Source organism: Siphateles boraxobius, unplaced genomic scaffold (genome assembly GCF_051911475.1).
Source record: "Siphateles boraxobius isolate OS27281-9 unplaced genomic scaffold, OSU_SipBor_1 46, whole genome shotgun sequence".
In the NCBI taxonomy this organism is placed as follows: domain Eukaryota; kingdom Metazoa; phylum Chordata; class Actinopteri; order Cypriniformes; family Leuciscidae; genus Siphateles; species Siphateles boraxobius.
This window is the reverse complement of record NW_027509097.1, coordinates 11451453-11503364: the sequence shown is the minus strand read 5'-3', so window position 1 is coordinate 11503364 and position 51912 is coordinate 11451453. Positions and strand designations below refer to the sequence as shown.

The following is a 51912-nucleotide window of genomic DNA, read 5'->3' as shown; positions in this document are numbered from 1 at the left end:
CACCTAAAGATATGGAGGGCAAACCATTCCCAACTTACCTTCAGTATGCAAAGTCCGCTAATGGCCGTGAGAAAATCAGAAGAGATTGGCTTATATATAGTGAAAGTGCAAAAGCTCTATACTGCATCCCATGGCTGCTCTTCTCTCATGAGCAGAAAGCACCACCAAAAAGTGCACTAAATAGCAAAGATGGGCTTAAAACAGCAAACAACAGATGGAAAAAAATGTATGAAAAGTTTCCAAAACATGAGACACATGCCCCCCATAATAGCATAATAGCAGTGCTATTTGAAATGGAAAAGTTTTTCTCATTTGGTATGGTCATTGTTCAGAACTGCTTTACAGTATATTTGATTTAGTCCAGGTTTGGACCTGCTAGACCTTTTGTCATCTCAGTAAGTAGTACTTTTGACAATAAAACAAAAAAATATTAATCAGAGTGTGGCTTATTTTGTTTACATTTTAAGTGTTTTTATGATAAAAATGCAATACCCCAACCCACTGGTATCACTATGATATTTGGTATGGGGGCCCAGCAAGATGGTTTGTACCCAGGGCCCAAAATTTGGTGCTACGGCCCTGTGTGTACAGTACACATGCATATATTTCAATTACACATAACTAACCCTAACCCATACACATAATATATATATATATATTGTGTATGTATATACTATATATATGAATGCATGTGTATTTATGTAGGCCTATATGTATTACACAAACACATTTTGACATATATGCATATACACACACATAACCCTAACCCATTTAAATAAATGAATTGTGTGTGTGTGTGTGTGTGTGTGTTTGTGTGTGTGTGTGTGTGTGTGTGTGTGTGTGTGTGTGTATATATATATAATATTATTATTAATAATATTATATTATATACATCAGGTTACCGTAAGTTAGCTAACGTTTGTGTCACGTAAGCTATAGCTGTAATTAACCTATTATCTTCCAATAAACATTAACTAAAACTGGCTACATAAAATATAACTACTGAACAGATTCACGAGAGGTCGGCTAATGTGTGTAAAAGTAAAAAAAAAAAAAATACAGTCATTTCATTAATTTACCAGCGAGCGTACTTCGGAAACACTGAAAATGAATGGGGTTCAATGCTGGAACTATCAGTGTTTGGAACTATTGGCTGCTCCACGACACGCGTTACTTCCGCATTCCAAAGTTCCTATGGTGGTCTATGGGAGTGTTGCAACTCTTTCTCTCCATGGCTCTGGCGAAGGTTTCCGTGGATATAACTCTGTTATGTGTATTGAACTACAGCACCACCTACTGGACTGATGTTACAAACACAACTCTAGTGATTTTGTTTCCTTCTTTATCAAGGTAATTGTGTAAGATATTTAGGTTTTACGTGCAGCAGATAATTTAACATAGGAAATTTACATTTACTGTATATCCTCAAAATATTTTGTATGGACATATTCTGAAATCTGACTGACTCTCTCAAGTGTAACAAAGTATCCATGTTATTATTGCTATCTTAAATACATGCAAAATGGGACAGCTAGTAAATTTGAAACACTTTGTCACACCAGATATCATAAAGTGGGACATTCATTGCTAATCACAATCACAAATAATTATGTGCGTATTGTTAGGCGATACTAAAATAATTAAGTTCATCATAAGCTAATAATAAATGTAGCAATTTGGATTATATTTTCAAAACCAAGAGAATAAGATAAGTGTCACGCTTTATCTGTATTTAAAGTTTCAGATAAAATAAATAAAAAGTCATATTTGTTGTTTAGTTATTTAACGTATCAGCTCTAAATAAATAAATAAATATTTAAAAAGTCATATATTTGTTGTAACATTATTCCACTAAAGTTTAAATAAATAAAAGTAAGAGATTTGTTGTTGTAGTTCATTATAGAGATGGAGGCTTTTATCTACAGTTGTGTTATTTTTAACTAACGTTTCAGCCCTATATAAATAAATAAATGCTACGTTATTTTCGTATTGTAAGAGGCGTCGCCAGGATCACTTTACGTGTTCGTCAATGGGAGAGAGAGAGAGAGAGAGAGAGAGAGAGAGGATGCTGAAATACTGAAGACTGTGATAGGATCACGGTCAGTCCTACTATCGGCGTCAAAGATCCTGGAAATGTGCAGGTGAGTTCATTAAATCACATCTCAATGTTTACACATAATGCAGATCTTTAAAAAGCGCAGATGATCACTCAAGTAGATAAGTTAATCAAAAATAAGACAACACCCTGGTGCTCTTCATGAGCAGCATCACATCTCATCCACTAACGCTAGCAGAGACGATAACATCTCACGTCATTTACTATAGCCACATACATGCGTTTCGACATAATTTTAATGTAAATGTCACATCTGTTCGTGTAAATTTAAAGCGCACCATCACTGGTGTTGTTGTTGTTAGCCTAACGTCAGCTCAGCTAGCTCGTGGCTACGTTAAGTTAGCTAATGTATCGGGATTTGCTATAGTGAAAATTGAAGGGTTATCGAGGTGTAAGTGGTATTTAAAGAGAAACATGTCAGAAGTGATGTTTCGGGTCCTCGATACATATGTTGGCATTAGATTTGATGAAGTAGAGATGGCATATTTGTCGTTTTGTTAGACCGACAGTGTAAATAAGCCTGACTGTCATCTGGACAGAGCGCATCAGCTCCTTAAGAGTTTAACGTATTAGAATTGAAAATCAACATTTCATTTTTAACAAGGCTGTATTTTTTTTGACGGTGTATTATTTTCCAACGTTGCCCCTTTATGTAACTTAGTTATCTTAGTGTGCATAATCATATATATATTTGGCTGATGTTTCTAAAATGAATAGACTTATGTTAAATATATATTTTCTTTTGGTAATAATTAGCAATATTTAAACATCTATTCTCCATTTTGTGAACACTTTGAATTTCTCAGAGGATGAATCATTTATTCATGAGACTATTTTTGTCAAGTGTTTCATTCACTTCATTTTATTTGCGAATGTTTTAAATCTTAATTTAATTTTTAAAAAGTTGTAATGAATAAACATAACATCACCATTAATTAATGTCCCCTTCCTTTGCAGGTCTGCTGTGTTTTAGGAGAACTGTAAATACAGTGTTTAAGTGGTTCCATCAGGTGTTTATTTTACAGTCAGACATCATTATATCCAACCAGAAAAAAATAGGAAAATGACATGAATATTGTGAGTAAAACAGATTTTAAGTATTGACACACAATGAGAAATCATGATTAAGAGAGAATGCATAACATAAGGAAACAGAAAGAAAAATAGAAAGGTGGTGAAGTGTGGCTGTGGCGGGAAGGAATTTTAGTTGTTTTTGTGCTTTAAAACAGTGTCTTGTGAAAGTAGAGCAGATACGACGTTGAGTTTAGTACATCTGACTAAATATGTGTTGTCTATAAAGGACTAAATTAACTGTTCTTCTGATTCTGTTTAGTTTTGAAATCATAGTTCCACAGTACAGAGCCTTGCTATGTCAGGCTATGACCTATAACCAGAGGGCGATTGTGTCCTGGCGTTTGTGAACAGGACACATGGAGCTTCTATGGGTTTGTTGGATCAGACTGCATGCAGTTCTATTGATTATTTGGGACACCAGTCAACCATGTAGAGGTGAACTGAGGTGCACGCTGCTGCCAGTTTAACTCTACACACATGAAAGATGCGTTCAGATTGTGAAATCAGAGAATGATCTTGCTCAGTGGTTCTCAACTGGTGGGTCATGACCCAAAAATGGGTCAGAGGTCTGTTCTGATGGGGTCATGGATACAAAGCAAGCTAAATGCAAATAGTAATGCAGCTAAATAAATACACTACTGTTCAAAGGTTTGGGGTCATTGAGATTTTATTCTGAAGGGATGCTTTAAATTGATCAAAAAGTGAGCATTTAGGCCTATGTCTATTTTTAAATAGGCCTAAATGCTGTTCTTTAGAACATTACATTCATCAAAGAATCCTGAAAAACTATCACTGTTTCCACAAAAACTTTAAGCAAAACAACATTTTTCAACATTGATAATAGGATTTTTTCTTGACAACCAAAATTAGCAAATTACAGTGATTTCTGAAGGATCATGTGACACTGGAGACTGGAGTAATAGCTGCCAAAAACAAATAAATTACATTTGAGGAAATAAGAAAACAGCTATTTTATGTTTAATATTTCACAATATTACAGTTTTCATTGTGATTTTTATAATATAAATGCAGTCTTGGTGAGCATAAGAGACTTCTTTCTGAAACGTTGGCAAATTTTGCCAACCCCAAACATTGAACAGTAGTGTAGACTTTCAACTTTTAAAAGGAAGGATGAAACAATTTCCATATCTTTTGTGGTTGAAGTCACAGGCGTGCATCCAATAAAACTCAGACTGCATCTGAAATTTCATACTTTCCTACTATATAGTAGGTGAAAAAAACTATGTGACAAAAGAATAATGTTCGAATTCACATTAATACTCATAAAACAGTAGGCACAAAGTACCCGGATTACCTACTACTTCCGACGAGATTCTGAAGTGTGACACTTTACTAACTGATGCTGGTATGTTAATGGTGAATGTAGTATGTCCGGATTACATTCATACTGTACTACACACATTCATGTGTTCTTTTTAGCGCTGGCACAGTAAGAACTTATTTTTTAAAAAGTACTTATTCAACAGAGCATGCGATTTTGGACGCAGCCTCAGTATTTTGGCACAAATCCATCTGTCATTTGGTAGACACAGCCAACTTTGGCGTGACATGTTTTCATCCTCAAAAACCATAACATGTTGCACTTGTTTATGGTAATATCAATATTTGTGTAATATTTGTGTACACTTTTCGTGTAATCTCACAGGTTTATCTGTCATGGATGCAAATATAATACCAAAATTCGCCTGCAAAGACGAGGAAATTGACTTCTGGAAGGCTCTTTCGCTGAAGTACAAGAAAAAGTAAGTGACAGTACATTGAGCTCAGACACAGCTCAGGTCTCTGTTTTGTAGTCTGTCACCTGAGAGTTTCTTTCATGTTGTCCTGCTATTCATATTTTTTCTTTTTGACAAAAACAATTGCTTGCCCTGAAGCAATGCATGTGAATGCTGGGAATAAAACCAATGCAACCTGTTTCCTTACATTATGAAGGCCATATCAAGGAATTTGCTGAATGTTTGAAGACTTCCTCTCAGTCACATTAGTATGTTTACCTTATGCAATCTGCCACAGTGGGAATTTCCATCAATGGGTTTAGCTTTTGTGATTTGATATAGACTCCCGCTGTTAATTTTACCATTGAAAAACTCTTAGCGGCATTGTGATCTAAAAAAAAAGATTACACAACAATCATTTCTCAACTCCAGTGTGGAGAGTTTCAGACTCCCTTTGTGTAACTGCATTTAGATCATTGGCAGGAAAAGGGGCAGCCGATGGCATTTACACACAAAAACCCAAGTTTGCGATTAACAGTCTTCTGTATGGGTTACGTCTGATTACATAAAAACAACTGACGGGGATTTAAAGCTCCAAGAAATCCCTCTATTTAATCTGAATGAGAGATTACATCTACATTTTTCTTTTTGGATTGTGTGAGATCTGTCTTGTTGAAGAGAGGTGTGTTGTTAATTTTCTAAGCAATGGGATGGTTTTTCGTCTGGTGGATGGGATGAAAAATCTCATAGATCTATTTGGACCGTAACAACCAAGTCATAGAGATTTAAGAATTGTGCTTCTTTGACTTGGGTTGGTTAGCAATCACCCATAACACACTAGCAACCACACAACAACATGCTGAAAACACCCAGAACACCTTAGCAACTGCTTATAAATGGTTACCTTGTGGTCTGTGTGTGCCATCATTTAGTCACATTTAAAGGGGCTTTATGTAAAATTCAGAAACCCTTGATATTAGTTTGTTTCGTGTGTAATAGAGTGGAAGAGAGGCTCTCAGTAGCGTGTGTAAACGTCACATCCTTTTGATAGTCCTTTACATAAAAATCAGCCTACATGCTTTCATAGACAACCTAGGAAGTCGGGGAAGGTCTAGTTTTTTTAAGTTATATTACATATTGACAATAAAAAACGCTATTAATACATGACAATTCTTACATATAGCCCCTTTAACTGAATAAAACGCTAATCACACCAGTGTTATTTTCATTGAGATACTATTTGTATAAATATTTGAATAAGTTTCTATTTCTGCATTTTCTATTTTCATTTAAATTATTAGTTTTTGTCTGTATAGTTCTTATCAATTTTTATTTCAAGTTTTTTTTTAGCTGTTAAATTATTAAAAACATTGACAGCCAATCAGAATCCACTTGGCTTTAAAAAGCTTGAGCATTTGAAGAGGGAGTCTGGAAAGCGTACTTATAATAAAAAGAAATGTATTTTGTGCTGGTGTGGACGCTAACATAGTTTTTTATAATTATTTTTACAGTTATTGTTTTTGGTGTGAACGGGCCTTAATACAATGTCAACTGATGACATACAAATAGGAATCAGCTTTTCTATCAAAAAGGGGTCATTTGATTTGTCTTAGAGCTGTTTTAGCAAAGCACATCATAGTGTCTGCAGGGTGGCTCTTGTTCATTATGATTTAAGACACACATTTGAAGCACAGGCTCCTCTGGGTCTCACTGACATGCGATACTACCCATTTCTGACCCGCTAGTAAAACACCCTAATCAGCACTTCAGAGACTGCACAGAAATCAGTCACAGATGTTGTATGTTGCTGATTCTCTCCTGTGCTGCCAGGGCATCATGTACTTTTCTCACTGTTCTTGTGGTCTCCTTTTCCCTGGATGAACATGTTGTCCTACCCTGTCTCCTAGCTCACGTGGCTGTAGCATGACTGGGTAGGGAAATATTGCTTCGATGCCATTTTTAGATCCTTCCAATAATGTTGGCTGGTGATTACATAAAGAGGCCTAGGGCAGCGCTCTCCTCTGGTCACTGGTACAGTGTAAACAAAACTGTTTATTTACAGCAGATCTGCTCCATGAACCCCGTCTCATTCACACTGTGCTAGTAACTGTCAGCTAAGATCACATTCAATAAATAAGTTATCTGAGTAGTTTTTTCAAACATGTTTTTGTGAGAAGTCTCTTATGCTCACCAAGGCTTTATTTATTTGAGTTGAAGTACAGTAATATTGTGAAATATTTGTAGTTTGTAGTTCAAAATACTGTTTTCTACTTAAATATATATTTAAAATATAAATGATTGCTGTAATTGCAGAGCTGTATTTTCAGCAGCCATTAATCCAGTCTTCAATGTCACATGATCCTTAAGAAATTGTTGCTGACCTGATGCTCAAGAAATATATTTTTTATAATCAGTGTTGAAAACTAAAGAGCCCATAAAGGGACATTGTGATGGAAAAATAAATTTCAATCCTTTTGCGTTCCCAGCAAAAGTTTTGCGTACCCCTGAGCAAAATCTTTGCTTTTGTTGCGAAACCTCCCATCTCATATATTTTTTCCTCATCATGTCCCTTCAGGGGCTCTGTAGACAGTTTTGCTGCTTCATATTTTTGTGGAAATTGATTTTTCTTTTTTTCAGGATTCTTTGATGAATTTTAAGATAAAAAGCACAGCATTTTTGGGAAATAGAAATCGTTTGTATCATTTTAAATGGTTTACTCTAACACCACTATAACAATAACTATATTATTCTCCACACCAACGCACAATGTTGTTCTGTTTATTCAGAGGATGCACTGCAGTTTTGTCATTGTCATTTAAACGGTCGAGCTCTTTAAAGCATGATGGATTCTGATTGGCTGTCAATGTTTTAATTGTTTATCAACTGGAAAAAATCGTTCTTAAAGTTGATGCCAACACTATCTTTTCTCTGTGCTGTTATCGTTATAATTGTGGTGTGGACTATTCTTTTATATTTAGAACGTTATTTTAGATCTATATCTTTATCGTTATTATCCTTGGTGTGAGGGGCCTTAAAAGTATTTATTTCTTTAAAAAATGGTGTATGGTGTTCATAGTTCAAGGCAAACACTGTTTAAGAAATACAAATAAATAAAGCTATTTCTATATTCTGTGTTTTATGCATATGTCATTAGCTAAAGTTTGCTAAACAGTATCCTGATGTGTGTGTTCAGTTATAAGGAGGCACACGAGGAGTTGCTGGAGTTCCAAGAGGGGAGCAGAGAGCTAGAGACAGAGCTGGAGACACAACTGGGCCAAGCGGAGCATCGCATCAGAGACTTGCAGGCGGACAATGAGAGACTGCAGCATGAGCTCGACTCGCTGAAGGTGAGGAGAGTGTGTGAGCTAAGCACAGGCTGAGCATGTGTAGAGAACATTAAAGCGAGGGCAGGCCTAAAGAGTGTGTGTCTTTGCTTTCTTTTTCCTGTAGGATAAGCTAGAGTATCAGTATTCTCAGAGCTATAAACAGATCTCTGTACTGGAGGACGACCTCAGCCAGACTCGAGGCATCAAGGAGCAGCTGCATAAATACGTCAGAGAGCTAGAGCAGGCCAATGATGACCTGGAGAGAGCTAAGAGGTCAGAAGGCATCATCTTACCCTTCATCACACATTTCACTAGACCCAGAATGTAAACTGCATCACAGCCAAAATACTTCCCTAAAGATAACATATAGTGGCATTTATGTTGCATTTAAATTCCATAATGTGATCTAGTTCCTTAAAAAAAATATTATTTAAAGGGAAGTTAAACTACCGTTCAAAAGATCGATTTTGGGTCAGTGTCTCTTATGCTCAATGATCCTTTGGAAATCATTCTACTATAATGATTTTGTGCTCAAGAAACATTTCTTATTATTATCATTATAATAACATTATTATTATATTTGTATTATTTCTTAATATGTGGAAAACAGTTGTGCCATTTAATATTTTTGAGAAAACCGGGGTACATTATTTTTTAGGATTCTGTGATGAATAGAAAGTTAAGAACAGCATTTATTTGAAATAGAAATATTTTGTAACATTATAAATGACACTTTTGATCAATTTAAAGCATTCTCGCAGAATAAACTGATTAATATCTTCTTCTTTTTTTAATCTTACTGACCCAAAATTTTGGGTGTCCATGTTGGTTGCAGTATATATCTGTTTGTTTTTTGTCAGGTTTTTTGGGGGGATTTTTTTGGATAATTTGGTTAATATGACTGATATTACTGGTTAGTAAAATTTCCCTCCCACTCACACAGCCTTTGTTACATCAGAAAAAAAAAGGAAAAAAAAATCTGGGAAAGTGACAATCAATTCTGATAAAAGTTTATAAAAACAATTCTTTCTTTTTTTTTTTAGAATGATGTAAACTTGTGAATTGTCCACAATTAGACATTTATTAAGAAAAATAAATGGTGTCTATGTCGTCTTTAAAGAGTTCTGCCCTCGTATGCTTCTCCACTATTCTGCAGTAATTTATAGTTTTATTCTGCTTTTTTCGGTTACCACAGAGCCACGATTACATCTCTGGAGGACTTTGAGCAGAGGCTGAACCAGGCCATCGAGAGGAACGCCTTTCTGGAGAGTGAACTGGATGAGAAAGAGTCTCTCCTGGTGTCTGTGCAGAGACTAAAAGATGAAGCCAGAGGTATTTACCGACTACTGTCATGCGTAATCCTAAGCTTCTCAAGTATGTGCACAATCTGTTCTGTCAGTAAAAGGATTTTCCTTCTTGCTTGTGGAATGAAGTCATGTTACATGCTCATCAGCATTATTGTCTGAAAGTAAAAGTTATGGATCGACATATATTGCACATTTTCTTAACCCACGGGTATGTGACCGTTTTGTAGATTTGCGGCAAGAGCTTGCTGTGCGAGAGAGCCGGCCGGAGGTGACGAGAATGTCGGCCCCCAGCTCTCCGACTCCAGACAATGACAAGACAGACTCAGCGGTCCAGGCCTCCCTCTCTCTCCCGGCGACACCTCTCAGCAAGAACCTGGACAATGCTTTCACTAGCCAGACGGGTAGACGGAAAGATTTCTCTATGAGATGTATGCAGTGCCAAACGTGTTTGCACGAATCTCACTTGGTTCTGGTCATTTGCAGGTCTGGCCAACAGCTCAACTAATGCAGCCCTCACTCCATCTGCTAGAATATCAGCGCTCAATATTGTTGGCGATCTACTGCGCAAAGTTGGGGTGAGTAAAAGCTGTAGATTGAACTTTTGATATGAATGAAAGCTATTCAGACTTATAATTGTTCAGCTTTGTTTTTTTGATCGCCGTTTGCATAAACTAATTTGGTGTCTTATCCAAGAGTTTGTTCTGTTTCTTAGGCTTTAGAGTCTAAGCTCACAGCCTGTCGAAATTTTGCCAAGGACCAGGCAGCCAGGAAGAACTATCTCACAAATGTCAACGGCAATCTGATTAACGGCGACCTTTCAAATTACTCGCACTCGATCCACACATCCTACTTCGACAAAGCGTGAGTTGGCCATTTTGTTCTGCCAAAAAAATCAATCAATAAACCATTAGATGTTGATGAGCAGTTACCTTATTTGATCTAAGTTACACATAATTACATTGTGTCCTTCTGATTTCAATCGGAAGCAGTTGTACAATTTGTTTCACATAAAGGGCTATAAACAAAGATGAAAAAGTTGCTCCAATACTCAGCTGTTAATTTTCTTGTGTGAGGACTAAAATGAAGGGCAGATTTAAGAAAAGTGTAAGTCTAAGTGATACAGAAATAAAGTTCTCTCAGACCTGTGTGTGTTTCTCTCCTCAGCAGAAGAGAGAGGGTCATTTTCCCTGCGTTGCTCTTGGGTAAATGATCCAACTAGCAGTTTAATGTGGGGATTCATGCATGCTAGTTAACAACCCCCTGCATATGACTTGGAGTACAATAATCCACTAGGTTAAGATCATATCATCTCCACTAACATCTTGGTGGTGGCTCTAATTGTCTGTGAAGGTGCACTCCATAAGTTTGCTCAAATGTGGTTTATTTAACTGAATGTAAGAGGACTGGGCCAGTGTTTTAACTCTTACCTGAAGATTCAAAACAAGAAAGGCCCTTTTAAAAATCCTGACATTTATGGAGTTCACCCTGAGTGCTAAACTACAAATTTCTCTCTTCATCTGTCTGTTGGTATGAACTGAATTGCAGGATTAGACTGTTTAGTCATTAGTTAGATCATGTTCATTCTTCTTGTTAAAGTCAACATGAAACAACATTCGCAGCTCACTTTACTTCCATGGTGTGATACATTTATGAGTGAAACTAGATAGTCAATGAGAAACAATATTGGACTGTACTTCATTTTATCCATAGGGAAAGAGAAAAGTGGGCATTATTTCCACTGCCATTCACAAGTTTGGCGTCAGTAAGACTTTATTTTTTTAAAGTCTCACCAAGGCTGCATTTACTGATCAGTAATATATTTTATCTTATTTTACTGTTTCATGAACAGTAATATTGTAAAATATAATAACATTTAAAAATTTAACTGTTTTCTATTTTAATAAATTGTAAAATGTGATTTATTTCTGTGATGGCAACCTGAATTTTCATACTCCAGTTTTCAGTCACATGATTGTTTAAAAATAATATTTTTGTGGAAACCGTAATGCATTTCTTTAGGGAAAATCCTTGATAAGTAGAGTGTAAAAAAAAGACTTAATGTTGTTACAAAATATTTGTCACTTTTGTTCAATTTAATGCATCATTGCTAAATAAAAGTATATTTTTCAATGAAAAATAAATTACTCCAAACTTTTAAATGGTACCAGCACAAACCAGTACATCTACAGTAGCTAAAGCTGAGCATGGCTGGACAGGTTGAAAAATGTAGTTGTTTCAGAGGCCAATTTTAATAAAACTTTATGAAGACAAACATTTTTTAACATGAATCAAGCATAGTAAGAACAGGAACTCGCATTACAAAAATAAAGTGTATAAATTTTAATTTCATGTTGACTTTAAGCATGTTTAATGAATAAGCAGCTTCGTTGTCATTTAATGCATTTGACATATAGTCATCTCAAGAATCTGCGAGTGTCTTTTGGATCAGGAGGGTCCAGATGATCCACACCTCTACCGCAGTGTTACGCAGCTCACTGCAATGCTGAATCAGTGTGTCCTGGGAAACGGTACAGAGAGGACGTCCAGGGCTTGTGTTTCTGCTGCGTAAGACTTATCAGATCTTTAGATGAGTTCTCTACAGAAATCCAGAGAGTGTTACAAAATCAAATCACTGAAGTATACTGGAGACTGCAAAGGCCTTCTGCTGTCCTGTTATCCTGACCTAAACAGTATAGTACTATTACGTTCATGTGTTTCAAGGTAACAAGAACAGACACAGGGATGTGTGGCTGATGACGGTCATCAAATTACCTTTGTACTGATGGACAGTAGAGTTTGTGTCTGGTGTGTCTCTTGGGGCCGTATTGAGTGGTTTTCCTCTGCCTGAGAAAATCTACAGTTTCAGAGTTTGTTCTGCTGGCTTATCTACACTAATTAACTGGCGTATGAGCTTTGCTGCGGATATTAACTGGTTTTGGGAAACCTTCCGCTTTTTGATACCAAGTCCTGTCTAGTTTATCCAGTTGGTGTGTTGTGGACTTAAAAGAAATACTAGCAATTCTAACTTCTTTTTTCTTCTTGTATTGTACATGGCTCAAATGTCTCATTTGAAGCATCTAACCTCAATCTTACATTTCTGTGAGCACAGCAGGACAGTGAACGGTTTGGACCCTGGCACCGTGATGAACATCAAAGCCCCACCATGCTCAAACTCTCCATCCGGCCTGGTGCTCACAGTGTAACACTTAAAACACACTCACTCCATTACATCCACTGAAAGAAGCACTATACAGCAATATAACTGTTTCTTTTAATACACTACTGAATCTGTGTCGAGATTACAGTGGGTTACAAATAGGTTAGTAATAATGCCCAACTGTAGCAGCACCTCATACTAGTCTTTGTTGCAATATCCTACATTTTACTGCTGAAATACCTGTTTATATTTCCTAGAGATGTATATACCCATCTAATATATTTATGGTTACTGTTAATTTAGATATAAACATATACAGTATGTACATGGTTAGTTTAGTTTTCTGTATTCTTTGCAAATGTGATGTATTTTACCACGGTCTAAAAATGTATTTATTGCTGTAGTTCTGGAAGGCAATGTATGTGAGATCTGAAAACAAAAGGGAATTTACACTATTAATATATGTTGTGCAACACATGCAGTGTTTGTGTATAAGAAGGTAGAGCTGATATATAAATTATATACTGTATATTGAAGGAAAAGGGAAGATGAACTGTGGCGATCTGACTATCTAGACTTACATGTGCACTTATATCCCCAATTGTTCAATCTTGGTTCACAAGGTCATTTTTTTTTCAGGGTAGGATTTACATTAAGTGCTAATGTGTGCCTCAGATGAGTGAACTTATTTTTGTCCCTGAAACGTGGCCTGGTGTAAGTATGAAAAGTCTTTGGAGTTGCACATGAAAGATTAGCTTTGGATTCAGCAGGTTTGCATTTTGTACATTGTTTCGGTCATATTGACAATTGACTGCTTTAGTAATACTGTTTGACACATTTTGTCTCCAAATAGTATTTGTTGGAATATCCATACATGATTTTTTCCTTGTTGTGAAGGACAAATTTTATTCATTTTGGTTTGAATAGTGCAATGTGTTAAAGGCACTTTTTGTTACTTTTGCGTGCTCAAATAAATGGTAGTGTTCTCATGAGTCTGTGTTATTGTAACAAACATTAAAATAATGTAATATATTACAAACAAAGAACTTAAAAATAAGGCTTTTATCCCAACCTGTTAATTTTCTTGTATCATTTATATTGTATTTATTTATATTTTTAATTAGCTATTATTTTAATGTTATATTGATTTTATTGGCTTCTTGACTTAGATTTTTTTTTTTTTATTTAGCTTAATTTTTATTTCAGTTTTAGTCATTTTAGTACTTCAACTTATTTTATCTCAAGTTAGCTGCCAAAACAATGTTTCTAATCTTTGTTTAAATTTAAGATTTAAAGGTAGGCCATTTTTTCATAAACACTTTTTTATTCTGGTTGAAACTTTCTTCACACCCTGATAGCAATCAATAATAGAAGTGGTCTAAATATATAAAAAAAAAAAAAACATATTTCTGTGGAAGTCTTGGGACCAAAAAATGTTTGTCTTAACATTGCATTCATTTGTAATGTGATGTGCTTTGATGCATGAGGTAATTTAACACCGTCTCTCTTGACGCTTTGCAGAATCTCTGTTCATTTGTTTTGGAGAGCGGGATCTAATGCAAAGCTAGCTTGCTATTGCTAACCTCTCCAAAATTGCCTACCCTACCTTTAAATTAAAAATGTAATCTAATATATTTTATTTTAGCTGAATTTTATTTTAATTAATAAAAAATATTATAATCACATTGCAACAACCGATTACCAGATTTATTTTTGTAGTTTTTTTTAACTGGTGAAATCAATATTAAATGTTAATTAAATATTAATACAAATGTAATGTTTATACAATCCAAGCATATTTTTGTGGCAAAAATTAGGAACATCTAGCTTTGGCCCATTAATTCCTGATTTCTACCATTTGCTTCTTACATTTGTGTGATGTAAAACCCTCTTGCAAATCCAACTGTTGCAGTTAAATATGATCAAGGTAACCAATTCAAATCATTATTGCCAACAAAACAGCTATGCTTTGTGTTATGTTTGGCTAAATTGTACTCGCTTTATCACCCATGGACTTTCCATGCAACTTCTGTCCCATTTTAGCAAAAACAAACAATATCTTATTGGCAAAAATGTCCCACGTGTTCCTGGTCAGTGCTGGTTTCCCCCTTTCAGGGATATCGTCATCTCAGCTGCCCCCTGCACTCTTCTTCTCTGTAACTTCATCGAATTGTCTCTGCCTTCTTTCCAACACCTCCTGTCGCTTGACCTCATTTCGGGATCGCTCCTGCTCTCTGAGATCTGCCAGGTCCTCCATGAACAAATGCCTTCGTGGACAACGGTACAATCAACATATGGGTGATCAGACATAAAGATATATATATATATATATTTAATCTTGGTTACTATAATGCATCAACAGGTGCTTTGTCTAGACTCTAGACTCAGTTTAACACTGCCGTACTGCACAATACTATGATCTACACACAATCTGTATTATTTCATATTCTAAACACTATTACAATACACATGCACAGTGTCAATGTCAAGGGGGTGTGTTATCTCACCTATTCATAAATGCTGTTGCCAAACCTACGAGCAGTGTCCCAAAAAGAATCGGTTTTGTAAGGCGCTTCCCAGTGGATAGTTTGGACTGTTTCATGCTGGAAATTGATAGTCTTCGTGAAAGCAGACAAAACAGCTAAAGTCTCCGTGAAACGTTAGTTCTTCTGACATTCACACGGATGAATATATACTGCACACATTAACCCCAAGCATTACTTCCGGCTCTTGCGTTATAAAATAGGTCGCTTCGTTTGTTTGAGATATTCTCGTATGAAGTAGAGAGAATGCTCTAAATAATTTAGCCAGTATAATTTTATGTTATGATATATTTTACTGGTAAGCAGTTTTATGACGAATTAACTTTAGATCAAAGGAACTACAGATGACGGTTAATGCGGGGAAGTATTTACTGACGGACCAGTCGTGTTGAGCAGCTTCAGTGACTGGAAACTCATCGATCACACATATTTTCTGGATTAAATTCATTTGTATTTTTAATCCGAAGGTAGACCGTTTCTGTAGACGTGAAATTTGAATTATAGAAGTTTGTAGCAGAAGCACAAATGATCAGGATTTTATCTTTTATCAGCATTATTCTGGTAAGGTAAGGTAATTTATTTATAAAGCACAATTAAAAACAACGGGTAGTTGGCCAATGTGCTGTACAATTTTTGAAAACATGCCAAGGGCAAATGTACAGAACATTTATACAAAGCAATACATATTTCTAACAACTCTCACAAAACAAACAAGCTACCAACATATCAGAACTTAGATTTCGACAGAAAAGCCAGAGAAAAGAGATTGATAGTTTTTAAAAGCGATTTAAAAGATACCACAGTGGAGGCAGTTCTAATATGCAAAGGCAGACTATTCCAGAGTTTAGGAGCCAACACTGAAAAGGGACGATCACCCCAAAGTTTACGTCTAGATTTTGGGACAGTTAAGAGTTTCTGGTCAGAAGACCTAAGTGATCTTGATGGTGAGTATATCTGCAACAACTCTGAGAGATAAGGTGGTGCCATACCATTTAGCGATTTAAAAACAAACAACAAAATCTTAAAATGCATCCTGTAGCGGATCGGCAACCAATGTAATGAAAATAAAATTGGAGTAATATGATTCCGCTTTCGGGAACCTGTCAACATTCTAGCTGCGGCATTTTGGACAATTTGCAAGCGTGTCAACGTCGACTGATTAATCCCTGCATACAGGGCATTACAGTAGTCCAAACGTGAGGTCACAAATGCGTGCATCACTCTCTCTAAATCTTCAACTGACAAAAATTGCTTGACTTTTGCCAAGGTTCTTAATTGGACCTCGAGTAAGTCACGTCTGCATCTGTCTCTTAACTTTTCTTAACTGCTGTTTTTATTGTTCTCGTTGTAGGTTTTAGTATGCGTTTTTAAATGTGTAGATGTACAGTATAGTATGGTGCATTGACAACATTTATTTCTGGGTCGCAATGGACATCTGTCAGTATTACAAACCTTTTTGTCTATATATCTGTCTTCCTGTATTACAAACTTGTAATATAGCTTTACACTGTTATAAAACTGCATCTATCTATCTGTCTGTCTGTCAGTACACATGATAATAATAAAACTGATCAGTCTGTCTTTCTACAGGTGTTAAACACATGTTTCCCATGATCCATCTGTAATGGCAAGAAAGAATCGATTTTCTGTGTCTGACAGGTTTGAGTTTCTGCAGGGGCTGGTCACAGAATTTCAGGACACTGACAATGAGGGTATGTCAATGCTTTTAGATGCACTGACTATAAGCATATATATATATATTTTATATATATAAACAAATATATAGTAATTGTTTACACTTGTCTTTCTAATAAAGGCATTAGGTTTTCTGAAAACTGCATAATTTGTCTTTTCACTTCTTGGCAGAGTCTAAAGAGCAAGTGCTGGCAAACCTGGCCAACTTTGCCTATGATCCATCCAACATGGAATCTCTGCGAATGCTCCAGGTCACTGACCTCTTCCTGGACATGCTGACAGAAGAAAATGAAAACTTTGTGGAGTTTGGAATTGGTTGGTATAGCTGTAAGGTTTTTGTGTAATATATCTATTTGTTGTTACAATCTGTTCACATGAATCAACAATGTTTGAAATCATACAGGTGGTTTATGTAACCTTAGCATGGAGCGCGAGTCCCGTGATCAGATCCTGCAAAGCGGTGGAGTCCCGTTAGTGATATCATGCCTGTCGAGTAACAGAGATGAGACTGTTCTCTCTGCCATCACTACTTTAATGAACCTCACCACAGCTGCCTCGCGCGCTGAGACCACAGACAGTGCAGTGGTGCAGTGCATGCTGCGCTTCTCCCTCACACAGAACCCGCGTCTCAGGAACCTGGCCTCTGTCTTCCTGCAGGACTACTGCACACAGGAACAAGTGGACAGAGCCCGAGAGGGAATACAGGCACAAAGTCAATCAGTGGTGGGGATTCCACTTCCAAAGGACTGACTTTTGATTTTGCATGTAATTGTTCCTGGACAATTGCAAATGTTTATGTAATGTGATTATTTAGAAAAATAAAACCTTATTTTCTCAATAAATCGTGTCTTGGTTTAAATATGTATGTGTATGTAATATATCTGTAATGTGTGTGTGTGTGTATATATATATATATATATATATATATATATATATATAGTGTGCTGGGTATATTACTTACAAATTGTAGTTAGTAATGTAATCCATTACATTACACATTTACGGTAATATAATCTGCTTACTTTTATATTACTTTTGACTTAACTTGTGTATCAAATTGATACTTCAACAGGACAATGTGGGTGTGTGTCAGTTTCTTTCTTTCGAAATGAATTAAATTTAAAATATATATTTTTAATGTTTATATGATTTAAAATGTAAACATTTAATAGTAATGATCTGAGACTAGTATATCCTTTTTCAATTCAGAGAACCTTCCTATTTAAACGGTAGAAGCAATGTCTTTAGATTTTCTCTAAGAATCACGTTATTATCATCCAATGCTCACCAGATCTATTTCGACCTGACTCAGACCGCCACCACGGTCTTACTTTGAATGACGCCATTCTACTAACTCTCCTTGAGACTTCAGTAAGAGATGCACCGCAAAAGAAGCGGAACCCTAGGGGCTCAGGCCCATATGGGGGAAATGCGTAGCAATCCTGGAAGAGCTGACGGAATCTGTCCCCAGCTATGCCTGTACAGCTGGGAGAAGAAAATCTCAGATCGTTGGGTGCTCACTACGATAAAAAATGGATACAGAATCCAGTTCCGGCGGCGACCACCTCCCGTTTTCAGGTATCCACTTAACTGTGGTCAAGGACTCAGTCCAGGCAAAAATTTTATCCAAAGAAATAGCAACCCTTCTGAGGAAGAAGGCAATTACTCAGCTACAGCCCAACGAACAGCACACTGGGTTTTATTCGAACTATTTCCTCGTGTCCAAAAAAGATGGTGGTCTCCGACCCATCTTGGACCTAAGATGTCTGAATGCATACATTAAAGTGTTGCCATTCAAGATGCTGACCACTGCCCAAATTTTGGAGGTTATAGAACCAAACGAGTGGTTTACAACACTGGACCTCAAAGATGCATACTTCCATGTGCCTATTCATCCAGATCACAGGAAGTTCCTTCGCTTTGCTTTTCAAGGCCAAGCATTTCAATTCAAGGTCATCCCCTTTGGCCTTTCCCTCTCTCCCTGTTTATTTACCAGAGTGGTGTCAGCCGCCCTTTACCCTCTTCAGGCTGTGGGTATAAAGATCCTCCCATATCTGGACGACTAGTTAATCTGTGCACCAAGCCGTCAACAGGTTTAAGAGATACAGAGGCCGTTATCAACCATATAAAAGAACTCGGGTTGTGCATGAATCACGAAAAGAGCAATGTCGAACCACGGCAAGAAACAGTATTTGTCGGGTTAGTTTTGAACACCCTAACAATGACAGCATCTCTATCCCCACAGAGGGTAACAAAGTTATCCACCCTGGCACAATCTTTTCGCTTAGGCAAGCGGATGGAGTTGGCACAGTTCCAGAAGTTAATGGGGATGATATCGGCAGCAATAAAGGTAGTGCCTCTGGGACTGCTCAAAGCACGACCATTGCAATGGTGGATCAACAAATTTCAGCTCCACCCCAAATTACACAGGCGAGTGAAGCTAAAGGTCACACAGAAATGTGTTCAGGCTGTGCGTCCATGGATAAAAAGAAGCAGGTTGGATCAAGGGGTTCCTCTGGGGAATATACCAGCAAGGAGAATTGTGGTGACAACCGATGCTTCTCTGACAGGTTGGGGGGCTGTCTGGCAAGGCAGAACAGTCAGAGGCTCATGGGTGTCCCCCTGGACCATGGAACACATCAATGTGCTGGAGCTGAGAGCAATCTATCTGTCTTTGAGACACTTGATTCCGTTCCTACAGGACAAGCATGTTCTTGTAAGGACCGACAATACGTCGGCAGTTTATCACATTAATCATCAGGTAGGCACCAGGTTGTTGCGCTGCCTCCAGGAAACCCGGAGACTTCTGTTTTGGGTCTACCTGAGACTCGCCTCTCTCAGGGCAGTCTACCTACCCGGAGTAGTGAACCGGGCAGCCGATCTCCTGGGGGAATGGCGACTACACCCGGAGGTGGTGAATCTGATATGGGCCAGGTTTGGGAAAGCCCACACCGACCTGTTTGCATAAGCCGAGACGACCCATTGCAAGATGTGGTTCTCTTTGAGCGGCCAGGGGGGCCTTTGGGACTGGATGCACTGTCTCACGAGTGGCCGGGAGGTTTATTATACGCTTTTCCTCCCCTCCCATTGATTCCTTATGTGCTCAAACGGGTGGATCTGGGACATTGCAGGATCTTACTGATCGCCCCGAAATGGCTAAAGAGTCATTGGTTCCCACTTCTCCTACGTCTGGTACAGGGCCATCCCTGGCCATTACCTATCAGAGCAGACCTTCTCTCTCAAGTGGCGGGTCAGATCTGGCACCCGAACCCAGACACGTTACAACTCTGGGTTTGGCCCCTACTCAGCCTCTCTCTTGTCAGCTGGAGTAGGCAGTAAGGAGTGCACACGGTCATTACGACATTCACACACTCAGTTTTTTTTTGTGTTTTGATAAGAAAAGTGTCGGAAAACCAGCCTCGAAACAGCGTCTATCACATTGGATAGTAGACACTATTGCACAAACATAATCCAGTCAGAGTTTACCAGTCCCAGCGAACCTGGTAGCTCATTCTACCAGGAGTCTGGCCACATCCTGGGCAGCACTGAAGGGGGTGGCACTAACGGACATATGTGCAGCGGCATCATGGAGTTCACCTTGTACCTTTGCCAGGTATTACAGGGTTAATGTGGCGGACCCAGGTACGCTTGGGTCCACAATTCTGCTTTCGGCCGCTAAGCAGGGTTGTAAAGAAGGAGAGACTTCCATCCCTCGTGACCTTGATGGTACTAGTCATCCAAGGTAAGACCGTGGTGACGGTCTGAGTGAGGTCGAAATAGATCGTAAGTTATGACTATAACTATGGATCTATGAGACCGAATGATGACCGTCACCATTGTCACTCGGGATGAACTGAGGCATTCCAGGCAAGAGGAAGTGTTCGGTTCATCCGGATGTTTTATAGGGAACCAACCACTTGGGGTCAGTCATCTGACATTGTTTACATTAGGTCTCGAGGAGAGCTAGCAGAATGGCGTCATTCAAGGTAAGACCGTGGTGACGGTCATCATTCGGTCTCATAGATCCATAGTTATAGTCATAACTTACGATTTAATGTCTGTTCCTTACACAGGACAATGCGAGTGTGGACCAGTCACCTCCACAAAAAACAGAGTTTAAAGCAAATTTGCTACATATGTAGCATATTCATGTCTTTGTAGTTTTAAATATTTTATATTTGTATATTTAGTGTTTATATATATTTTACATGAATTTATGTATAATAAAAAATATAATGAATTAAAAGTTTTTATTCATTTATCAAGGACAGCACACCGGTGAATGTGCCACTTTAAGCCATACATCTGCTGTCCCTTGGCTGACCAGGGGCTTGTACCATGATGGTAGTTGAACAAACTCAGGGTTACAGATTTAGTTTTGAGTTGACAAAACCAAACCAATCCAACCAGGCTTTGTTAGTACCATGATGCTGATCATCAACTTTTTCTGTTAACTCAGGCTTTGATCCTGAGTTTAGGAGTGACATCAGTAGCGAACAGCCAATCACATGCTGAGAAAGAGTGAAACTGAGAATCATTTCTCACGAGAAAAGCAGCGCAATTCACTCATTAAATAAAAGTATTAAAATAGTAAGAATTTAAACAAATTTACACAGCAAGAAAAAATAGCTGTCTATGAAAGAGGACAACTAAAAGAAAACGTCTTGCTATATCAGTGCAAGTAAAAGTTGTGAAGTTAGTTTATACAGTTGATAAAGGTATAGAGAGAATTAAACATTTTAGCTCACGTTGTCAATTTATAGCTTCATCTATTGATTCTAAAGCGTATTTATATTAGCTTTATATATTTATTCATTTAAACTCTGCGTAATAATAATTGATGAACTAAAATTGTACATGTGTAATTGATTAAGGGTATAATAATTACATAAATAATATCTAAATCATACAAATTTATTATTTTAAATAAGCATTACTAAAAGCCAGACGACTTTTGCTATGTAGTGACCTTTAATTTGGAGTAGAAACAGGTGGAGTGACTATCCTTTGCTCACAGCTGATTGGTCCAAGTTCGGTTTGCAACCTCTTACCTGGAGCATAACCTGCCCCGGACCAGGTTAGCCGTGGAGCGTAAGTTACTATGGCGATAAACACTGCTAAAAGCCAAACCACTTTCATGGTCCCTAAAACCCAGGGTTGGCGTAAACTAAACTGAAACATACCTGGCTAGCCACCTAAACCGGCTTAATGGTATAGGCCCCAGATGTTTAAATAATATAAACATTTACCTAGTTCTGGCATGAAACTGATATCACATCATTATCTACATAACGCAGCTGATTGGTTGCTGTTCATGTGCATTTGACTAGATAGGCTAAACTCTGCAGGGCAGTAGGGGACCTCGAGGGCCATAAGTATATATGTAAGGCTAGAAGCTTACGCTGCTATTTTGAACCAATTATCAGAACAAAATTGTTATCAGTTTTTTTATCTGACTCCATTAAAGTTGTTATTCTTTAACCTCTTATTCTTTGTACTGATTGAAAAAAGTAGGATTTACCGTTTAGATAACGCAGGTTACAATCACTTTAGATTTCAACATAATCAGTGAAAAATGAATGATTCTCAAAGCCTTTAAAGCAGGCAAAGTTTTTTTTTATTAAGTTACATGTTTAAATGTACAGACAGTATAATGAAACAACATACTGTATAGAAAAACCTAGCTGTAAAAAATAATGCACTGCTGTGCAGAACAGGCCGTAAAAGCCTTTCTTGTAATATGAGGTTACTCAAATACCATGTGGGAGTGTCAGGGTTAAAGCCTTTCTCCCTGACCAACAGTTACCTTTCATTCTTATAACCTGAGTACATCATTGTTAAACATGAGTGGAATACCAACACCAAAACCGACTGAGAGAGGAAACCAAAAGATATGGCTAGTTGGTGGTGATCAAGAACGGGAGAAGTACATTAACATTTTCACCTCAATGCATGTTTAAACAAAAGTACCTAGATTATACATTAGGATACTCTAATATCTCTATTAAGTTGACCACCTTTCAGTTCAGTTGATTATCTGTCAGATGAGACAGAACATGACAGTTACATGTTAGAACACACTAGTAGATAAATAGAATGTAGTGGAAAGCAGATGTGTCCTGTGAAGCAATGGTACAGATTAGAGGCTGACATTTTTTCGGGAATCCCACGGGTCACGGGATTCCCGTGGGATTCCTGCAGGATGGGAGTCATCTTTGCTATCAATCACGGGATTTGGACGGTACAGGATAAATGGTTAACGGGAGCAGACGGGAGCGGGAATCAACCAATAGCAAAGACGACAAAAAAAGAAAAAAGTAAATGCATCATTTTGTAGTTTCCTTTTAATACGCCTACAATGTAACGCAATTAAAAAATAACTACACGACCCAGCCGTCCCAGAAGCCATCAGTGCTTTTTGTCACGGCTTACTGCCGAAATTCAAAGAGCAGTGATGGAGGGAGCAAACAGCCGCGGAGAAGTCGATGTGGCAAAAAATGATTTACAGCGCAAAGTCAGAAGTAATGACATGTCTATTAAGTTCACAGAACTGGTCGGAAAGTCTGAAATATTAATTAAGTTTATGAGAGTAGAATGTGACGGTGATAGCACAATGTACGCTGCTTGTAAGACATGCTTAGTCTTAGTCAAGTACGCAAGTGATTCAGGGACGAGCGGTCTGAAGAAGCACACTTGCAAGGCAAATTCGGGAAAGAATCAGGCAAGCATCGCTTCGTTCATCAAGCGAAAATTGCCGTATATGGGAGCGGTACAGGAGCGGGAGTCAGTTTAAACAGGAGCGGGATGGGATTGGGAGTCAATTTACCAGGAGCGGGATGGGATGGGATTATTTTTTAAACTTTGGTCTGGGAGTGGGACGGGACAAGATTTCTTTCTATGGGAGTGGGACGGGACAGGAGTGAAAATCCACTCCCGTGTCATCCTCTAGTACAGATGTGACATAGAGGTGTAAATGACTCCGTCTCAGGAAAAAACTGTGTGTGTGTAGAATCTACACACATACACATTCCTTAATATTTGTGTGGAACTGTATTTTTCCCAGAATACTTTGATGAACAAAGTTCAAAGGAACAACATTTATTTGAAATTCGAAATCTTTAAACATTTTAAATGTCTTTAGGCACGTTTCATCAATTGAATGCTTCCTTGCTGAATAAAAGTATTCGTTCCTTTAAAAAAAACCTGACTTCAGCTGTTGTGTATCCGGAATTGTATTCAAAATCAAAAACAAATAGGAAAAGCAGCAAGAGATGCTTGAATTGCTGTTCTACTAAAGGACACATGGGGGAGACGCTTAACATATTTTCAGCTCCTTTTTAAGATTTTCACTTATGCTACATTCCAAATGAGGTGTTCCTTTTACTGGAAGCAATGATTCCATAAATCTTTGTTAATTTTATGAAATATATTACACAGTCAAGTTAATGCACCCGATAATGACCATGAGAAGCATGCAGTGAATGACGGATTCTATTATTAGCTGCAAGGAAATTCGAAAAGAATGTCTGGGGTTTTGTCCAGGTCTTTAGTTTTAAAGTCTCACCCTAAATGATCCTCACGAAACTATGCATTTGTCCAAACCAGAGTAGCCATTACTTTCCAGCAGACCCATTAGAATGCTATGAGAGGACATCTTTCCATATGGTCTCAACACTAGCATCAAAATGTTCACATCACGAGCCAAGCAGGAAAGCACCAAGGCCTAAATGAACACCGACAGGGCACACCTGAGATCACAACGAGGGAAACTACTTTACTGCCAACAAAAAGACTGCATTTGTGCCTTAAATACCCATTTTGGATATTTCAGTAATATAAAATTTAAAACATATGAACTTCAGATTGAATAGGGAGCAGATGTGCATAGAAACAAAACAAGATAATTTTCATTTGAGATTGCTGAAAAAATAAAAACACACTGTTTAACAGTGTAATTTAAGTCATTTTTATTATAGATTTATAAAGACATCTACCTAAAACTGGCCTAGTTCAACATGCTTATATTTTTTATACTGATATATTGGTATATATTTGGTTCCTATGATTAAGAATTATTAAAAGACATGTTAAGTACATGATCCTTAACATGTAAAAATGCCACTTATATGTTTTTAGAAATAGGGTAAATTAATAGGGTAGTATCATGTATGTATAAAACATGACAATAACATGTTTAATTATAAACATGGCTTTTAAAACAATGGAATCTCAATGTTTTTGAGTAAAAATATCCTTAGGCTGATGTCCTGCTTGTAACGTTTTTTGTTAAATACCACAGGCCCTTTTGCAATCAGAGTCCAAGCTGTTTTTCTGTCTGCTCACGCAGTTTTTGCTTCTGGATCTGACAGAGATGAAGAAAAGAAACAGTATTAGTGCTACAGTATTAAAGGGTTCAATCTGTCGACAGCAAACCACAAGCCTTTAAAAGCAAAGGTGTCATAGTAGCCCTTGAATGTCTGAAACCACATCAGTGGCTTTCATGCAGACAGGGAAATTGCTTGAATGTCTTCTGTCTAGAGACGAATGTGAATTGGCTCAAGAAAACACCATTTTTACATTTTCTTCATTTTTAACATGATGTACCCACAGAGACATAGAAAAGTGGGGATATTCATTATTTAAATGCTCACTGGAAAGACTTTCTCTAGAGTAAATGAATCATCTGAATTGTTTATTGTTAATAACTGTGGTGGTGTGCAGTGACTTTCATACTTTTTTTATATTTTATATCACTTACCTTGCCTGTGATAGTCAAAGGATATCCCTGAACAAACGTTACATAGCGTGGCACCTTGTAATGGGCAATCTGCAATAACAACAGTAATGTTTTAATGGCAAACAGTGGTAGTGTACATGTGCTGGATAACGCACAAAGCATGCTGGATATTCTGACCTTTCCTTTGCAGTAGGACTTGAGCTCTTCTGCAGTGCATTCCTGACCAGGCTTGAGTCTAATACAAGCACAAACTTCCTCTCCCATTCTCTCATCCTTCACTCCAACCACCTGTATGGACAACAGAGAGTTAATATTCTTTTCTAGCTTAAACCATCTTGCTTTCTTTACTGTAAAATGGAGGTCAAAGGAACAGTTGATGAGAAGTGCTAAGGTACATCAGTGTCACTGGTTTCTTTAGTTTGTAATGTTCCTGTTTGAGCATGAAAAGGTGCGCACTCTTTCTGAACTCCCTGAATCGCCTCAATTGTAGTCTTGAGGTTTCTTCCGGGAACATACACGCTACAATATTCCTCATTTAAATAATTTCCCCTCAAGGCATTTTGGAAAAAAAGGGCTGAGACCTAGATGAGTTACATAGTGTGTTGACACTCACGCGGTTATTGTAAAGGGCGTGACATTTGCGAAACACACTCGATGTTGACCAATCACAACACTGGTTCAGCTGACCAATCAGAGCACATTGTGCTTTTCAGAAGGAGAGCGTTTATAGCAACAGAAACTAAGAGCATTACTGACAGACTGGGAAAAGAGGTGCCGCAACTATATAAAAAATTATGTTTTTTTAACATTCATGCATGAAAACCTATTCTAGTAGATGCCAAAAACAAAACCAAGACTTTGTAAAAGGGCATAATAGGGCCTCTTTAACATTGTTGACCTGTACTTCTTGAACTTTAGGATGTGTATGCAGAAACTGTTCGATTTCAGCAGGGTAGACGTTCTCTCCTCCTCGGATGATCATGTCCTTGATGCGTCCTTCTATTTTGCAGTAGCCGTACTTGTCCAAAGTGGCAATATCACTTTATAAATAACAGAACAGTCATTTAATCATGTAATGAATTCTGAATAATGATCATATCTAGTAAGAGAGAACGGAAAAAAATAAAATAATAATGTACTCGCACTTACCCAGTCTTGTACCAGCGATCTTTTGTGATGCACTCCTTGGTCTTTTCATCATCTTCCCAGTATCCCAGCATCACGCAGTATCCCCGGATCATCAGCTCCCCCTGAGTGCCCAAAGGCACGATCTGTCCTGTAGTAGGGTTCACTACTTTTGCCTAATGGAGAAACCACCATTCAGTGTGTGCTAAAACAGAAAATAAATTTGCATGCAGAACATCTTTATCTAGTAGTGTGTGGAAATGAACCTCAGTATGGGGGCATATACATCCAGCAGTTTCTGTCTTGCGCTCCATGCTGTCAACTGGAAAGCCGCTGAATGTCACAGGGCTGTTTTCGGTTGTGCCGTACCCAATCTGTTCCAAAACAAAAGGATGTCTATCTTTTTTTTTGTTATAATTTATTATTTTATTATTACATATAGTATTGTATTATATTAATTATGAAACATTTAGAAAACATTTTAAAGGTTTTAAATTGTTAAAATAATATGTAAATAAAAAATTCACATAACTTTTTTTTTCAATTACATGAAGTTTATTTACTTAAAAGTGAGGAAATCCTTTGCCTTAAAATTAAGTCTTTTTACTTTTTACAGTGTACACATTACAATTACATTATTGCATACTAATTACATATTTTATAATTATTTATTTTAAAGATTTATTTATCCCCCTTTGCTTACAGTAACACAAATTAGAAATAGTGTCAGAAATATTTCTTCTTTTTACATTTTTCAAAATCCTAAAACGTTGTTTACTTCCATGTGTAAATTACATTTTAAAGCCCAGATGTTGGAGTGTATGTGTTATGGTTTGTGGAACTAACCTCAGGATTTCGATGCCATTAAACTCACTTAAATTTCAGTCCGTGTGCTTACATTACACTTTTTAAAGGCCTTTTGTTAACATTTTTCAGAAAAATAGCCTAAACACAAGCAGACAGCTGAATCCACCAGGCCTGGGAAGCAGGTGAGGTATGTGGTGCGCACCTGAGAACTGGCACTCCCTCTATAGAGTTTCGCTTTGGGCTAAAACAAATCATCCAAATAAGATAGCCTTAGATACTATGCACTGGAAACAATTCCTCCATGGTGTCATTCAGACATAACCTCATCACAGCACAGGATGTCAATTTGTGTTTACCAAGCTGAATTACACAAGCTGCCAGCTGTTGAGGTGAGACTGTGTGACATGCCAGACATTTAAAATGTTGTTTGGAGCTTTTGAACTCCATTAGTAAAGGGGAAAAAATGCATGCATCATCTCAAATGGCCATTTAAATATATATATTTTTGAGATTTCAGTGTCAAACAATATTACACCTTTTCTCACTTGATATAATTATTTTGTTATATATAGATAACGATAACAGGCCAATGCACTAACCAAATACTAGATATGTGCTGGACAGAATTTGCACACTGCAGGGTGTGAATGTGGACTTGAAAGGACCAAGACATACACTTTGCCGATACAATGTTAAATTTGTTAAGCAAACACTAGATTCCGCCTAACTTGAGAAAAGCTGATCTGAGATCTGAGGTCTCATTTAGGTCTTTAAGCCAAAGAAAGAGGAACAAGGATAAAATGTTTTGTTGCATGTGAAAAAAAAAGGTGATTACACAGTGCTCTTCAGTTTCTTTCCTTTTTATACTGAATACTGTACAGTTGAAATCAAAGGAGGCATTTATGTAGAAGAATGTGCCTCTCCAAATGAAACGCTCCTATGCAGACAAAAGAAAAACCTCCATTTTCATTGTTGTGATGTGATACCAGCCAAACATCTGGTGGTGATTATATGTTATAAAACACCCGCCATATGTGAGTGGCTCCTTTTTCCCCTTCTGCTGACTAAAAACAATGGAACTGTCTGGCACGACACATTCTCACCTTAACCTCACGGGATTTGGCTGCACACAAGTTGACCAACGAAATGAGAGACTAGGAACAAAAATACAGTTTCGGACGTCTGAACTTTCTTACACCAAACATGCATTTAAAACCTTTCTTATTTTTTTAAGGTAAACATTTTAAAAAAAATAATAAACTTGTCTTAGACAAAAATATATCCACATTTTTCCTACGGCACATGACGCAGAATATGAGAGTAACTTCCATTAAACTGTAAACAATCAGCAAAAGGTTTGCTCTATGAATGCAATAAGCATTTTCAAAAAATGATACAATGAGATTCTACTCACCCTTCAACCATCGAACATCAAAAGAAATAATGATGTAAATTCAGCTATTATTTTGTCCTCTTGTGGAATATATGGAAATATGTTATATCAAAATAGCTTCATCAGTGCAGTGCTAAATAAAAAACACAAACAAAGTAATTTCTAATGAACACCTAGCAGATTCTGCAAGTGCTATGTAAAGCAGAACTGTATTATAGGCACTATAGGCAAATAAATGTAAAAAAATATTAGCTTTAAAAAGGTTATATAATGTTTTTAATGTTTTCCTTTTACTTTAGTGTGTAATGTATTTCTTTGTGCATGTACCAGTATAAGATCTTCAAAGTTACAAAGCTCATAGTCTCCCACAAAAGGGATTTATTTTATATCTAACAGAAAACACTGATCCAGACCTGCCTAAAACATCACCATCGAAGTTCAGATATTACTTCAGAAAACTTCTGTCACAATGTGAAATATTAGTATAATCCCCCCTCAAACCCTAAAAAGGCACAAAGAAAGAAGTCGAGGCATCATTGAATTAATGTTACCGCCATGTCGTGGAGTTTTGTTGCGAAAGCAAAATCTCTTTGTTTGGCCCTCCGAAATTTATTTATATTCACTTGTGTACAGCTCATTTTACAGAGGACAGCTTCCTGAACCTGGGAGAGTACAACGCCGTCTGCCCTAACGCAAAGAAAACATATTTCTTAATAAATATATTATATAAATATAGTATATAATATATTAAATGATTTAACAATATATTTTAAAATATAAAGAACAATACCTGTATAGTATGTAAATATATTACAATATATTGAATAATAAATAAGGAATTGCCGGTTTCATATATTGAAAAATGAGACAATTTACTTGTATATCATCATAATGTATGTAATTTCATATTCAGTAATACACTTCATAACATATAGATGTATAACGTGATCAGATATGATATATGATATGAAATTGAAAATTTACTCATGCAGTATGTAAACACATACATATCGAAATATATAATGTAATATATTTCTAATATTCCATAATTATTTACATTATATATGTTTAATATTGTCAGATATAACTTAACAATAGTACAGTACTAAATGATTTGGCAAAGAGACGATCACTGTGCTGAAGAGCACACAACCATTGCTTTTATAAATATAAATATAATAAGTCTTAATAGTGTTAAGCCAATCGTCAACCGAAACACAGACTCTACTCTTCAGCACAATGGTAACCCCAAAAACTCACACATACCAGAAAACCTTTCAAATCCAAAATAATATAACTTAAAACATAAACCAATCTCCCCCTTTTAATATCGAGCTAAAACACGTGAAATAACACTTACTTTGAACATTTATTCTTCTTTAACAGTCAGAAGCAAAGCATGTTGGGAACTAGAAATCTGTTGTAACCACTGATTGTAACTCATTCTGTGAATGTGTGCGTGTACAATACATTCATATTGGAACATGTATGTGCAATATATGTAGACAATTAAGGATTTGACAAAGGACTAGACAAATAATCGCATTATATTTTACAGTATATTCCAATATATTTTTGTTACGTAAGGGTGTACACAAGTCGTAATTGCAAAGTTGGTTCCGATCGATCTGCGGTTTCAGAATCTGACTTGGGTTCGGAGTGATACGGTAAAACCGATGAGATTAACAGAAGATGGTGTTTACAATTGCTTTAGAAGTCTTGGAAGCTGAAGAATAGAGGTACTCCAATAATGTACAATTTTCAACATTAAAGCATGCTAATCTATTCTATTACACTCAAAATAAATAATGAACTTTCACAATAGCATCATATGACCCAGTTAAGTTTGCAATGGCTATGTAAGTTCGTGATTATTGTGATTATAATTTACTATTATAAACACTAGTACTGCGTTCAGCTCTCTTCCCTCCTTTTCTCTGACTCACACACACCCCTCTCTCTCTCTCTCTCTCTAGCTCACATCTAGCCCTCTCTCTCTCTCTCTCTCCACTCTCACACACTCTTTCTTTATTCTTAGGTTGTGTGGACCACTTTAGCTGTCTGTATATGTTCCTGCTGCATACGTCTGTCGGAGTAAAGCAGAAAGAACACCAAATAGCATAAAGCAGTGGACTGATCAACACTCCATCATCATGTACAGTTTCAGCTTCTTACTGGTGCTAGTGTTTCTACAGGTTTGCGTCCCTTTTGCGTTTGCCGCACCAACTCAGTGCCCAAGCCAGTGCCACTGCCATGGGGACCTGCAACATGTTATCTGTGACAACGTCGGACTGAAGAAGATCCCCCGCATATCCGAGACAACTCGTCTCCTAAATCTGCAAAGAAACAACTTGGGAAATCTCCCAACTGGAGGCTTCAGCGAGATGAAGGGGCTAATTTCTCTGCATCTACAGTACTGTCAGATCCGCGAGATCTCCAGCCAGGCTTTCAAAGGGGTAAAGAAGCTTGTCTACCTTTACTTGTCTAATAATGAGATCAGCACCATCAAAACAGGTGCTTTTGAGGACCTAACCGAACTGACCTATCTCTATTTGGATGGTAACCACATCACAATCCTTCCGAAGGGCATCTTTTCTCCCATGGTCAACCTGTTTATCTTGCAGCTCGACAACAACAAGCTTCGAGAGCTGCAGCCTGGTACTTTCACAGGTGCTAATGATCTCCGATGGCTTTATTTAAGTGGCAACGAGTTGAGCTCCATACAGCCAGGTTCTCTTGATGAAGTGGAGAACCTAGCCATTCTAACCTTGGACCGTAACCAGCTGTCCACCTACCCTCTTCTGGCTATGAGCAAGCTGCGTGTCATAGAGGATCTCAACTTGTCCAAAAACCCTCTCAGGTTCATCCCTGAACACGCATTCCGGAGCTTCGGCCGCTACATGGAGAAGCTACATCTAAATGACATGAGCCTGGAGAAGGTAAGTCTGTGACAAAGCAGTTATTTTGTGGATTAAACACTTAAAAACAAGAATAAAACATGAAAAAAAATAAGATACTCCTGATATTCTGTCTATTCCCTTCAGGCCTTAAATAAGGTCACATGTGCTTTATGTCAGGATGCACATGTGCTATTCCAGCAGGATTTTTCCCTGTGGATCACTAAATGGGAAAATAAAATGGTTTAAGAGAAACATTTATCTTTTCCTTGTCTTTGATCTGACTTACACAGAATCTCCACATGGACTGATACCAGTGCAAACTATCACATTATTGACCAAAATATTTCAAATAATATATATAACAAGTATACATAAAAACACACAGAGACGTGCATGGGCAAAGGCACATGAACAAGTATTAGCCCCATGCAGTTGGTCAATGCTGTTTGTATGATAGAAAAGGGAAAAAATAACCACTCTTCCTTCACATGAGGATAATTTTAGGGTCTATTTGCTGAATTTTATTTTGAGAGCCATGTTTTTTCCTCTCACTTGGCGAACCATGTAAACAGGTCAGCAAGGGTTAGCAGACAGGTAAATAGTAACAGGGTGTTCCATGGCCCATGAAGAAGTATTTTTAGGCTGCTGTTGCCTCACCTGAATGGACAAGTGAGCCCTTTGCAAGCATTTCTGGCAAAAGAGCAGGTCGATGGGAGGAGTGGACCGACAGAAAAAGTGAAAAACAACCCTTCCATGATGGAAATGATCCATCCTCTATCGCCTCGAATTACCAAACTCTCCACGTCTCTTGCCTTCTGAGTGGAAATTTCCAAAACGTCATTTTCAATAAGTGCATCTTTTCTACGCTTGCATAACACACCCACAGACACTGTGTGTACACGGTCTCAGCTCCTCAACCGTCGTCTTCCAATAAAGCAGACACCACGCAGACCTGTACATCTAACACCTTGGTGAAGTTTTTAGCAGCCTTGCATACGCTTATGAAGTTTGATGGAGGGCTAGAAGGAGAGTGTGGACAGGTTTACATAAGCTCTGGCACAGAGGACGCCATGAGAGAGGCCTTTCATGTGGAAAAAAAGCCCTCAGTCTAGCATTCACAAGTCTCCTTCAGATATTAAGAGAGACTTTGAATGCTAATTGCTAGGAAATTCTACACGCAGAAGCAAAGCAGTGAGTTGTAACATGTTATCATCTGTATATATACTGTCTATCTGCTCTTTCTACCCATCAAGTTCTCCAATGCTGCCTTTGAGGGAGTGACGGCTCTCAAGTCTCTGCATCTTGAAAACAACAAGCTGAAATCGCTGCCGAACAGCCTTGAGTTTAGCACTCTCCAGAACATCACTCTGTTTAACAACCCCTGGAGCTGCACCTGCCAATTAGCAAATCTCAAAAAGTAAGAGAAAAAACCCAGAACACCACTTTAAATATAACTATTTAAGGTTGATGCAGTAATAAAAAGAAACTATGCCTTTCATTTTTACTTCATGGCTTAATTTAAACTCAACATGAAATCAAAATCAAACCTATCTGCTTTCTTAATACATGCTTTTGGTAATTTCGTGAACAATTCATTGGCACATGTTATTCTAAAGGGAAAGTCTTTTGTCTTTGTTTGTCTGAAATGTTTGTCTTTCTAATATTTAATGAGATTGTAATAACTTATTCAAACAGTAATTGACAATGCTTTAGATTTGCTTTAAATGCTTGGATTTTCGTGTGCAGATGGATGGACACTAGCCGCAATCGCCCTGATGCAGTTTGTGCTTCTCCTGGAAACCAGAAAGGAAAGCAAATAAGAGAGAGCACTGCTTTCACCCGCTGCAAGGCAAAGAGGACCAGGAAGGGACCACGGCTCTGAGATGGTGAGCAGCCCTATTAATTCCACTCACACAACTTCAGAACATAACATAACATAACAACATTTGAAACTGCAAAAATTACATTGCATTAACAAAAATCACCTCCGAGTCCAGACCTTAAATTCATTGAAAGTCTTTGGGATGTGCTGAAGTAGATTTTACAGAGTGCTTGAAGGAAATGATGCACCTCTTGATGGAAACAAATGTTGTGATGTTATTTCCATCAAGGGGTGCATCAATGTTTGGTCAAGATCTTGTATTGGCAAAGTATTCAAGCAATCTGTAAAGTCTACTCCAGCACATCCCAAATACTTTCAATGAATTTAAGGTCAGGACTCAGAGGTGCCAATTCATGTGTGAAAATGATTCTTCATGCTCCCACCCAACCATTCTTTTACAATTTGAGCCTGATGAATCTTGATATTGTCATCCAGGAATATGGCCATGATGTGTCTTCCTACATGGTTGTTTAAGAAATTAAAAGCTACACACTCCATCAACTGGTGTTAGAAGAAATGTTGCAAAACAGTCACTGCAACAATGATCCAATCATAGAATCTTAAGCATTTGCCTATTAAAATCATAACAGCAGTTTTTTATTTATTTTTTGGCTGGGCAGTGTATAATACAGCTATATATAAATTATTGTACAATTATTTACATATTTAGAAGTATTTGCAAGAGTGCTGAGACTAAAGTCAATGTTTACTTAGAAATACTTGCTGAGACCAGCAGTCAAATAACAAAATAAGAAGCCTGTGAAGTAATCGTGATAACTGAACACGCAGTTCCAAACAGTTTTATCCAAGACTGCTATACACCATTGGCAAAACCAAGTCCTCCAGGTTTGAGACCCACACCCTAAACTGAGGTCTAATATCCAGACCCATACAAGGTTTATGTGGTCCTCAGAGGTCTTGTAAATGAGACCACAGGATTAAGGCTCATAAAAATGAGACATTAATCACAGACATCAATATGACAGCTAGTCTCTTTCCACATGATTTGCAAATGTAAATAAATTAAGAAAAACAGAGTAACTAACTAGTCTCAAGGGTTCTCTGTGGTGCACAGCGCAAGACACCTCTTCTCTCCCATGATCTCTATAAAAGACTCTTTCATCAGGAGATACTCAGGAGATTCTGTTCAAGTGCCCAGAGAGGCCACTGCGAATGTGATAAACAACGCTAAATGGTTATGAAATTATTTAAGCAAAGTTCTGAAAGGTATGGGACAGGAGAAGCCTGGTCCCAAGTTACCAATTTAATCATTGGTGGACTTATCTCTAATTCAGTAGCTATTAATGCTTAGCTTATGTTTTGAATTAAATTATGCATGCACCTTTCCCATAACAGTCATTATATTGCATTTACATAATATAATCACTTGATCCTAAAGCATGGACTTCCAGTAACTTCTGTGAGAAATTAAAGTCGCATATTTAAACAAGAGAATCGAGAGGCTAATGCTAATCGTATGCGTTTTTACCTCCTCCAACATAAAGTTGAGAGACTGGTAATACTATAATTGTGGTCAGGATATGGGTTTGGGCCACTGCCTTGTGGTAAAATATTGTCTGCTATGTTCTTCCGAACTATCCTTCATGTTCTTCCTGGTCTCTTTGTCCTTTAAAGTTTGTTTGTGCTTCTCCATTTAGGCTTTGGCACTATGTGCAGAATGTCCAAAACTAAGCTTGGCAAACTTATTTGTGTGTTCCCTCAGGAGGACAGGGCCTGTCCAGGTGTCAGGACTTCAATGTGCAGAAAAGGAAAGCAATGCAGACTGCTACATTGGGACTGTCCATTTCCTCTTTCACTATTTTTTTTTTTGAGACATAAATGCGCTGACTCAATTCATACTAAACAACATAAATAACATACATGTGTTCACAGACATTGACAAACACCCTGAAGGAGCAACTGGGTACATCTGCAAAGTGAAATTTTCACAAATAAGAACACCACAAATGAAATGTGCCTCAAACTCTTAGTATTCACTGGTATGTTAATGTATATGCTAATTCAAACAACATGGTGATAACTCCATCATCACAGGACTAGTTTTTTCCACACCATAGAAAAAAAATCAGGAGTACTTTCGGGAATACTCTTCTCCATAAAATGAGAATTGCTAGAATGGATTGACATTGCATTGATTAGCATTTATTTAGAAATGGGACAAAGACTTCATCTAGACTACATGTTTGAGGTAAGTTTGAAATGTTCTGCTAAATGTATGACAAACCCTATAATTCCAAATACAGGTATATCTACATCAAAAATAAAATCAGGCTTTTATCAGAGGGACTATTATAGATATGTTAAATTTTTCAGCATAAAAATGTAGAAGGATGTACGTCACAGCCAAACATGTTTTGCAGGCATTCTTTGAGGCACTGTAGAATGAACCTTATCTATTCGACCGATTCTAATTTTATGATATTTCAAGTCATACTCCCATTCTCATGGTAGAGGCACTTAATATTATATAACCACCACAGTGTTATAATCAAAGCGGAGCTCTTCGTGAGGATCCTGTTTCCACATTGTGAGATCCTCCTTAGCTTTATGCATCTCGCAACGTCCTGCAAGAGTTTCTGAGGCTTTGCAAACATGACAAACCAAGCTTGACCATGAATAAAACTGACACATATTCAAGATGTGACATGACCTGACCTCTTCTTCAAATCTCTGACCAACGTCAAACGCAACACAGGCGAGGAAAACGTGGACTCCTTATAGCCATGAAAAAAGTAAATGAGACAATATATGCAAGATAAAATGTCATTATCACAAAATAGAATTAAGACCGGGTGATCAGGATTGGTTGCCAAAGATTAGCCATTAAAGATGCTGTGACTGACCAATCAAAATCAAGAAATTATGAGGATGGTGCCAGAAGAGAAGGATTTACGAGCGGGTAAAAAAAAAAAAAAAAAAAAACTTTTAAAACAAAATATTTAGACAAATGGAGGTTCTCCAGTCTAATGATATCAGTTTGTAATGGTATCAGTTTGTTACTGTGATGTACTCATGTTCAATAAAAGACATATAAAGCACTAACAATAATGAGAACTTAATGAATTTCAAGTGGATGCACTAGAATTGTGCAGTCTCCGCTTAGAAAAACAGTAGTACTGTTATCTTCTCCATACCCATTTCTTAACGGGACAGTTCACCCAAAAATAAAAATGGTCATCATTTACTACACCCTCATTACTCTCAAAACTTGTATGACTTTTTTTCTTTTGTGAAAAATAAAATGAGTTATTCATGACAGAATGTGCAAGCTGCTGTTGTTTCATAAAGTGACTAATTTAAAAAAAACATTAAATCCAACCCTAAACTTTTGAACATTAGTGTACATTACTCAAATATAAGGGGAATATTTAATGTGATTATGGAATATCAGGTGTGGTAAATATAGAAGGTATATTTATTTTCTTAGAAGAGAAATATGATGTACTTTATTTCAGTGTTTTTTACTGAAATAAAAGTACAGACAAGGTGAGCTGTTCTATTAGTGATTTTTTTAAATGCGTTAATTTAATTCATGATTATCATCAGATTTGTCAGAGAGGTTGAAAGAAAATATTATCAAAATTGCAGCTAAACCATTAATGTGAAAATCTCTGTCTCCCCCTAGTGATACTGACATGTAGTATACATACTGTACAATCCTGGTCAGAATCATTGGCAAGACGCCTGTGAAAATAAATCTGCATTGTTAATTCTTTTGACCTTTTATAAAAAATAAAACACAAAAATAAAACACAAAAATATAACCTATCATTTAAGTAAAACTATTTAAAATGGGGGGGGGGGGGGGGGGGCTCATTTATGAAATGTTTTTCTCTAATACACATTGGCCACAGTTAATGGCACCATCTTATTCAGTATTTTTTAAAACCTCCCTTTACCAAGATAACAGCTCTGAGTTTTCTCCTATAATGCCTGTATGAGTTTGGAGAACAACTGACAAGAGATCAGAGACCATTCCTCCATACAGAATCCCTCCAGATGCTTCAAATTCCCAAGTCCATGTTGATGCACTCTCCTCTTTAATTTTCTATAGGGGAATGGCCATGGCAGACCCTTGCACAGTGACCCATTTTTGTGTTGATTTCAATATTTGTTTTGGATAATTTCCTGATGGAAGATCCAACCACTGCCCATTATAAGATTTCTAGCAGAGGCCGTCAGGTTTCGATTTTTTATCGGTTGGTATTTGATAGAATCCATGATGCAATGTATCTGAACAAGATGTCATCCAGCAGAAAATTAGGCCCACAACATCCCTGTGTTCTATCTTGTGTGTTTGCTGCCAAAAAGCTTTTTTATTTTTTTTATTTTATCTGGCCATAGAACCCGGTCCCAGGGGCGTCGCTAGGCCCTTTTTAGGAGGGCTTCAGCCCCCCTAAACTTCTGCCTAGCCCCCCTAAAAATTTGTGATTAATATGATTACAAAAATTCGCGTTTGCTTCAGTCTTGTTATAATCAGATTCAGCACGTTCTTCATCTTCAATCCGCAACAGCGCCGAGCGGAGAGAACGTCAGAAACAGAGGACAGGGCGTGTGTGTGTGTGTGTGTTCATCTGAGCCTCATTGGTCTGTCACTGCTCGTCAATGTCAGAATATTTGAGATGACCAATCAAATCAAAGTAGGCGGGCTTTATGTTCACTGACGCTGCTGAGCGCGAATTTTAACAGTGCGACTCCATGCGTACGGTCAAGTGCGCGATAAGATGCAAGTAGCTAAACTTAACATTTCATATTTGACATTTTTTTAGGTCATAAATGTTAAACGAATGACAAAAAATAATCAGGCAAACTAATATAGTCTTGTCTAATTTCGCCATTTTGAGCTGAAAATAGGCCTATGTTACGTGACTTATGTAATGTAATAATTAGTTTACTGTCATTGTGAGGGGACAAGAAACATTATCAAAGCCGTTTTCATCATGTTAGGCACAAGATTAATAATGAATGTGTACATATTGAGAATATAACACAAATTGTAGCCTTTAGTAAATTAAAAAAGCTCAGTTTTAGGAGGGAAAGAGAAAGGGATGAAGACACTGAGAAAAAAGAAAGACTGATGGAGATGAGGAGAGAGCAGGTATTGACAAATAATTTACTGCCCACTGACATGGTTTTAAAGCTATTTCTTATCCTTTTTTTTTTTGTCTTAAAAACGTCTTGAAATGCACATATCAGAGAAATAAAAAATTTGAACGCACTACCAACCAAAAATTTAGGACCTCTTTTATTATAAAGCCCTGTCTACGGCCCTGTATTAGGCATAAGATCAATAATGAATGTGTAGCCTAGATATTGTGAATGCATTTAATAAACTTAATTAACTAGCTTTAGTAGCTTTCAGTAAATAAACGCATCTGAGAAAATGATTCATAGGCAAAATCAACCTATCAGTTGACCCTATGTTTACTTTCTTCACTGACAGACAAAAATGAAAAGCCTATCAGTCAAAGCTCAGCTTTAGGAGGGGAAGAGGCAGGGCAAGATAAAAACAAAGAGAAAAAGAGTGTGATGCTGATGAGGAGAGAAAAATAATCAGCTGTCCATTGACGTGGCTTTAAAGCTGTTATCCAATTTTTTTTGGCCTTCAAAACATCTTAAAATATGTAGATCAGAGAAATAAAAATTTTCTTTGGGAAATCCAGAACCCCCCTATCTGCCCTACCTCACATTTGGGACCACAGTGATTATATAACCCTGACTTTGCATGGTAATGAAACTGGTTAATAGTGAGCATTAGATCCTAAACTAAAGTGTTACCTTTTTTTTAATTTTATTTTTCAAAATCATACCCTCATTGGGGGCTTACGCCCGTTTCACACATACTCCGTTTGCAGTGCGTATGCGGTGCGTATTTTTTTCCGTACCCATGTTAACAGGTTAGAGCTTTCACACTGCACGCGGATGCAGTCCGTCGATCCGTTCCAGTTGCGGTCGTTTCCGCACCGAGTCTATTTTTGCTGTGCTGCAAACGCTGAATTAAAGGGACAACGCACGGTTCGTGGTCAAAATGAACACAGATTGACCTGAAAATGTAGTAATTTCACCATAAATGCATTTAATTCAATAAAAGGTAGTAATCTCACAATGTATTTAATTAAATACTACTTTTCATCTTTTTACTTTAAGACCGGGGTTTTAAGCAAGGAAAATTACAATTTACCTCAACAAGGACATAATGAACGAAACTCGTCTCATTCGTGGAGATGGAGAAACAAGTTCTTTGTGACATGCAAGATTTATTGTATTAAAATTTAAATGCAAAAGAAAAGGCATGAGAGTCGGCTGTTTTTGTCAATTTTAAGTTTTAATTTAAAATGTTTGCGATTTTAATATAAGTAGGCTACATGGTTAAATATTTCACCACTTGCTTGAGCAACTTAATATACAGTATATAGAAGTAATGCATGGAATTATAGGCCTATGTTGTTTAAATTGTGTTTAAACATGCATACGTCCATTCAAGTTTGTATACAAAGAGAATCACAATGCTGACAACTTTTTTTTTTTTAAAGTTGCTGCATAACTTCTGGATTAGAAATAAAAATAGTGAGTAGCCTATGTGTTTGTGGTACAGCCGCGGATCAGTTACGCACTGCACTGCAAACGCAGCATATGTGAAAGCACTATAGCGTGTGCTGCTCCTGTACCGCATACGCACCGCAACACGCACCGCATACACACTGCACACGGAGTATGTGTGAAACGGGCGTTAGCCCCCCTAAAATGAAAATCCTAGTGACGCCCCTGCCCGGTCCTATATGAAGTTCCAGTAGTGTCTGACAACTGACTATGCTGGAGTATGTTTATGGATGAGAGCAAAGGTTTTTTCGTGAAATCCTCCTAAACAACTTGTGATGTAGGTGCTGTTTGAGAGGCTTGTATTGACATAAACATTGATCAGCGAACATAAACAGAAGCTCAACTGAACCTCTGTTTCCGTTCGATTGAGCAGGTTCTTCGAGAATGAACCTCATTGGTTCTCGCACATCAAGCGAACATTCTGGAGCTTCAGTTTACCACAACTGATGTGTGCGTTGATCATTTTTTATATGTGAATAAAAGCCTAAATTCAATCTGTTCATCATATAAAGTGATTGAGTCTGTTTTTGGACTAAACCGCTCAATTAATATGGATTAGGTTTTACAATCTTTTTATGGATTTTTGGAAGTGACAAAGTCTCAGTTGCGTAGCGGTCAATGGAGGGACAGAAAGCTCTCAGATTTCATAAAAATATCTTAATTTTTGTTCCGAAGATGAAGGGTCTTATTGGTTTGGAACGACATGAGGGCGAGTAATTAATGACATAATTTTCCTTTTAGGGTGCACTATCCCTTTAAGAAAATATAGACACGTGTCTACCATGCAGATTTGTGACTTTTCCCGTTGAACGGAACTTTTTATTGATTGCCCAGATGGTGGAAATGGGAATTTTCAATGCTTTGGCTATTTTCTGACAGCCACTTTCTAATTTGTGAAGCTCAACAATCTTTTGCTGCACATCAGAATTGATTGTGGCCAATGTGTATTGGAGAAAAACATTTATTTCATAATGAGATTTCCCCCACATATATTTATTAGTTTTACTTCAATGAAAGATTTTTGTGATTTTTCTGAATGAAAGATCAAAAGGATGAACAATGCATTTTCACAGGCTTCTTTGATCATATTTACCAAGGGTGACAATAATTCTGACCATGACTGTGCAATTATTATCAGCTTGATTTATAACAGAGAAGGAACAATCCCCTTCACTACTTACCACCATTTCCTTAACACCCATGATATTGATGACCTTACGGATGACCTCAGGAGGACAAGGTGAACCAGCAGCAATACCTGACAGAAACAAAATATAGGATTTTAGCAGAACACTGATGAAAGTGGAGGATGAACTGCTTGATTGCTCAGAAATCTTGATAATATTAATGTAATCAATCTCAACCTCCATTTAGCAGTAGATTTAGAGATTATAAAAAAGTTTGATTGACTCACCACCCTCAATTGATGACAAATCAATCTGGGCCAGGTCAGGCTGACTCAGCATGTCAATAAACATAGTAGGGGTGCCGTAGACAAACGTACACCTGTGTAAACAGTACATTTTCTGCCAAATTGAATCAAATAAATACAGCTCAGATTTTTTATTCCAGATATGCATGACGTACACATGACCTTTGATCCTTACCCAAATTCTACATGACTGTCCTCTTTATATGTCCCTGTGTCTTTTATTTATGACAACACAAATTCAATATGGATAAAGAGAAAGTGGCACCAAGTACCTCTAAACGGTTTAGAATTATATCCTAATGCAAAGGGCAGATGCGCAATTCTCTAACACATCAATTCTTGTTTTGAGGTTAAAAAAAAAATCACAAAGAAAGTTTAAATTCATGCATCTAAGGATTAATTAAAAGAGAATTCATGACTGCATACTTCTCTTTCTCTATCGCCACCAGGTTGGCATGTCCATTATAACCAGAAGATGGGAAAACCAGTGTACAGCCATGAACAGCCATGACCATACCACCACCCACTGAGCCAAAACAATGATACAAGGGCACCGGCAAGCAAACTCGCACGTTATTCTGTAAGAAGATTAAGGTAAAAAATTACCCAAACTGTATGTACTGTGAAGAAAAATTTATGGAGATTCATTTACACAAAATATTTTCTGTTCTGTATTGTAATATCAGTATGCTAAACAGTGAACTGTATTTTTGCAATAGACATCTAACAATCTATTTTCCAGACACAGATCCTACATTTTATAGAAACAAACACTTCTTTCAGTGTATGACAAACACCCACCCTCCAGTTGTAGCCTACGCGCATGCCGATGAAATAAGCATTGTTCACAATGTTGTGATGAGACAGACAGGCTCCTTTGGGCTTTCCAGTTGTTCCCTGAGAATCATAACAAAATAAATACAAAATAAATCGTTATTTTATCGAATTTATTTGTTACATTTGGCTTCACTGGGCTAAGACTTAAAGCTAAAGTGTATCATTTTTTAAATGTCATAGCATGCTTGCTTTTATGCAGAGACAACAGTAAGTAGGTCATTTCTAGGATAATTTATCTGAAACGTGTAAACTCTATGGCTCAAAACATTGCAAGTTTCTCTTGACAAGCCCAACACAGCAACATTAAGTCAAACAACGCTTGGCGTTTGGGGTGTGAAAATGACTTTGATCTACCAATAATGTGTTTGAGGTAATCTGTCTGAAAATAAGAATTATTTTTGCTATTATGTTTGGTGATGCAAGTATACAAATTAAAAATATGAGTACCGATGTAAACTGAATGTTTATGGGGTCATCACAAACAAGTTTCTTCTGCAGGTCTTGTAGTTGTTGATGATGTTGGCTGCTTCCTGCCTGCATCAGATCTTTTAAGTGGAAAGTTCCTGGCTGCTGACTGTCAGTCACGATCACAGTGTGTAGGTCTGGTAGTCTGAAGAAAGAAAAAAAAAATACAGCGTTTCTCAAAAACAACAAAGTAACTCAGTCAGCCTCTGGCCCTTAATATTGATTATGTATATCTTCATTTTATTACATCACTTGTACCTTGAACTCTTGATTCCTCCAGGTGAAGCGGTCTCCATCTCTGGACAAAGCTGCCTTAACATGTCACAGTACCTTTGGGTCTTGAATTGATTCGGACAAACTATTGCATTGCACTGTACCTAAAAGAAGCATTAAGCCATTAATAATGTGTAAAGTTTGCGTATGCACCTTATTCCTGACGACCTTACTGCGTTTTGAATTATGGGTGGCACTTCCGGTTTGGGGAACTTCCATTCAAAAACGCTGAAACTATTCATTTCAAATCATATGGTTGTCCTACAAATAAAGCTGATCTGTCAGTTTGACTGGATGAACTGTCAATTCTCCTTCATGATTTATTTTCAGACATCATGAGAATAACGTTATACTTGGTATTTTAATGTGACATGTTATAACAAGAATATCTATGGCAAGAGCTCTTTTCAGTCGCTGCTTTCTTTTCCTCATGATTATTTTCTTTTTTTCCCTTTGCAATCCGCTGTAAAAGTATGAAAAAGGACAACACATGCTGCACATTTGTGGTCTGTTCTGCCATATTTAATTTACAATATATTCCATTAATAATTCACTGGAATGCAGGAAGAATCTCTCGTTATTCTCCTCAAATCCTCACGTCTCTTTCCGGGTTTGTTTTCACAGGTAAATGCAATTTATGCAATAAATGACGGAAATCACTTTGAAATAGTATCACGGAATGCTGAAGTTAATGAATATTTTTGATTAAGGCAGCATAAGTTACATAATAGAGATATATACTAGCCTACTACAGTGATATTTAACCAAAGTTTATTAAATTTAACCACTCGTGCTTTTGGGGTTATTTAGTCTGTTGTACTGTTGGAAGTACCTTGTTGATGCTTTTACACTTTTAAATTTCCTTTTAATGTTCGATGGTGAAGACTGAGTAGATTAATGTCATCTCATTGTGACACTTTTTTAACCTATTGCATTCATAGAGCGAGCCTTTCACTGATTGTTTACAGCTTAACGGAAGTTACACCAATAATTCGCACAAAGCGTCATGGGGCGTAGGAATAAGGTGGATGTGTAGTTGAGACCAAAACGAAGCTTGTTTCTGCCTCAGTAAAAAAGGGTAAAAGTCCTTGTATTTCTCATTATTAGGGACCTTATGTCTCATAATGTGAATCTCTCAATGGCCACTTTATTTTTCAGAATTGAGACTTCTCATAATTAAAAAAAATAATTTGTAATGGCAACTTTATTTCTCAATTTTTGAGTTATATATTTATAAAATCAGACTATTTACTTTGAGACTTACTTCCATATAAAACTCAAAAACAGGCTTCCATGAAAAAAAAAACCTTGTTTGAGTGAAAATAAACCCAAAATAGTCCTGTAGTTAGGGACATTCCACTGTTACTTGTTCTTTTTTGCATGTATAAACATTAACTTACCTTTCTGAGTGCAAATTCTACCTCTTGCGGTTGATAAGCCGGGTTCACTGAAACCTGTAAAATCCCAATAAACTTGAGCATGTGAGAGACCAGCCATTGACAAATCCTCAGATAAACCAAATTACAAGACACTCAACAAAAACACTCACCAAAATGATCCCTGCTTTAGCCGTGGCAAACTGCATCAGTATCCATTCATAGATGTTCGGTCCCCACATCCCTAAGCGATCACCCCTTTTCAGCCCGACAGCCAGTAGACCTGCAGCAGTCTGTTCCACCTGAAATCAAAATACTACCACATTTTTACACTGGCCCTGAAAAAAATTAAAATGTAAGGTGGGTTTAAAACACAAATGTTCATTATATTAGGAATAGATAAATAATTTAATACTAATACATCACATATTATGAAAGAGAATCAAGGGAATCAAGTTTATGGTTAATCTAAGGCACACGAGTTACATGTTATGTGGCAAGCTGTCACCCCACTCTTGCAGATTTGCACTTTATACAATCAATAAAAACAGACCCTTGGCAATGTATAATGCAAATATGATTGGCAAATAGTTTGTCATCTTCCTCATTTGATTAAAGCCTCTGTAAATGAATAAGTGTAAATGTCTTTCACCCAGACATTTTTGTCCTCTGAAAAGATGCATGAAAAGAAAAATAGAAAAAATATTCAATTTGGATGGGTGTGATGGCTAAGGCCACACTGAATGAACATTTCATTTAAATGGTTCTAGTTTACTTTGTATTTTTATTTTTTGTAAGCGAAATTGATATTTCGTTTGTTCTAAGGGATTCATGTTTTTTTTGTCTGTTTAATATATTTCCCCAAACATTGGAACTGGGGGAGCTACGTTGTCTCTTTAGCACGCATTAAACCTCAAACAGCGACAAAGCAAATAAAAATTTATTTCTAGAGTGCACGCTAGTGAGTAAATGAAACCACAACCAAGATAGCGGTTTGAAATTTTATTTAAGTTTGTTTGAATGTGTACATCTCACCCGTGGTTCCGCCGGGATCCATGTCTGCAGCATGGAACAAAGGCTTGGAATTAAAAGGACGCAGCCTTTCCTGGTGTCCTTTATATATTTGGTTGGGAATTATGGGAAAATTTTTTTTTGTGTGTGTATGTATGTTTAAGTGTATTTTCATTATTGCTTTATGGTAAATGTGATTTTTATGTTTATTTGAGATTGTGTATATATATACATATTTTCCCCCTTTAAGTTTGATGTAATGGAACGAGAATTTTTGGGAGACCCCTGAAATTATAAAAATGGTTAGGTCTGGTTTGTTAAAAGGGCTTCATTTTCTGCTGCTGGGTTAGTTCTGGTGAGAGATCCCTAACAAACATCTGAGACCCAGAACTCAGTAATGTGCTGGATTCCCATTTATTAGTCAGTGTTTTTTTTTGTTTTTTGTTTTTTTCTCTCTCTTTCTTCTGCACAATGGTCAGTTCTTAAGTGTTGCAGTCAATAAAATGACACACAATAAAAATTTTATGGAAGAACCCTTACAATGGGAATTTGACCCTTACAATATTCACCATGAAGTAATATGCTAATATGTTCTTGAGGAATAAAAAAACACTGCACTAAAAAAAAAAAAAGGATATTCCACATGGAATATGTGTGTCAAGACTAATGGCACTATTTTGTGCTAAACGTTCCTGCTGTGTGATATATTATTGCTTTTCTGTAAATGTTTAACTTTGTCACATTGATACACTTTAACCCACTCCTGCTGTCAATATGGAAGACAGCAGCCACACGTGAAGCACCTATCTCTGCTAGATAGCTCATATCAGTCAATTTAGAAGAAAATACTGGGTTCAATGTGGAATATGTATTAATAATCACCTTGATAGTGAGTTAATGTGTTTTCTTGGTCATGTTTACATTCACAGAATAACCAAAGACTACTTGAATAATAACATTGTATCATGCCAGTGACCGATTTCACTGTGCTTTATTTATATATTTATAGACCTCCTGTGGGGGAAAATCAAGTTTTTAATGTTGTTTATAGGTCTATGTGGTGTTTTTAATATGCTTGTGCAATATTATACAAATATTAAACATACAATCTGCATATTCATAAGTCAACACCTTTGCAGAGCATATTCTCCTTAAAACTGTGAACATAATATAGTCTAAAAAAAACGCAGTTTGAAATCGCTGGTGTTTCTGACGTCACAAACTATCTTCTAACCAATCACGTCAACGTGCCGGCGGGCTTTAGCATATCATTAACCGCTGCGAAGCCAGGTTATCCCGGTATATTTTTTGTTGATATGAAAAACCGGGTACATTTAGCAATGCAGCAGGTGAATTACGATGTTATGATTAACAATATGCCTTTCTCCACTGGTGTTCTATGATGTTCAAATCATTTTCTAAGGATACTGATTAGATTTTTAGAAGGCAGACTGAGATGGCGAAGGGTAACATGGTTTGTGAAACATTTACACATTATTAGGTGTTTGATACCGTAGTCAAGCAAAAGACTAATCATATCAATAACCAGTATGTGTCAGATGTTGTAAAGAGAGATACCATTGTGGTGCGTTTACTAGAGTAACTTGAGTAAAGTTGAGCGAGTGGAAGTTGGTATGTGTGAGTGGAGGCGGGGCTAATTTGCATATTCATGGTTCTGCGTATACCAATTGAAGCATGGGTGTAAAGATGAGTTTTAATGGATAAAATCATTGACTACAATGAGACTTTAAAGTACAGGCTATACACAAAGTAAAATGGGTGTGTGGGGAAAAAAATGGAAAACCTCATTTGCTGTTTTAACTCATTCTTCTGCCAGAACTGAATTTGGAATCTGTGATAAAAAACTTATTTAGCTCTTATTAATAAAGGGCTGCTTAGGAATGTGTGTATTTTGTATATTTTCCTCCTTAGAACCAGATTTTTGTGCCCATTAATTTAGTTTTTTTTTAAGGTCATTACATTGTTTGGAGCATAAGAAACAAATTGAATGAAGACATTTTTGAAAACAGATATATTCCATGATTTTAGTCCTGGTGTCCTCTACAGAGGTCATGTATGAAAGCAATCCCCTGTTTCGTAACAAAGTCATATTATAATTTAAAAACCCATAACATTTATCTAAATTGTTGATTTCTGACAAACAATTACAAAATTTATCAGATTTTAATATAATATAAAAACAAAATATTATCATATTTCCAAAAGAGTGCTAAATTTTATCATTCAGTAATTTTTAAAGACCAAGGAGAGGGGGTTGTCATGGCTACAGTACTCTGCAAAGCCCTGAATTGTGGCGGAATTGTGGTTTTCCTCTCTCCCACGACTGAGGGGTATGAAATGGGAATCACTGCGGTTAGCATCACTTTTCTAACAAGTTCTCTATAGGAAAAACAGAAGCAAAACCACTCACGTCTTGGTAGAACTGAGCAAAAGTCTTGCGTATTCCATCCTGGACAAAAACCAAAGCTTCCCGGTCAGGGTAGCGCTCCGCTGAGGCTTGAAGACACTGGTCCACAGTACTAGAGAGCAGCGGATGGGAGGAGATGCCATGGACATAACTGGTTGTCAGGGTTGGGGTGCTGGGTGGGTTATCCACATGTATGGCACTAAAAAAAGAGGGGAGAGGAGAGTGTGTGTTTATAAGAGATGCAGAGAGACATCTGAACGGGAAACGAATGCATACAAAAACGGGGGAAAAATTGGGGTTTGTAAACTGCGACTACTTTTAATTTGTCCTTGGGTCTGGTGAAGTTCATCCTGAAGGGAGAACAGAAGCTAAAAAACATCCTGACAACATTGTTTTTTTGTAAGGAAAAGGTGAAATAAGGGATGTCAGCTGCTGTACTATTTCTCACTTCAGAGAACCAAGAAGATGGTTTTTGTTAATGCCTTTTTTAGCCTGCTAAACTTAACAGTTGATATGTCATTTGAAGATACAGGATCATAGATGAAATTAGCACATAAAGTGAATTACTACTATATATAAAATAATCTTACATTGAATGAAGTCTGATTTGCTCAACAAGGCTGCATTTATTTGATCAACAATACAGTAAAAAAAAAAAATATTAGGGATGTAACAATACGCTCATGTCCCGATTCAATACCACGATACTGAAACCACAATACAATATTTTTGTGATACTCCAAGACATTGTAAAAGGTTAACACAAAATGTAATGTTGATTAAAATGACAAATTGTTATTACATTGGGGGTGGAAATGAATAGGCTTGGACTTCGTGGGGGTAACCCAATGCAGAGGACAAAAAAAAATCATGATTCTGAAGCTGAAAATACAGAATTATTTCAGACAACTATGCTTGCACTCTGTCACTGACTACTAGATAAATTTAAAATAATGTAGGCCACTTTTTACTGTTAGCATAAGACATTTGGCATTATCAAGACCCACAAAAATTCCCCCATTGCATTATTATACATTATATTCAATATTAATATACATAGTAGTAGATTAATGTAGTGACACTAAAACTCTATAAACTAGAATTTTTTGTTTGTGTAAGAAAAATATACATATTTAATCCGTTTCAAAGTAAAATTCTGGCTACCGGTCATACACAGTCTACTTGTGCCTAAATCACAACTTGCGGAACTTGTGACGTCAGAAGTAGCGTAGTGCGTCTTGGCGTAGCGTAAATATCAGCAGTACGTTGCATTGCTCGCATACGTTGCGCTTTAGACTTAAGTCGAATCCGTATGTTCATTTGGTTTGACTTTATAAAGTTTTAAATATGGATATTTTTCTTACAGAAACGCATCGCATCGCTCCGCTTCAGAAGGCCTTTATTAACCCCCCCGGAGCCGTGTGGAGCACTTTTATGATGGATAGATGCACTTTCATGGGCTTCAAAAGAGAAACAGTCATTCACTGCCATTATAAAACTTGGAAGAGCCAGGATTTTTTTTTTATATAACTCCGATTGTATTTGTCTGAAAGAAGAATGTCATATACACCTAGGATGACTATTTGAGTGTGAGTAAATCACGGGCTAATTTTCATTTTTGGGTGAACTATCCCTTTAAATATTACAATTTACAATTATTACAATTTAAAATACTGTTATATAATATAATAAATGAGAATTTATTATATACAATCAAATAAAAACTGTTTTAGATTTTAAAACATTTGACATCTGATTCAGTGCTCAAGAAACATTTCTTATTATTACCAATGTCGAAAAAAGCTGTGCTGCCAAAACATGATACAGAAATTTTTGGTGATAAAGAACAGCATTTATTTTTTTTAAAAATGTTGGATCATTATGAATGTCTACTGTCACTTTTGATCCATTTAAAGCATCCTTGCTAAATAACAGTAATTAAAGAAAATGTATTTAAAAAAATATATATATGGGGGGGGGGGGGGGGGGTGGAATAAACCTTACTGACCATCAATTTAGAAAGGCAATGTTTGTTCAGTTTATGAGCGTTAAAAACCAAGCGTTAAAACTAGACCAACCAACTTGCTAAACAAGTTAGCACAAGTCTGTGAGTGTGAGAAGTAACCATTTGAGACTGGTTTAGGGTGAGGGGTTATTCAGTCGAAGAATCTTTATTCAGTCAAGAGAGAACTTTTTTTTTTTATTAATAATATTTCCCACGCGTAGGCTATTTCTTTGGAGAGTCAGTTGAAGGGTTAATAAAAACATTTCCTACAGAAACTGATGTGTATGCTATTCATCAGAAGAGTTATTTTCGAATTTCCAAGAATATGGAGACAAAATTACAAAAACATATGTATAAAAAGCAATCTGCCACATGTTTGTCACCCCCCGCCGGATAAATCATAAAAGATGCATGTTTTTATGATGCCTTACCAACTTTGTTGAGAAGCTACGAAAGGAGTCCAGAGTCTCTGCAGAAAGTGTGTTTTGTAGAAGCTCGCGGTAGTTCGTAGATTAGTCAGAAGAATCTTAGAAGTCATCTTTCAGTTTCACCTTTACGACGGACAGAAGTAACGTAAACTCTGAAGAATCTCAGTTTAGTTTTTTTAATTCAGAAACTTGGATGCTATTGCAATCCAACAAAAACAGGTAGCCTACCCCAGACAAGACCATAAGTGAGATAAATGCACATAACAGAAAAATTAAAACTCCTGAATTAACTGCATTGGTATGCATGAATGCTCGACTTCTAAGCAACAACAAGATCTTGCCACCGCGACCCCAAAGTTACATAAAGTTAATCGCTAACCAACTAACGTTACACCTCAAGTTGCAAGACTAGCAGCTGCAACGGAATGAACTGTAGAGGACGCAAACAAACGTCACATCAGAATCAGAATCAGAAAGAGCTTTATTGCCAAGTGTGCTTACACACAAGGAGTTTTCCTGGGTACTGAAGCTTCCAGTGCACATATACAAATACAGATACAACAAGAAACATAGTAATACAAATTCTACAAATTAAATAAAAAAATATGAAAACTATAAAAAAAAATACAATATCAGGAAGCTCTCAGTAGCGGTATTAACTTTAACTGGCATGGCATCTTATGCACAGAAAGTCTTTGGGACATGATGTTTAGTGGCACGTCCGGTTTCATTTGCACATGTGCCAGCGGAGAATGGCATGTGCCACCAAAACCCAGTTACTTACTGTAGCTCCACCTCTCTGGACGTCATGGGTTGACCTAGTCCAGCTCCAACTCTGTGGATCTTAAGTTATGTCTACGAGTCACGCAGGTACTGGGTTACTCACAGTGGTACGAGTACGACCGGAACCAAAATAGTCTAAAATAGTCCGAATATAAACACTTATTATAGTGCTACTTATTATTTATACTGTAGTGATGCAGGATGAGACAAAAACACGCTTTGGAAAATGGATTCATGATAGCCTACTCGCTTATATAATTTTTGTAAATTTTGAACACAAACAAATGTTACGGACTGCAGTTCATGATTTCATGTTATTCTCACAATGGTAGTAAATTATTCATAATTAATTGATTCTACTTTGTTATATGTTACATTTTCCTATCTATAAAACTCTGCTTAAATAGCTACGTTCAGAAAGTCTGGTTTGTGGAATTGCACACACAGACAAGCCA

The 51912-nt window shown here is 37.0% G+C and overlaps 4 protein-coding genes and 1 long non-coding RNA gene across 11 annotated transcripts; 3 read left to right on the top strand and 2 right to left on the bottom strand.

Annotated features, from left to right (window-relative positions):
* The first annotated feature begins 1986 nt into the window (after positions 1-1986).
* ndel1a (nudE neurodevelopment protein 1-like 1a) lies at positions 1987-13705 on the top strand. 6 transcript variants are annotated; one of them, XM_077200779.1, is made up of 11 exons: positions 1987-2141; positions 3074-3193; positions 4857-4953; positions 8120-8273; positions 8377-8525; positions 9448-9584; positions 9787-9960; positions 10043-10134; positions 10272-10420; positions 10727-10761; positions 12669-13705. In XM_077200779.1, exons 3-11 carry the CDS (start codon positions 4868-4870, stop codon positions 12677-12679), a joined length of 987 nt encoding a protein of 328 aa, XP_077056894.1. In that variant the 5' UTR covers positions 1987-2141; positions 3074-3193; positions 4857-4867; the 3' UTR covers positions 12680-13705. The 6 variants fall into 6 exon arrangements, with proteins under 6 accessions (XP_077056894.1, XP_077056893.1, XP_077056892.1 ...); XM_077200777.1 differs by having other exon boundaries at positions 2013-2141; positions 10724-10761; XM_077200778.1 differs by lacking the exon at positions 3074-3193.
* A 696-nt stretch (positions 13706-14401) lies between these two features.
* Positions 14402-15410, bottom strand: LOC143709965 (uncharacterized). Its single transcript, XR_013194429.1, has 2 exons — positions 15224-15410; positions 14402-14983 (listed from the first exon to the last, which is right to left on the bottom strand). It is a non-coding gene; the product is annotated as an uncharacterized LOC143709965 (long non-coding RNA).
* armc7 (armadillo repeat containing 7) lies at positions 14884-17796 on the top strand. Of its 2 annotated transcripts, none has more exons than XM_077200781.1 (4): positions 14884-14997; positions 16850-16971; positions 17126-17269; positions 17358-17796. In XM_077200781.1, exons 2-4 carry the CDS (start codon positions 16884-16886, stop codon positions 17702-17704), a joined length of 579 nt encoding a protein of 192 aa, XP_077056896.1. In that variant the 5' UTR covers positions 14884-14997; positions 16850-16883; the 3' UTR covers positions 17705-17796. The 2 variants fall into 2 exon arrangements, with proteins under 2 accessions (XP_077056896.1, XP_077056895.1); XM_077200780.1 differs by lacking the exon at positions 14884-14997 and adding an exon at positions 15613-15825.
* Positions 17797-22548: 4752 nt separating this feature from the next.
* Positions 22549-51397, bottom strand: acsf2 (acyl-CoA synthetase family member 2). The gene is made up of 16 exons (XM_077200813.1): positions 50678-51397; positions 48245-48440; positions 44976-45104; positions 44827-44880; positions 43412-43530; positions 43136-43298; positions 42653-42748; positions 42278-42429; positions 41834-41925; positions 41601-41677; positions 27083-27190; positions 26841-26992; positions 26590-26731; positions 25869-25979; positions 25713-25781; positions 22549-25316 (listed from the first exon to the last, which is right to left on the bottom strand). The coding sequence occupies exons 1-16, from the start codon at positions 50782-50784 to the stop codon at positions 25266-25268; spliced, it is 1818 nt and encodes a 605-aa protein (XP_077056928.1). The 5' UTR covers positions 50785-51397; the 3' UTR covers positions 22549-25265.
* On the top strand, positions 30899-36861 carry chad (chondroadherin). Its single transcript, XM_077200819.1, has 4 exons — positions 30899-31955; positions 33170-33333; positions 33663-33802; positions 35522-36861. Exons 1-3 carry the CDS (start codon positions 31170-31172, stop codon positions 33796-33798), a joined length of 1086 nt encoding a protein of 361 aa, XP_077056934.1. The 5' UTR covers positions 30899-31169; the 3' UTR covers positions 33799-33802; positions 35522-36861.
* Positions 51398-51912: the final 515 nt, after the last annotated feature.

Bases quoted from the DNA above. Each gene is read 5' to 3' on its own strand.
- ndel1a (XM_077200775.1), top strand. From the start codon at position 4,868: ATGGATGCAAATATAATACCAAAATTCGCCTGCAAAGACGAGGAAATT. The intron at 9,585-9,786 runs GTATTTACCGAC...ACCGTTTTGTAG, and splicing joins ACTAAAAGATGAAGCCAGAG to ATTTGCGGCAAGAGCTTGCT. The intron at 10,421-12,668 runs GTGAGTTGGCCA...CTGTGAGCACAG, and splicing joins ACATCCTACTTCGACAAAGC to CAGGACAGTGAACGGTTTGG.
- armc7 (XM_077200781.1), top strand. From the start codon at position 16,884: ATGGCAAGAAAGAATCGATTTTCTGTGTCTGACAGGTTTGAGTTTCTG. The intron at 16,972-17,125 runs GTATGTCAATGC...ACTTCTTGGCAG, and splicing joins TCAGGACACTGACAATGAGG to AGTCTAAAGAGCAAGTGCTG. The intron at 17,270-17,357 runs GTTGGTATAGCT...GAAATCATACAG, and splicing joins CTTTGTGGAGTTTGGAATTG to GTGGTTTATGTAACCTTAGC.
- chad (XM_077200819.1), top strand. From the start codon at position 31,170: ATGTACAGTTTCAGCTTCTTACTGGTGCTAGTGTTTCTACAGGTTTGC. The intron at 31,956-33,169 runs GTAAGTCTGTGA...CTACCCATCAAG, and splicing joins ATGACATGAGCCTGGAGAAG to TTCTCCAATGCTGCCTTTGA. The intron at 33,334-33,662 runs GTAAGAGAAAAA...TTTCGTGTGCAG, and splicing joins CAATTAGCAAATCTCAAAAA to ATGGATGGACACTAGCCGCA.
- acsf2 (XM_077200813.1), bottom strand. From the start codon at position 50,784: ATGACTTCTAAGATTCTTCTGACTAATCTACGAACTACCGCGAGCTTC. The intron at 48,441-50,677 runs GTAAGGCATCAT...CTCTTTTTTTAG, and splicing joins GTAGCTTCTCAACAAAGTTG to TGCCATACATGTGGATAACC. The intron at 44,881-44,975 runs GTGAGTGTTTTT...GGGATTTTACAG, and splicing joins CTAAAGCAGGGATCATTTTG to GTTTCAGTGAACCCGGCTTA.